Source organism: Phodopus roborovskii, unplaced genomic scaffold (genome assembly GCF_943737965.1).
Source record: "Phodopus roborovskii unplaced genomic scaffold, PHOROB, whole genome shotgun sequence".
NCBI classification, from domain to species: domain Eukaryota; kingdom Metazoa; phylum Chordata; class Mammalia; order Rodentia; family Cricetidae; genus Phodopus; species Phodopus roborovskii.
In genome coordinates, this window is record NW_026126525.1 from 15430222 (window position 1) to 15502310 (window position 72089).

Consider the following 72089-nt stretch of genomic DNA (forward strand, 5'->3'; position numbering starts at 1 on the left):
ATGTTCTTTTTATTTGTAATTGTTTGCAATGACAATCAAGAGGATGTCTTATCAATTCATCTATCCTCATGATTCTATGTTACAAGCTCACTCTGTTATTGTATTTCCCCCAATAAATACTTTGCCTCATGGTACAAGATTAGTTTTCTGAAATGATTACTTTTATTTGAGTAACACAGTATATTGTTTGGTAATTGCTCTGATGACAATAATAAATGCTTTGTAATGCTGTTTAGTACTTTATTTTCGTTTTGTATCATGCTTGGGAAGGGGTTGTTCCTTAACACATTATGGAGTATTTATCCTCAAATTTCCAAGTGCTTTGGAATACCTCGTCCTGGCTGCCAAAGGGAATTTAATTTTTGCCACCAACTCAGTAAATCATCTGTGGATTTGAGGTAATAGTCATGTTTAGGGAGATATTGACACTAATGTATTGGGGGAGGAGGCAGAGTGTGAGGAGGATTGGTTGGAGGTTTGTGTTGTAGAGGTCTTCAAAGGTAAGGAGGTAGAAACACTATAACTGGAGGAGGCTGAATAATTACTCCTTCTTGACGTGAGGGATTAAAGGCAGTTGTATCAATTCCTACAGTATCAGTTCCAACTAGTTCTGAATCAAAGGGATGGGAAGGAGGGTACAGTAGTCCTTTAGAATCATGTTGTTCTTTGGGGCCTCTGTTACACTCACCACACTGTGAGAGAAAGGAAGTCAACAATTATAAACTAGATATTTCAGACGATTATCAGCATATACACTTTCTGTGCCAGGTAGAATTTTAAGATGGCCCTTAAAAGTCCCACTCATCAAATATATTTGCTGGCCTGAGTATATCAGTTGTGTTCTTCTAAAATACATTCTATAATTATGGAGACAGAAGAAGCTCAAGATTTCATGCTGCAGCAAATGATCTATTGACTTAAAAATGTTCTCTCCTGGAGAGAAACATATGGCAATATGGCCATGTGAGATCAGAGTAGCTTCTGGCTCATGGCCAGCAAGAAAGCAGAGCATCAATCACCTCATGACTATTTTTCCAGTTTCTCAGCCTTTAGTAATATTTAGCCTGATCTCAATACACACATTTAAGAGTTAGGGGTTAAGATCTAAGAGAGAGAATACAAACAATTTGTTTTCTGAGCATGGGTTTCTGTGTTTTCAAAATTTTCTATTATCAGTTTTTTGAAATTTTCATATTTTATTTTCCTTTAAAGATGGAAAAAAGCTTTAAAGGAGAATGAAAGGAAATATAATAGAACCAAGAGGAAATAATACTGACAAAAAGGGTCCGGCGTGGAAAAGCTGATCAGGGATCTGAGTAGGGGGAAAAATATATGAAAATGCCACACGGGCACCAGTTAGTTTATGTTAATTAAAATAACAATGAAAAAAGTTGAGGCCAATCATTGCTGCAGTAAAGTGATAAAATTTTGTAAACTGTGGAAAGGATGACCTTGCAATGAAAATGGAGCAGACCTTCAGGATTCCTTTTCTGCCCTGTGAACCACTTGAGAGGAGAACACAGCTAAGTGCCAAATGTACTCTATGCTATGATGAACAGGGTTTTCTTTTTTTTTTTTTTTTTAAGTCCTAAAAGTAAAAAGTTCTGAAAGTCAATCAAGAAAATATTTGACTCTTTGTTCTGAACATACAGGTCCTTGATGAAAGCTAAGATAGTGTTAAAGTGAAAGAAAATGCCATGAACAGAATTCTTAGAATTGGCTATTAGACCTGGACAGTGGCATCAATCCCAAATGGAAGCAGTTTCCCTACTGGGTTGGGAAATGTCTATTTCATTCAGGAGCTTAGGGTTGTTCTGGATTTTATTTCCAATAAACTGCAAATCATGTCATAGAGTTTGTACTTCTTTGACATTTGTTAGCATAGCAGTGGCGGAAGGTACCGACATATTTAATGTGACTCCATAGAATGGGAAGCTACAATACAAGATGGTCAAAACAGACCAAAGTGAGAGTCTATGTAGTGTAAAGGCTGTAGTTGAAGTCCTGCCTCTTTTATATACAGACTATGTGACTCTATAGAATGGTTGAAACAACTATATATCCACCTTTGGAAAAGGATGTTTATACATGTTTCCACATCCTGGAATATGTCATATTAGTTATGAGATGTTAGTCATGCCTATGACCCTTTTCATAAAGTCATTTTCTGTGAACAATTTACTATTACCCAGAATGTCTAGGCAGTGCTTGCCTTTGTACAGCACGTGTTGTGTACTAAGTACTATTATTTGCTATGTTAAAGGCTACCTTAAATGCCTTTCCCTGGTAATGAGATTGATGACTAACTTATCTGTCATCATAGAGCCTTCACCTAGTAGCTCATGGAAACAGAAGCAGACACCCACAGCTAAACACTGAGCCTAACTCCTGGAATCCAGATGCAGAGAGAGGAGTGATAAGAAAATGAGGACAATACTACGCTGCGGACATCTTCAGAGACAGCTGACCTGAGCAAAGGAGAGCTAATGGAGACCCAGACTGATAGCAGAGAAACCAGCATTGTATTGACCCAGACCCCTTGAACATGGGTCTCAGTTAGAAGGCTTGAGCAGTCTGAGGGACCTCTGACAGTGCAACCAGTATGTATCCCTGGTGCAGGGAAGGACTCTGAGAGCACATTCCCCATGGAGGTACTCCCTTAACCTAGAGGCAGTGGGGAGGGCCTAGTCCCTACTCCAAATGACTTGACAGATTTTGTTGATCCCTCCTGGAAAGCATCATCCTCCCTGTGGAGTGGGTGGTGGTGGTCAATGGGGGGTTGAGGGGAATGGAGGGGAGTGAGAGAGAACTGGATCGATATGTTAACAAAAAAGCCAGTTCAGTGACTTTTCTAAGGAAGTGGATATGTTGAAAGTCAGCTTTATGTTCAGGTCAAGAAGAGCTACCAGTGCAGTCGATGGAGTATGGCAGCACACTGGATATATCTATTTAAAATACATGTTACAGGTCTGAGAATTGAATATAGCAATCCTCAGTCTTAGGTGACTATTAAAATAAACCAGAATTTAAAACTGGAATTTAAAATAGTAGAGTGGTATTTCCTCAGTAATTTACAGCTCCCATATATCAGAAAGGCAGATAGATAATGTTAAAAAGTTAACATGAGAATATAGTGGTAGTGATTAATAATACTCACCAAGAAAGATCCACCAAGAAACCAAAGGCCCAAGACCAAATACAGTGGTTTCATCTTTTCTAGCTCCTGAATGTAGCCACAATGGGTGGTTAGAATTCATTTTATAAACAGAAAGACATTATTTGTGACTTGGCTCAATACATAGTGCATATGTAGTGAAGTGTATCTTAAAATATTTTTTTCTGTGCTTATTTTGGATCCAGTGGGGTAGTATGGTCAATAACAACATTTGACTGTGTAGGGAGGTAGTTCTTTGGCACTGACCACGCCCATTGGGGGTGGAGCCATGGGCGGAGTGACCTGGGGAAGGAGGTTGGAGGGGGCCAGGAAAGGTGCTCTCTTTCTGGCGTGACTCGGTCAGGAGAGGATCGGGTTGAATTTCCTGGTGTTCATCTGTCTAGGTTGTAAGTTATTTCTCCCTGAATAAACATCTATTCGGCCTATTTGTTTATCCTGATCCTTATTTACCGCGATATGACTGTATAATAATGGAGCTGGTATTCACATTTGACTTGTGAGCTGATGCTGGCAAGAATGACAAATATTATTCTTTGAAGACTCGGAGAAACAGAAGTTTTCCAAAGTACAGCTTTTGGCTTTGCAGCAATTATTTCAAAATGAATACATGTTCCTATAATAGGATTTTGTAGATTTGTGTTTGATATATACTGCTTTAACTTGATCATAACTAGGATAGATGAAAAACAATCATTCTTTGGCTCTATTTTCTTTTCAGTGTCTTAAAGTTCATGATCCTTTTCTGGAGCCAGATTTCCTGAGTTCTTCCTTCATACCACTGCACACAGTGACCTCTCAGCTCTCACAGTCAGCTTTGTTAATAGTGTACATATGGCAGCTGAACAGTGCAGACCTTGAAAGAATTTTATGAATTACTTTTCACTAGATATTATGAGCATATGTGATGTATTCTGTGTTCCTAAATTACATTTAATATGAAGCTTAAAAAATAAGAAAAATTCATTGTAAATATAAATGTTAGAATAATTCTCTTTCAGAGTCCATCTGAGAGAATCCCATCATGAATGTTAAAGAATCATAAGGAGGAGAAAGGGAATTCTAGACTTTGGTGAATGGAATCACTGTCACAAGTGATCAATGTGAATACTTTTCTGTGAATTGTGGTTTCTTGTAGACACTTATTCTCTCAATGATGAAAAAAGAATATCCCATAAACAGCCGACTAAAATGCTATCTGTGAACGATGCCCAAATTCCCAAATATTGTCTATAAATGTTTGTTTTCATTTAAATGGACTTGGTTATATATATATATATATATATATATATATATATATATATATATATATTATCTCTGAAAGCTGTGCACAATTTTAATGTCAAGTTAAAGAGTTTCATATCTCCAGGTGCCTACCTTGGAGAAACTTCATCTCAGCTGATTAGTCTGCTGGCCAGGAGGACACTGCTTAGTTGTTCCTGAGTGGTGGAAGATGAAGGACAAAGGACCAGAACTCTCATCTCTTATATATACTGTAGTATAATTTGATTGGCAATAAAAGAAACGCAAGGAGGAAGATAAAGCAACTTTGCTTGATGCTTTACAGACAGGAATGATCTTTGTCAATTAGACGGTGTGTTTCTGTGTTCTTTTCATTTCCAAATCTACTCAGCTTCTCAGTGTCTGAGGCCTTGTCAGGAAGATGTACAGTGAGTCAAAATGTGCTTTCATTTCCGAACAATACGTGGGAACTGTGGTGCTCACTGTCCATTTATTTTGGCCTTGATATTTTTTAATTAACTTGTTTATATTGTATAATCCACAAGTTTTATATAGCTTTAGTTTAAAAATAAAATTAACTTAAATAAGTGAAACAAAACACTATGTTGATGCCCAGGCCAAATGCAAGTGCTCTCCAGTTGTGTGTACACAGTGAATTAATAAGCAACAAATAACAATGGGAGCTGTGAAGGTTCATAAAACATGTTTACATAATTGAAGGATCCTTCCTGGGTCTAGTAAATTGTCTTTATGAAGAAAGAAAAAGGGAAAAAGAGAGTAGAAAGGAAAAAGAATAAAACCAAACCAAAACCAAAACCAGACAAACTCCCAGAGTATCTGATTATTTTTATATTTCATATAATATCATGTGATAGTCTAATATTTCCCACTTTGGCTTAAAGATAAATGTTATGAGGGAAGCCCAAATATTTAAAAATTGAATTCTCATGTTATCTTGTGGCTGTTAATTAACAATCACTGTTGGATAGATTTTGCTAAATAATACACACACACACACACACACACACACACACACACACACACACACACACACACCCGGCACCACACTAATAACATCTATACTTTAATTTTTATGTTTTAAACTAAAATAATGAGGTTGTATAATAATTTTGAACTTGCAAGTTTTTTTGACATCCTCACTCATGAATTTTTTTCTTACCTTTATACAACATTGACTTGGTACAACAATTTTTGTTTAGTGCTATGTAATGATCCCAGGTCCCAGGGCATTTTATTTGGCCCTGTACTTACAAATTTTTTGTTTTGTTTTCTTCTTTTTCTCCTCTTCCACCTCCTCTGCCTCCTCCTCCTTTCCTCCTCCTCTGTTCTTGCTGAATATCCTCAATAGTCATGGTGGGCCTTTAACTAACAATGTTCTCTGAGTAGGTATGCTTTTAGGTTTGTGCCACAACAGAAAAATGGGCAACAATTTGAAAGGATATACAAGAAAACAAACAATGAAAAAATATATAATACAAATAATGAGCTTCCATTAAGACTGTGACTTGCACTAGAATTTTTTAGAGTAAAACCTAGAGACTTTTCTACCTAAAAAGATAAAACCAGTAAACAGTATTCAAATTGGCAATTTATCTACAGGAGAACTATTACAGAGTTTTTTTTTAATTCAAAATTTATAATCTGTAGAGACACCTAAGGAACAAAGATACAGGGAAGACCTATTTCATACTAAGTTCTGATAGTAATGCATGTTATCCTAATCATGTTGATATTTCAGAAAGTTCAAAATGTTCCAAATCATACCATATTGGAAAGAATAGTAAGGATTAATTTTTCATCAGTCATAAACTTCCAAGCATGGACTTCAGGAATATACAGGGATGATGGGGAGCCCACCCAATCAATCTCTAGGATTCTGTAAGGATTTCCCTTGCCCACACCAAACTCACAGGCCCCTCCTGTGTTGCATGTCACCCTCTTCCAACCCAGACTTGAACTGGAACACACATCTGTATTTCTGGCCTATTCCCCTTTGCACTTGATCTCAGCCTAAGCCTAATTCACCTTGTACAACATGTCTTCCTTTTTTTTTTTTATATTTTATTTTATTTTATATAACCAAGTCCATTTAAATGAAAACAAACATTTATAGACAATATTTGGGAATTTGGGCGTCGTTCTTTCCAAACTACTTCCTGCTGGTAAGGGGCACTGTAATGGGGGATTCTAAGAAGATACAGAAATCCTGGCTGTAGTCTGTAGGGCTGCTTTGTCCAGCTGTCAGCTGTTTTGAATGTAGGATCACCTTGTACTCTGTTTCAGGCGGTCTGGCGTGATCAAACCATATTAGTCTGGAAGGAATCCACATCTTTTCATTTTCTGGTACAACATGTCTTCTACTCCAACATGATCTTTCAGTGTGAGATTTAGAATTCACAAAAATTTCACATGCCCAGAACTCATGGCAAAATTGTAAACATGAAAAATATAGCTGGTATCTCTTCTGAACAACCTACCAGTCTTATAGAAATGTTTGCCAGTGATAATTAGGTAGGTCCTTTTTCTTTAAGGATACAGACTTTTGTAGCTTAACCATGTTCTAGTGGATGAGTCACACTATGTAGTGGTTTAGTTAAAAAAAAAAAGAGTACGTGAAGTTGGGCAGGTAGAAAAGAGAATGTGGATTTAGGAGATTTTATGGAGAGTAGTAGGTATAGACCAGGGGTATCATAACATTCATCTTCCAAAGCTTAAGTTATGGTCATCAACATGGCTTCAGGTAGCAACACAGACAATGGACAACTGTTTGGACTTTCATCGTAATGTGGTCCAAGATATCAACACATCTTCTGGCTGGAGCAGGACTCTGGGCTCAGACATGTCTCTTGTTAGCAGTAAGGGCCAGAGACATAAACATGGCCTCAGGCCTCAGGTGGCAATAGGCAATGCACACTGATACAGACTCTGGTGGTAGTTCAGGCCTTGGACAACTACACAGGCAAATGTATGAAATAGGAAAAAAAAAAAAAAAAAAAGTTCTGAATGAGGTAAGCTAGGCCCATGAGGACTAACATGGCATTTACTCACTCAATCACAAGTGATTATTAAGAGTTAATAGAGGGAACCTGGCAGGGGGATAACATGGTGCTTCCTCGGGTTGCCCCAGAGTTGGCGAGCCTCTAGGCCTGCTGCGGTTAGTGCTGAGGCCCCAGCCAGGTGGCTTCACACTACACTCACCCTGAACTTTCTGGCTGGACAGATCAATCCCTGGTGCCATAGGAGCTGAGTGTGCCCCGAATCTGAAGAAACTCTACACTGTGCAAAAAGTGCAGATATTCTGGAGTGTGTACAATAACATCCCTCCTGTGACTAGCCTGTCTCTGAGATGTAGTCATCACTTAAAGAAAGGAGAGAGGCGACCACTTTGGGAGGAGGAGAGTAATGCAAAGGGTGGTATGCGGATGATTAAAGTTACCAAGGACCGCACGTCAGAGTTTGGAGTTATTGTTAGCGACCCTTGGGGAGTAGTTCACAGACTCTGTGGCAGCAGATAATGAAGTGATAGGGGTAGTGTCTGTGTTCAGGACTGAGGGGATATCATCCAGGTCTGGAATGCCAAGGCCTCATTGGTGGGTGAAGCTACTGTGCTAGAGAAGGTCCATGAACTCCTGCCCCTGTATTTTTTTTTTTTTTTAATGTTCTGCGTTTCTTTTTTGTTGATAATTTTTTTTACATTTAAATCTGAAACAAGCTTGTTTTACATGCTAATTCCAGTTCCCACACCCTCCTGTCCTTTCCTGTTCCCCCCACCAACTCCCATCCCACCCACTTTCTGCTCCCCATGGAGGGTGAGGCCTTCCAGCCACAGGTATCTTTTAAAGCAATGTTTTATAAAGCCCATGAAGAGCATCATGCTTTTGAAGGTGGACTGGGAAAACACTAATTGCACTCTGTAAAGTGTGGGAAGCCACAGCCCCAAGATGGCACCTGGCTGGATGTCAGGTAGTCTGAGCTTAGCCTTAAACAAGCCTTATTTGGAAGTGCTTGATGGATCTGGTGCACTTCCTCCTTCTGTGGCCTATTGGGGATTGCCAGGTGACATGAACTGATTGGGCAGTGAGCACACATTTAAGGGCTTGCTGGGGCTGGGGGAGGCAGAAGCTGATGTACAAGGTTCCTGAATAAACTGCTTGAAGAACAGTCGTGGTCGTGTTTCCTTGCTGGCTGAGGTAGACATGATGAGTGGTGGCCCGTATGGGGAGCCTCTCTCCATGGTGGGTGAACGGCTCAGAACTTCCTACAGTCAGGGTAGTCGACTGGTTAAGTCCCAGGTAAGGTGGGACCAAGTTAAGAACCTTGGTAAAGAGGCAATAAGGTCTCCGGTAGGAGCGATAGAAACTCTGTCTCAAAAAATGAAAAAAAAAAAAAAAATAGAAGAAGAAAGAGAGTAATAATAAAGCCATGTAAAAATGAAAAACTCAGAGAGAATCTGTATACTGTATGACATTATATTGTCTTTATATCGTTTGACTGCTGAGGAAACAACTGTTAAAAGAAATACTGCTGGACCAATTCGATTAATATATTTTAAAAATGGTTTGACTCCAAAATTTAAGTCTAAGGACAAGTTATTGGGGAAAAGGATTTCTATTTTTGTTTCCACAGAAAATAAAAAGCTGTGGATTCCTTCCAGAATAATGTGGTTTGAGCAAGCCAGACCTCCTGAAATAACTGCTGCTTTTGCAATAGCGCTGGTGGAAGCTCTTAATCGCCACATGGTGAAACCATTTTGAAGAGTAATGCCACCTGGATTAGAGGTTGATGGCCTAGAGCCTGGGAGAGGGTTAACTCGACTATTCCCCCCCCCAACCCAAGTGGGCTCCTTGTTGTAATCAAAACCCAGCTCAAAGTGGAGCCTCTAATCCTTTTGTGTTTGTGATTAGCAATAGCACCTTTGCAAGCTCTAATGAGAGAATGCTAAATTGTACACCTCAAGTATGCTTCTATTCTTTATGTTGGGGTGAAGGAAATTTTCCTTTGGCCCTTGTGACCAGAATGCCCAGGTACGTTCCCGTTCTGGTAGAGAGCCTGAGCACCATGACCCTCTTTAGACAGAGGAGAGATTTTGGAATCATTGCTGCTATCAATCATTGCTGCTATGGTGGTTGCCATTACAGCTGGAGCTGTGGGAGCCACCACGGCTGCCATTGCCATGCATTCCACTGTCCAGACTGCAGCTGCCTTAAATAACCTGTCAGCAAATGTAGCCACTGCTTTGGACATACAATCTTCCCTTAATGCTCAGTTAAAAGGTGGTATTATGGTCCTGAATCAACGAATTGATCTAGTTCAGGAGCAGATTGACACTTCGTGGCAGTTGGCACAAATAAGATGTGAATGGAAGATAACGGAGCTATGTGTGACCTCTGTGCCATATCAAAAGTATTCGGTGGCTGCCAATATGTCTAACCAGCTTTCTCAGTATTTTTTAGGCAGTTGGTCCGGCGAATTCAATAAGTTAATGCAGGACCTGAGACTTTCCATCGTGCATGTGAATTCCACATGGAGTCGACGTCTCGGTTGCAGAGGGACTATCTACATGGATCACTCATGCCATGAACCACCTGAAAGAATGGGCGGGAATGGGTGCCCTGGGAGGGGTGCTTATCCTAGTCAGTCTCATTGTCTTATGGTGTATCTGCAGGATGAGGGTGACACAGCGGAGAAGTAATGCCATGATTGCACAAGCCTTCACAGCCCTGGAGGCAGGGCAATTACCTCAGGCTTGGTTAACTGTGTTAAAAAGCTAAGCAGTCATCATGCTCAGGATTCGAGATGAAGTACTGCACTTGAGGTCACCTTCTAGCGGCTTCATGGAGGGCAAGTCTGATTGCATATGGGTTGGTATCATAATCCCATCTCTGAGAAAAGATACCGGATGGGTGTGGCACTAGCTTGGCTGATAACTGGGCTTGGCGACATTACAATGTCCATTGTTCATCAGAGATCAGACCTCTACCCTTGCCTGTTGCATTTAAAACAAAAAAAGGGGAACTGTGGGAAGCCACAGCCCCAAGATGGTGCCTGGCTGGATGCCAGGTAGTCTGAGCTTAGCTGTAAACAAGCCTTATTTGGAAGTGCTTGATGGATCTGGTGCACTTCCTCCTTCTGTGGCCTATCGGAGATCGCCAGGTGGCATGAGCTGATTGGGCAGTGAGCACACATTTAAGGGCTTGCTGGGACTGGGGGAAGCAGAAGCTGATGTACAAGGTTCCTGAATAAACTGCTTGAGGAACAGTCTTGGTCGTGTTTCTTTGTTGGCCAAGGTAGATGCAACGGTAAAGAATTCTTTATCCTTTGCTGATTGGTTTTGGAAATAGTCTTAACAGGAGGGAGAGTGAAGAGAAAACTTGCCAAAGTCTGATGCTCATCCATTTACAGTGGGTTTCTGTTCTTACAGAACAGACAGGTTGGGATTCTAAGTGGCAGGTGGGGTTGGGGAGACATGTGGGTTTCTGCCATCATATCACTTGGGTTATTTTTTAATAACCCAATTTTTAATAATAATATATGTCTAAATTCTCTGCTCTTTGCACTCCCACCATAAGAGTCTTTATTTGGAGTAATTATTGTTTTCTGCACCCCATTTCATCAAGGCATAAGAACAGGGTTTCCCCTTCAGTGGCTCCACTGTACCTTGTTAAGGGACACCTGCCACAGGACTGCCTATGAAGCCACAGGGCACCAGGAGGAAGCCTAGCCTAGCCAAACCCCCTTTCTGATAAATTGTTGTGGCACTTTCCTGCATACTGTGATTCTGTGAGCCTGGCATTGTTTCTTTTGTTTGTGTGCTCCATAGAAACCATACCCATTGACAACACACACACACACACACACACACACACACAATATATATATACATATGTATATATATATATATATATATATTATGAGCACACACATCTTAAAACCTTTTTAAATAGCAGTATAAGGAAAAGAAATTGTTTTGCCTAGCATGAAAACTTTAATCACAATTGAGTGTGAGGGCCCCCTGTGCAAGTATTTCAAACCAGACTCCCTATCTGGACTTTTGACAAAAGCCCATGTTTTGTCCAAAGAGGAAAGCTGCTATTTCTGATTTAGAGAGGGGGCCATGTGTATTACTTGTGAGGAATGGAACTTCTTCCTAAGTTCTTTCAGGTTTACCCATTGCGCACAGCAATTCTCCCCCCTTATGTTAAGTGATCCATCCTTTTCTCCAGCTCCTGTCAAATGTCCTTTCTGAAAATTATTGCCTTCCAGTGGAGATTGTCTTTTCCCTTCATGTGCACACTGTTGCAGGAAGTACCCAAGTACCCAGGCACTCACACAGTTGAGCTTGAGTACATCTCATTCCTATAACTGTGTTATTAGATACTGAATTATATCTACCAAAGACATACTGGTTTCAGTATAGTTTGGGTATAGAGCCAAGTAGAGCTTCTATATTTCTCAAAGTGGCAAATTTTTAATTCCCCTTGCACTATTGGCCAGTGGAGAGATGGGGCTGCTCCAATCCTCCCAGGTGTTATTGTAAATGAAATTCTCTGTTCAGAAACTTTAAGTGGCTTTCAGTAGCATCTGTTTATAAGAGTCAGAGCCTCCACTTGCACTGATACACACTCAGCCAAAATAATTATCTGTCAATGTTTAGGCAGTACTTCTCTGAACTTAAGTCCCTCAACAGTTTCACTCATCAAAGGATTGAATACTTCTAGAACAATCCCAGGATGTGTTCGTCTAGAGGACATGTTCTTCTCTAAACAGTTTCTAAACTTGTTTTAAAAATATAACTCAAGGGCCTGCCTGAACTCTGACCCCTATCACCAGCCATAGATCCTGCTAGAGGTGAATATGGGACCAGTTTGGGTTGAATCTCCCCCCCTTCCCTGGGAACTCCCTGCACTGGCCTTGAATCCCCCCCCCCCCCCCCCCCCGTCTCCTGTCCCCAACAAGAGCTAGAGCGCTCCTTGTGCTCTGATATACACCAACCCCAACCCCTACTAAGAGCCTGCCCTCCCTCCACCCTGTTCCATACTCTGCCCACTGTCCCACTGCTTTGGTTGAGCACTGGAACAGAAGGTGCATCCAACAATCCCACCACCATCAGGGAACTTCCTGGACCTGCTCTGACCACACTAGACCTGCATATCCAGGCAGAACCACCCTGAATCCCCACCTGCCTGATCTCTGACCCCCCACAGCTGGTCCTCTGCTGGAGTTCCAGGCTCTGGCCAAAGATCTGCCTATCCTCTTGGGATCATCCTGTGTCCCTGCCTGCCAGATATTTGACTCCCATCACTAGGCCTCTGCTGGGAGGAACAACCTGGAGCTTCTCTAAGCACAGTAGACCCACTTATTCATGCAGGACCACCCTAAATCCCTGCTTGCCTGATCTCTGAACCCCACTGCCGGTCACCTGATCTTTGACACCCATCACCCTTCCCCACCTCTAGGAGAGACCTCCTAGAGAGCTTGGACCATCCAGAGCTACAGACATTGAATTTCTGACCCACTTAAGCCCAGCGAAAGAGTAGCATAGAGAGAGACCCCACCTGCACCCACTGGAAGAGGCAATGGAAAGACGCAATACAAGAAAACACCTAACAATAGAAAGACAAGCATGATATCACCAGAATCTAGGGACTTTACACCAACTAGACCTGAACACCACAAAGCAAATGAAGCAGAAGATATTAAAAATTAAAAAAGATCTACATAAAAATGATAGGGGCCTTCAAAGATGATGTGAGAAAATCCCTTAAAGAAATGGAAGAAAAAACAAACAAAAAATTGGAAGAAATTAACAAATCTCTTAAGAAAAACAACAAACAAAACAACAACAACAACAACAACAACAACAACAAACAAAACAATCAGGCGAAGGAAACAGTTCAAGACTTGAAAACTGAAATAGAGACAATAAAGGAAACACAAACTGAAGGAATGCTGGAAATAGAAAAACTGGACAAACGATTGGGAACTACAGACACAAGCATAACCAACAGAATTCAAGAGATGGAAGAGAGAATCTCAGGCGCTGAAGATAAACTAGAGGAAATAGATTCATTGACCAAAAAAAAAAAAAAAAAAAAAAAAAAAAAAAAAAATTAAATCCAACAAATCCTTAACACAAAACATCCAGGAACTGTGGGACACCATGAAAAGGCCAAACCTAAGAATAATAGGCATAGAAGAAGGCAAAGAAACCCAGCTCAAAGGTGCAGAAAACATTCAACGAAATCATTGAAGAAAACTTTCCAAATCTGAAGAAGGACATGCCCATGAAAGTACAAGAAGCATACTGAACCCCAAATAGGCTGGACCAAAGAAAAAAGACCCCTCGACATATAATAATCAAAAGACCTAGCATACAGAATAAAGAAAGAATATTAAGAGCAGCAAAGGAAAAAGGACAGGCAACATATAAAGGCAGACCTATCAAAATAACACCTGACTTCACCATGGTAACTCTCAAGGCCAGAAGGTCCTGTATAGATGTTCTACAAACACTAAGAGTCCACAAATGCCAGCCCAGGCTACTATACCCAGCAAAACTCTCAATCACTATTAATGGAGAAAACAAGATATTTAATGACAAAACCAGATTTTCACAATATGTATCTACAAATCTAGCCCTACAGAAAGTTCTGGAGGGAAAACTCCAACCCAAGGAAATTAACTATGCTCACAAAGACATAGGCAATAGATAATACAACTTCACCAAACCCAGGGATAAAGCAGGGCAAATATATTTACAATACCACTGCCAACAACAAATCTAAAACAAACAAGCATTAACAATCAATGGTCCTTACTTTCCCTCAACATTAGTGGTCTTAACTCGCCTATAAAAGACACAGGCTAATAGAATGGTTATGAAGACAGAATCCACCCTTCTGTTACATACAAGCAATACATCTAAGCTTCAAAGATATTACCTCTGGGTAAAAGGTTGGATCTTCCAATCAAATGGACCCAAGAAACAAGCAGGTATGGCTATCCTAATATCTAACAAGTTAGACTTCAAACCAAAATCAATCACAAGAGCTGAAGACAGTCATTTTGTATTCATCATAGGAGAAATCAATCAGCACAATCAGCACAAAGTCTCAATTTTGAACATCTATGCCCCAAATACAAAGGCACCCACATTCGTAAAAGAAAGGCAATTAAAACCCAAAGCTACATAAAACCTCACACAATTATAGTTGGAGACTTCAACACACCACTCTCAAATGTAGAAAGGACCACCAGTCAAAAGAAACAAAGAAATAAAAGAACTAACAGAAGTTATGTCTCAGTTGGGTTTAACAGACATCTATAAAACATTCCATCCAAACACAAAAGAATATACCTTCTTCTCTGCTCCACATGGAACGTTCTCTAAAATTGACCCCATACTAGGCAACATAAGAAACCTCAATAGATAAAAAAATTGGAATAGTCCTCTGTATCTTATCAGACTGCCATGCTTTAAAGTTGGAATTCAACAACAACACAAATAGCAGAAACCCTACAAACACATGGAAACTGAACAATGCACAATTCCACCATACCGGTGTCAAACAAGAAATAGAAAGAAATTAAGGATTTCCTAAAATTTAATGAGAATGAAGACCCAACACACCCGAACTTATGGGACACCTTGAAAGCAGTGTTACGAGGGAAGTTCATTGCACTAAGTGCCCATATGAAGAAAACAGAGGATAGTCATACTAGAGAATTAACAGCACAACTGAAAGCCTTAGAACAAAAGAAGAAAACTCACCCCAGAGGAGTAGACACCAGGAAATAATCAATTTGAAGGCTGAAATCAATAAAGTAGAAACCAGGAAAACATTACAAAAAAAAAAATCAATGCAACAAACAGTTGGTTTTTTGAGAAAATCAACAAGATAGAGAAACCTTTATCCAAACTAACCAAAAAAGCAGTCAGAGAACATGCAAATTAACAAAATCAGAAATGAAAAGGGGGACATAGCAACAGATACTGAGGAAATCCAGACAATTTTAGGTCATACGTTGAAAACCTGTACACAACAAAATTTGAAAATTCAAAGGAAATGTATGAAATTTCTGGATGAGTATCACTTAACAAAATTAAATCAAGAACAGACAAACAACTTAAATAGATCTATAACCTCAAATTAAATATAAACAGTCATCAAAATCCTTCAAACCAAAAAAAGCCCAGGGACAGATGGCTTCAGTACAGAATTCTATGAGACAGTCAAGGAAGAAATAATAACAATACTCCTCAAATTGTTGCACACAATAGAAACAGAAGGTTCATTACCAAACTCTTTTTACAAGATCACAATCACCTTGGTACCCAAGCCTCATAAAGACACAACAAAGAAAGAAAACTACAGACCAATATCCCTGATGAACATTGATGTAAAAATACTTAATAAAATGCTGGCAAACGGAATCCAAGAAATCAGAGAAATCATCCACCATGACCAAGTAGGCTTCATCCCTGAGTTGCAGGGATGGTTTAATATATGAAAATCTATGAACGTGATCCACCATATAAACAAACTGAAAAAGAAAAACCATATGATCATCTCCCTAGATGCTGAAAAAGCCTTCGACAAAATTCAACACCCTTTCATGATAAAGGTCTTGGAGAGATCAGGGATGACAGGAACACATCTAAACACAATAAGAGCAATATACAGTAAACCAACTACCAACGTCAAACTGAATGGAGAGAAGCTTAAGGCCATTATAGGTTTAAAGAGAAATGTGATCCTAGTGAAATGTCTAGAGACCTATAAGACTCACCCCAACTAACAATTTGAGCAACAGTGGAAAGGCTACCTCAAATGCCCTTCCCTGATAAAGAGATTGATGACTAAGTTATCTGCCATCATAGAGCCCTCATCTAATAGCTGATGGAAACAGAAGCAAACACTCACAATAAACACTGAGCCCAACTGGAATCCAGATGCAGAGAGGAAGAACAAGGCCAGGCTACAATAACTCATAGAGACAGCTGACCTGAACAAGGAGGAGCTAATGGGCCCTCAGACTGATAGTTGGTAATCCAGCATGGGATTGACTCAGACCCCCTGGACATGGGTCTCAGCTAGAAGGCCTGGTCATTCTATGGGACTTGGACAGTGGAATCAGGATGTATTCTTTGTGCACAAAAGGACTTTGGGAGCACATCTCCCATGGAGACTTACTCCCTTAACCTAGAGACAGGAGAGAAGGCCTAGTCCCTAATCTAAATGACTTGACAGATTTAGATGACCCCTCCTGGAAGGCATCACCCTACATGGGGAGGGGGTTTTGGGAGGGTAGGGGTGTCAGATGGCAAGAGATGGTGGGAGAGAGGGAAAGAGGAAGGGAGGGAGAGGGGACAGGGATGGATATGTAAAATAAAAATAAAAGATAATAAATTATAACTCAAGGATTTACAATTTATTCTGGACATTTTTTGAAATTCCTTTTTATAATATAAGTATTTTTTCTGATAGATTAGCAAAAAGGATATAATTGATTTTATTATAATTGTATATATTTCCATAAGTCAATAAATATTGAGGAATTTTTATTTTTGAACTTTATTTATTTATTTATTTTTAATTTTTTTTTATAAAAAAGTCCATTTAAATGAAAACAAACATTTATAGACAATATTTGGGAATTTGGGCGTCGTTCTTTCCAAACTACTTCCTGCTGGTAAGGGGCACTGTCATGGGAGATTCTAAGAAGATGCAGAAATCCTGGCTGTAGTCTGTAGGGCTGCTTTTTCCAGCTGTTTTGAATGTAGGATCACTTGGTACTCTGTTTCAGGTGGTCTGGCTTAATCAAACTACATTAGTCTGGAAGAAATCCACATCTTTTCATTTTCTGTGGAAACAAAAATAGAAATCCTTTCCCCAGTAACTTGACATCGAACTTAATTTTGGACACAAAGCATTTTTTTTTTTAATTTATTATTTTACATGTCGATCCCAGTTCCCTCTCCCTCCTTTCCTCCCTCCTTCCCTGCCTCCCTCCCAACCTCACTCCTTCACTTTTACCTTCTCTGCCCTCTCACATGCACCCTAACCACCCTCCCTTCCCATCCCCATACCCCAATTCCATATGTAGGGGAATGCCATCCAGTTGGGGTCATGTAGATCTGACAGATCATGTGAAGTAGGGACTAGGGCTTCTCTCCTGTGTCTAGGTTAAGGCAGTTATCCCTCCATGGGGGATGTGTTAGCAAGGTCCTTTTGTGCACCAGGGATACATCCTGGCTCCACTGTCTGAGGTTCCTTAGACTGCTCAGTCCTTCTGGCTGAGACCCATATTCAGGGGGGCCTGAGTCAGTCCCATGCTGGCTTCCCAGCTATCAGTCTGGGGGCCCGTTAGCTTCTCCTTGTTCAGGTAAGCTGTCTCTATGTGTTTCTACAGCCTGGTCTTGTCCTCTCCATCTGCATCTGGGTTGTACTTCGACTCAGTGTTTATGTATGGGTGTTTGCACCTGTTTCCAACAGGCATTAGATGAGGGCTCCATGGATAAGTTAGTTGCTGATCTCACTCTCCGGAAAGGGCATTTATGGCAGCCTTTCCACGGATGCTTAAATTGTTACTTGGTGGCAGTCTTGTAGTTCTCTTGAACTTTCTTTGGGTTCAATTTTATCTTCAAACCAATATTGGCTCACTCTTTTATGTTCTCTCTCTCTCTCTCTCTCTCTCTCTCTCTCTATCTCTCTCTCTCTCTCTCTCTCTCTCTCTCTCTCTCTCTCTCTCTCTCTCTCTCTCCTGTCTTCTAATCCTAACCGGGCTCAATCTTCCTGGTCTCATGTGTTTTCCTTTCCTCCCCCTCGTTTTCTCCTACGTCTTTCTCCATTCCCTGCCCCCCACCCCGACTTCTGCTGTGCTCTGGGTGACTTGTCCCTTTCTGGTTCTGTGAGGGACTTTATATGAATCTTTTAGAATACACCTGGTATCCTAGTTCCTCTGGTGGTGTGAATTATAGGCTGGTGATCCTTTGCTCTAGGTCTAAAATCCATATATGAGTGAGTTCATACTATGTTCCTCTTTTTGTGACTGGGTTACCTCATTCAGGATGGTTTCTTCAAGTGCCATCCACTTGCCTGCTTCTAAGTTTGAAGAGGTCCCATTTATAAACTGTTGCTCTCAGTGTCTGTGCCCCCTGGACTTATGTTCAAGAAGCAGTCTCCTATACCAATTTGTTCAAGGGTATCTCCTACTTTCTCTTCTAAGAGGTACAGTCTGGCTGGATTGATGTTGAGGTCTTTGATCCTTTTGGACTTGAGTTTTGTGCATGGGGACAGACATGGTTCTATCTGCAGTCTTCTACACTCCCTCATCCAATTGTGCCAGCACCATTTGTTGATGCTGCTGTCCTTGCCCCATTGTGCAATTTTACTTGTTTTGTCGAAGATCAGGTATTCATAGGTGTGTGGGTTAATATCAGGATTTTCAATTCGATTCCATTGGTCTACCTGTCTATTTTTGTGCCAATACCAGGCCGTTTTCATAACTATAGCTCTGTAGTAGAGTTTAATGTCAGGAATGATGATGCCTCCTGAAGTGCTTTTATTGTATAGTGTTGTTTTGGCTATCCTGGGTCTTTTGTTTTTCCATATAAAGTTGATTATTATGCTTTCAAGGTCCTTGAAGAATTGTGGTGGTATTTTAATGGGGAATGCATTGAATCTGTAGATTGCTTTTGGCAAGATTGCCATTTTTACTTTGTTTAACCTACCTATCCAAGAGCATGGGAGATCTTTCCATTTTCTGTTATCTTCTTTACTTTCTTTCTTTAGAGCCACAAAGTTCTTATTATATAGGTCTTTTACTTTTTTGGTAAGCATTACACCAATATACTTTATGTTGCTTGTGGCTATTGTAAAGGGTGATGTTTTTCAGATTTCTTTCTCTGTCTCTTTGTCGTCTGAAAAAAGTAGGGCTACTGATTTTTTTTGAGTTTATCTTGTATCCGGCTAGTTTGCTGAAGGTGTTTATCAGCTGTAGGAGTTCCCTGGTAGAGTTTATTGGGTCGCTTATGTAAACTATCATATCATCTGCAAATAGAGACAGTTTGACTTCTTCCTTTCCAATTTGGATCCACTTGATCTCCTTTTGTTGTCTTATAGCATTAGCTAGAACTTCTAGTACGATATTGAAGAGATATGGAGAGAGAGGGCAGCCTTGTCTTGTTCCTGATTTTAGAGGAATTGGCTTAAGTTTCTCTCCATTCAGTTTGATGTTGGCAGTTGGTTTGCTGTATATTGCTCTTATTATGTTTAGGTATGTTCCTGTTTCCCTGACCTCTCCAAGACCTTTATCATGAAAGGGTGTTGAATTTTGTCGAAGGCTTTTCAGCATCTAGAGTGATAATAATGTGGTTTTTCTTTTTCTGTTTGTTTATATGGTGGATCATGTTGATAGATTTTCATATGTTAAAGCAGCTCTGCACTCCAGGATGAAGCCTACTTGGTCATGGTGGATGATTTCTCTGATGTATTCTTGAATTCAGTTTGCCAATATTTTATTGAGTATTTTTGTATCAATATTCATCAGGGATATTGTTCTATAGTTTTCTTTCTTAGTTGTGTCTTTTTGAGGCTTGGGTACCAAGGTGATTGTGGCCTCATAAAAAGATGTTGGCAATGAACTTTCTGTTTCTGTTTTGTGGAACAGTTTGAGGTGTATTGGTATTAGTTCTTCCTTGAATGTTTGGTAGAATTCTGTACTGAATCCATCTTGCCCTGGACTTTTTTTGTTGGAAGGCTTTAGATGACTACTTCTATTTCATTGGGGGTTATAGGTCTATTTAAGTTGTTTGTCTGTTATTGATTTAATTTTGGTAAGTGATAGTTATCCAGAAATTTGTTCATTTCCTTTGAATTTTCAATTTTTGTGGAATACAGGTTTTTCAAGTATTAACTTAAAATTGTCTGGATTTCTTCTGTGTCCATTGTTATGTTCCCTTTTTCATTTCTGATTTTGTTAATTTGCATGTTCTTTCTCTGCTTTTTCGTTATTTTGGATAAAGGTTTGTGTATCTTGTTGATTTTGTTAAAAAACCAAGTTCATTGCATTGATTTTTTTTTTTTTTGTATTGTTTTCCTGGTTTCTATTTTGTTGATTTCAGCCCTCAAGTTGATTATTTCCTGGTGTCTACTCCTATAGGGTGTGTTCGCTTCCTCTGTTCTAAGGTTTTCAGTTGGGCTGTTAATTCTCATATGTGACTATCCTCTGTTTTCTTCATATGGGCACTTAGTGCAATGAACTTCCCTCGTAGCACTGCTTTCAAGGTGTCCCATAAGTTCGGGTATGTTGTGTCCTCATTCTTCCTCTATGCCTGTTATTCTTAGGTTTGGCCTTTTCACGGTGTCCCACATTTCTTGGTTGTTTTGTGTTAAGGATTTGTTGGACTTATGGTTTTCTTTGGTCGATGAATCTATTTCTTCTAGTTTATCTTCTGCGTCTGAGATTCTCTCTTCCATCTCTTGATGGTAGATTTGTTGACTCCCCAAATTTGGCCTCACCCCTTCAGCATAGAATGGAGGGTGGGAAGCTGGAAAGGTGGAGTGCACTGGGGAAGGAGAGGTAGAGGGAACAGGGTTGATATATAAAAATGAAAAACATTCTTTCTTTTTTATTTATTTTTGAAAATAATGATCTAATATTTTATATACCAACAGCAGTTCCCATTACCTTCCAAATTCCTGCTCCCCTCACTTCCCTCCGCACAATAATCTCTTCAAAGAAGTGAGGCTTTCAAAAGTATTTTTTAAAATAAATATTAACAATGTTGAGGCCATTCAGTGTTTCAGTTAAGGATGGAATGTGTGAACTCTGGAAATGGTGACCTTGACGTGAAGAATGGAGAAAATCTTCAGGATTGCTCCTCTGTCATATTAGGCACTTGAGAAGTAATCAAGCTAAGTCAAGTATAGAGTATGCTGTGGTAAACATGTTTTTAAACTACTAATATGTGGTTCTTTATTATACAGCAATAGAGAACTCTTACATGTTTCTAAACCAAAAATCCCTGAATGTCAATAAAAGAAAATGTTTCCCTCTTAGGTTTGATCATACAGGTCCTTGATGAAAGCTTAGACGGTATTGAGGGAAAGAAAATATCATAAACAAAAATCTTAAGCTTTGGTGTTAGTAGACCTGGTCACTGAAATCAATACAAAATGGAAGTAATTGCCCTAGAGGACTGGAAAAATTCTGTGTCATTCATGAGTGTAGTATTATTCTAAGTTGTAATTAAAATAAATTTCAAACATGTCGCAGGGTGTGTACTTTTCAAATTTGCTAGTGAAGCAGTGGTGGGAGGTAGAGATATGTTTAATGTGATTCTATAGAATGGGAAGCTACAAGACAAGGTGGTCAAAAAAGACCAACGGGAGGAAGACTAGTAGTCTCAGTAGTGTAAGACAGTGTTTATTGCCATTCTCTGTCATGTATAGTCCGTGTGACTGTATAGTGTGTTTGAAACGACTGTGTTTACACCTTTGTTTAATGGCATTCATGCATGTTTCCACATTTTCAAGTCGGTCAGATGAGTTGTGAGATATTGCTAGTCATGTCTAAGGACCTTTTCATACAGTCATTTAATTATTAAGTATGAGAAGCACTAGTAATTTATAGAATAAAAGCAGATATTTTTACCTAAAAGCATAAAACTAGTAAATAGTATTAAAATGGGAATTTATCCACTAGAGAACTATTAAAGAGGTTCTTTTGATTCAAATTTTATAAGCTGTAGAGGCACATAAGGAACACAAATATAGGGAAGATTATTCATGCTGTTAGTTCTGATAATAACTCATATTATCCTGATCATGTGATATTTCACAAAATTCAAAATGTTCTAAATATACTGTATTGGAAAGATTAGTAAGGATTAATTTTCATGAGTCGTATACTTCCAAGAGTAGACTTCAGGAATATACACAGATGTGGGGGAGGCCACCTACCTGTGTGGCAATTAATCTCTAGGCTTCTGCAAGAGTCTGTCTTGCCTACACCAAACTCAAAGGCCCCTCCTATGCCACATGCAACCTCTCTTCCAAGCCAGATTTGAACATAGACTCAAATCCTATATTTCCACCTCTCCTTTGTCTGTGCACTGCTGGCAGCCAAGCCATTCCAACATCTAGGCTGATGAGATCACTTGTTCATCTAAGCCTCTACTCAAACATGCTCTTACATTCCCTTTCAGTATGAGATTTAGAATTCACAGAAATTCCACATGCCCAGAACTCAGGTCAAAAATGAAAAATCAAACATATCCCCTTTGTACAACCTTCCAGTCGAATAGAAATGTTTGCCAATCATAATTAGCTAGATGAATTATAGGAAACAAAATTTAAACAGAGATTCATCAGCATTTTCAAAAGACTCAAGATGTTTAAAAGACCCATAGGAACAGATCCGTGATATAAATAACAAATAACTTAAGGAGAAGAAAGCTCAGGTTCTCAGGTCTTCAAGAATACACAGTAGATGACAACAAATATTCATTGGGATGATCCACCAGATAAGTCTTTGTTCAGTGGAAGATAAACTCATAACAAGGATTGACATGATTGATTCTGCCTGTAATTTTCTTGTGTGTACCATGATCTCTCCATTAAAATATCCATGGGATTCTTCCAAATAATGTAGGTAATCAATTCTTCATTTACTGGCATCTGTTGTTTCTGTAAATTGACAGAAAGATGACATCCTCCTTTACTGTGTACTTCTGGTGAATCATGTATGCCTTTATAGTTTTGTCAATTTGCAGATAATAGCGAGACTCTTAGAAGCCTGTTTTCTATCATTAGCTATCTGGAAAATTAGGCAATTAAGGAAAATTAGCTAGAATGAGTATTTCTGTGCCTAGATTGAGGCTAGACTATAGACAAGGACAGAATTGCAGATGTCTGGTTTAATTAGTCAAGCTCTTTTAATCAGAGAGGGACATGGAATACTTACTGGTTTCTCTAGTCAGGCCTGATTGATAATAGATATCAACAGTCACTCCATATTAAATTCTTTAGCAATTAATACTCTGAAAAAATTTCTAACCTCAGTTAATGTTACTAAAATCAAGGCTCAGCTATGTTTATGTTTAAGTCCTATATTTACATGAATTACTAAAGTAACAGTTAACCAATTAACCAAGTCAAGAAAAAAAAAGCTTTATTATGTGAGAATAGTTTCACAAATAGCCAGGGCCACAGAAGATGGTCTGGCCTCAGAAACTTGACTAATAAATTTACAAACTTCCCTCCTTGCACTCTTGGGTACGTACAAGATAAGAAAAAGAGTATTTAGGTTTGGGATAGTTTTCAGTGTCAGCACTTGACAAAGAATGCTGAAACACCCAGTACTCTTTGCCCATGCTCCTTATGGTTTACTCAAGAAATGCATTGTGACCCTGAGAAATAGCTTGTAACATTTTACTACCTAAAGTTTGATGTTGAGCGTGTACATAAATTCATAAACTAAATGAAGAGAATTGGAAGGAGAGATTTGGAATTAAAAAAGGAGAGAAAGGAATTAAAAGAGCATGACCCTGAGATCATGTTTTTTCCCCTTTATACATATAAGTAATTTTCCCTAAATCCTAGCTGCTCTTGGAATCCTTTTCACTATACTGGGAGCAGACTTGGGAGCTGGACTCATAGGAAGCAACACACACAGAAGCCCAAGGAAACACAAACACAAGGCTGATGAGAAATATAAAGCCAATTCTTTATTTGAGAGCAGCATTCAATAAAAGATAGGAAAATTGAAGAGAACTCAAGCTGAAATGAAGATGGAATTGACTGGAAAAATTCAAGCATCACAAGTAGTATGCATGAAGAAGAAAAGAGAATATCTTGACTCAATTATATTGTAGAGAACCTTAACCCAATAATAAAGCATATTTTTTTATATTACAGGAAAGGAATGCACAGTAATTGTGGGACAACATGAAAAGATTGAACCTCATAATTATAGGCATAGAAGAGGGAGAAGAATTCCCCAAAACTGCTATAAACAGTATCTTCAACCAGATCATATAGAAAACTTTCCCAAACTAAGGAATGCCACACCATACAGATGCAAGAATCCCACAGAGCATAAATTATGTAGGTCCAGATAAAACTGTAACTTTACTGAAGAATCTAGTGAATTCGGACATTTCTTGGGACTTCCTGAAGCTTTTAAGTAGTTCTTTTCCTGAGATAAACAGGTTTCTTGCAGTATGTTATGGTTCTCCTCTGCACAGAGAGAGCTGATGTTTTACCCTCTTCCTCTCTAACGTCTTCAGTCTTAAGAAACTCCCTTCCAAAGTGGAAGATTTTAATCTTGAATGAAACTACTACATAAGAGTTATTCTCATATCAGGTACTACCAAACTGTCAGCATAGTTCAACAAGTTGTCATTGCCATTTCCTCAGGGGTGCTATTAAAATTCGCAGGTCTTTCAGCGAAAGGAAAACAAAAGACATGAACTATGGAATTATTGATTTTAATTGTTCTGCCAATAACTTCACATTTCATGTTATATTTCAACAATGAAACTGTCAAGACAGTCACATCTCCAAGGCTGACAAAGATATGAGGAAAGATACTCTCCAGAGAAGGAGAGAGGTTATGGATGCTATAAAGCAGTGTGTGGCAGAGAACATCTAAAATGTGTTCTTTATAAGGGAAGTACAAGTGGATAATTAGACTCTCTATTGCCAGTTGGCCATGACAATCTAAGAAGACCTTCTTCCTCATCCCCTTTGGATAAGGGTTGAATAGGAGTCAGGTCCACAGCTTTCACTTGATAGGAGCCTATTTCTTGTGAAGAAGCTATTATGTTTGAAGCATTCTCTGGGATGAAGTTTTACTTATTATTACCTTTACAATATGTAATCATTGCCCCAACTCCTAACTGCAGAACAGTTGTTAGGTATTAGTTGTTGGAAGGTCTGTTTTCTTTAAGGATGCGTCCCTTTGTAGACAGACCATGCTCTAATGGATGAGTCACACCATGGAGTACAGGGACAGTACAAATGAAATGCCATTTGTTATTTAAAAAAGATATAGAGGACATGAAGTTGGGCAGGTAGAAAGGAGAGGGTGGATTTAGAAGAATTTATGGTGAATAGTGGGTAATGAACATGTTCTCTAGCTGCATTATACACAAGGTATATCAACACAACCCTCTTTCAAATCACAGGCTATGGGCATCAACATGGCTCTATATAGCAACACATTCAATGAACAACTGCTAGAACTGACATGGTGATATGGTCCAACACAGCCTCTGGCTGACACAGGATTCTGGACCCAGACATGGATCTTGGTAGCAGTAAGGGCCAGAGACATAAACATGGTTTCAGGTGGAAGTAGGCAATGCACATTGATATGAGCTCCGTAAGTTCAGGCCTTGGAAAACTCCACAGCTCTGCATCTCTCCATGACACAAACAAAACACACACACACACACACACTCATCCAAGTATTTATGCATACATTGATATACTTTAAAAAAAACATTTAGGAAATGTTTTACCTTGGGTTGCCATGTACTGTACTTGGTATATTTCTCATCAGTTGTGAAGCCTAGTTAGCTTAAGTGTTTTCAACCACAGAAGGACTGATAACACTTGTAATATTTAGAGTGCTATTACCCTCAGCCCTTGGGGAGGCAGTATGCATAGTAGTTGGAGTTTTGTTACTTGTAGGAGTTGGGCTGGTGTTATTTAAGATGTGGTGCAGTCACCTGCCTATGTTTGTGTAGTATCTCTCTTGTTAGTTGAGATTATCTCAGTTTCCACACCATTTCTGGAAGTCTTTGCCTGGAAGTTGCTATGAGGTGTGATCTACAAATTATAAGTAGGAAATCAAGTACAAGTTTAAGTGAGGTTAAAGGGGGTGTGTATTAGTGGAGTCATGAGGACAACCAAGAAAGGTAGAAAACTCATCCAGTGAAGAGGGTTCTAACGTCTAATATTTGACAGGAAAGTTGTTGAAAGGCAATTTGCAAAATCTGGAGCAGCCACACAATGTGGCTGGTTCAAGCCATGTTGAAGGTGATTGAACTCTGATCCTGAAATTAGGGGGTAAATATGGGAGCTGACATGGAGGATGTGATTGGAGCAGATGCAGGAAGAGGACAAGGGGAAGTTGCTGAGAACAAATGACAAAAAGCCAGATTGTAGATGTGGATCATGAGAACAAGAAACATATCTCAGTTATCCAGTGAACTGGATACCAAATAATGAAAAATGAAACTTTTATTTTAATTGACACATAGTTATTACATATTCCTTCCTCATTGCCTCTACTTTTGTCACTATTAGTGACATCCATGTCAGTGAAAATGATCTATACAATGCCATTACTTCTTAGTAGCTTTGCTTTTCTTACTTTTACCATATGGACTTAAAATTTAACATTGTTTTCTGAACACAAACAATCCCTCATCATTTCCTTATTTATTTTTATTCCCAACAATTACATTGCCTGAAGGTATCTTGACTCTTGAAACATGAAAGTCTGCTTATTCTATTCTGTGTGTATATTCAATCCCTAGAATTTGAAAATATCAGGAACTTGTAAATACTTATGGCTTCAGTCAGAGATATGTTTGAAGTCTTGATCAGATGTGTGGGAGAGACAAATGTGGTTCAAAATGATGATGCCATAGAGTCTCAGAGAAGAAGGACTCAACACTATCCTTATCTTTAATTCAGCCTTAGGAAATCAATGAGAACCAGTACAAGCTATGGCGAGACATCTGACATACATAATTATGAGATATAGCAAATCTTGCAAGGGGCTAAGTTTGTGATGATGTATTAGGATACCATCCATTAACAACACAGAAATTAAAGTGGAATTTCAGCATTAACACATCCAAACCAAGCAAAATGAGGAGATATCCAGCAAAATTTGTATGAAAGTGAGAAAGGCTTGTCTAGTTAGGAAGATATTGTCCTTAATGTGGTTGAGGTGGAGTGGGATGAAAACTCGTTAGAGTTCTGAGTTATGGGGATACTGGTATGGGAAAAGTAATTACAACAGAAGGAGGCACAAGAGTTAAATTTTGGCAGTGTTTTAGACTATCTCTTCCTGACTGCTGAAGGCAGTCTTTGTCTCCTCTTGGGAAATCATCAGTGGAATTTGAGGCAGTAGCAGTGGTTAGGGAGATATTGGCAGTAGGTGTTTTATTTGCTTGTACTGGGGGAGGAGGTGGAGTGAGAGGAGGATTGCTTGGCTGAATGACTGTTTCCACTGCAGCATCTTGAGTAAGGGGATCTCTTTCAGTTCCTAAACCAAGGTAAGTAATTCATGATCCAGCAAACCCTAGAAGAAAAGGAGGTAGATGTGTTCCAGTTAGGAAGATGTTGACCCTACTGCTGTATATGGGTTGAAGTGGAGTAAGAAGACTGATTAGAGATCTGAGTTGTGGAGGTGTTGGTATCGAAAGTAAAATTGTAATGGGAGCAAGATTAATGAGTATACCTATTACAGTATGTTGATTAAGGGGATCTGTGTTAATTCTTATGGAAGTAACAAATGATCCAGCAATTCCTTGACAAAGAGGAGGAAGGCTTGGTGCAATAAATCTTGAAAGACAAGGAGGAAGGCATCTTCCAGCAACTCTTGGTCCAAAGGGACAGGGACAAGAAGGCTGTGGTCCTTGAGGATCATGTTGCCCTCTGGAGCCTCTGCGACACTCACCAGACTGTGGGAGAAAGAAATGAAACAATTTTAAACTAAATATTTTAGACAATTATCAGCCTGTTCTCTTTGGAGGTGGGTAGAATTTTAAGATGGCCTCTAAAAGTCCCACTCTCCAAAGACATTTCCTGGCCTGATATTTATCAGATATGTTCTTCTAAAACAAGATCTGTAATGCTGTAGGCAGAAGAAGCTTGAGATTTCATGCTGCAACAAATGATCTATTGACTTATAGTAAAGTTCCCTACTGGAGAAAAACGTATGGCAATAAGGTGATAATTGATTGGCGTGGCCTCTGGCTCCCAGCAAGAAAGCAGAGAATCACCTCATGGGAGTTTTCTAGGTTCCTGGCCTTTACCATACTTATCGTGATCTCAATACACACATTTAAGAGTTAGAGGCTAGAATCTAAGAAAGAATGCATGGTATTTGTTTTCCTGGATATGGGTTACTTTGTTTTCTACATTTTATAGTCCCCCCCTTTTTTTTTTACATTTTCATTTTCATGATTTATTGTCCATTAATGATGGAAAATAAGCTTTTAGGGAAATCACTGGGGATATAACAGAACAAGAAGGAATTATTTTGATAAAAAGGATCCAGTGTGGGAAAGGGGGAACAGGGATCAGGGTACGGGGAAAATCCACCCAAATAGAATATGAATATCCCACATGGAAAACTGTTTACTTTATATTAATTTAAACTATTAATAAACATATGATTCTTCCTCCCTCTCCAGTTGAACTCCAGGAGCTCAGCCCATTGTTTGGCTGTGGGGTCACTGCACCTGCTTCTATCAAATAGTGGATGTAGGATCTATGATGACAATTAGAGTAGTCAATAATTGATTATAGGGGAAGGCCCATTCAGCCATCATCTCTACCTTTGTAGAAGTCTTACCTGAATGTTGATGAAAATTTTATGGCTTGATCTTTTGTGGGTTATCCTGCGAGTGGGACAGAGACTTATCCCAGTTTTATGAACTGACCTTTAGGAGATCATTTCCTATGGTGGGATACCTTGCTGAGCCTTGATATAGGGGAGAGGGTCTTGGTCCTACTTCCACTTGACATGACAGATTTTATTGATTTTACAAAGTAAGCCTTAACCCCTTAGCATAAGATGGGCATATGAAGAATTCAAGTGTGTGTGTGTGGGACTGAAGAAGAAAAAAAGGGGAGATGGGGTTGATATGTTAAAATGAAAAAAAAATTTCTCTCATTTATTTATTTTTGAAAAAAATCTTTTCTCATGTTACATACCAAACACAGTTCTCACTCATGCCATTCCTCCCACTCTCCACTCTCCACTCTCCGCACCTTCCTCCCAACCCACTGCCCCGTTCACGCCTCAGAGACACAAGGCTTTCTCAAACATATTTTAAACAAAAGATTAACAAAGTTGAAGCCATTCAATGCTGCACTAATGGGATGAAATCTGTGAACTATGAAAATTATGACCTTGAGATGAAGAAAGGAGCAAACCTTCAGGATTCCTCTTTGTCACTTGAAATGCTTGAGAAGAACACAGCTAAGTCAAGTGTAGAATATGCTTTGATAAACAGGTTTTTAAACTCCTGACTTGTGGTTAATTATTATGCAGCCATAGAGAACTATTACATGTTTCTAAGTAAAAAATACTGATGTCAATCTAAGAAAACGTTTCCCTCTCATGTCCTTGACAGGTCCTTGAAGAAAGCTGAGATGGTATTGAAGGGAAAGCAAATGCCACAAGCAAAAATCTTGAGATTGGCTGTTACTAGATCTGGTCAGTGATATCAATCATAAATGGAAGTAATTGCTCTATGGGACTAGGAAATGTCTGTCTCATTCAGGTACTTAGGGTGACTCTAAATTTTAATTCCAAAGAATTTCAAAACATGTTACAGAGTTTGTACTTTTCAACATATGTTAGCATAGCAATAGTGGAAGGTACAGCTATGTTTAATATGACTCTATTGAATGGGAAGCTACAATACAAGGTGGTCAAAAAAGGCCAAAGGGAGGAAGGCCTAGTAGTCTCTGTAGTGTAAGACTGTGTTTTAGAGTTCTTCTCTGTCATGTATAGTCTGTGTGACTCTATAGCATGTTTATAACAACTCTGTCTACACCTTTGGTTAATGACTTTCATGTATGCTTCTACTTTCTGGAGTCTGGCATCTGAGTTGTGAAATATTGTTAGTCATGCCTAAGACCATTTTCATACACTCATTTACTGTGAACAATTTACTATTTCCTAGCATGTCTAGACAGTGCTTGCCCTGGTACAGCAATGTTGTGTACTAAGTACCATTATTTGTGGTGTTAACATGAGTTTAGTTACTTTTCTAGGACATGAATATGTTGAAATCTTCCTTTAGGTCAGATCAAGAAGAGAGACAAATGCACTGTATTTATAATAAAATCTACATAAGTTCTGAGAATTGAACATGACAATCATCATCCTTCTGTGACTATTAAGTTAAATCAGAATTTCAAAGTGGAATTTAAAGTGCTAGAGTAGAATTTCACCAGTCATTTATAACTTCTGTGTATTAGGAAAGGGAGATAAATAATGTTAACACTGAAGTAAAAGATAACAAGGGAATATGAAGATGTATGGTAGGAATTAGTGATACTTACCAGGAAACATCCACCAAGAACCCAAAGGCCCAAGAGCAAATAGAGTGGTCTCATCTTTTGGTAGCTCCTGAAAGTAAGCACAATGGCTATTTATTGATCCTTTAAATAACAGAATGGCCTTATTTTGACTTTTCTCTACACATGGTGTATATGTTGTATAGTGTATTTTAAAATAATCTTCCTACCCTAATTTTGGACTCAGTATTAGTGGGGTAATATGGTCAGCTCATAACCTTTGACTGTATAACGATGGAACTGTTTTTCACATTTGACTTGCGAACTGATGCTGGAGAGAACACCAGATACTTGTTCTTGAAGACTTTGAGCAAAAGAAGCACTCCAAAGTAAAGCTTTGGCTTAGCATTAATTGCTTCAAAACAGACATTATTCATTTGTTCAACTTGTTGTAGAGTAACAGGCTTCTGTAGAGTTTTGTTTGATATAATAACAGTGTAATATGGCAATATGTGATATATTTGGTCTTCATGACAGCTAGACCATAAGCAAGAAATCTTCCTATGAGATACAATCAAAGGGCAAAGCATCACTTAGTACATGTTAGTACATGACACTATTCATAAATCTGCTTTTTAATGTCTGTCAATAACTAGAACAGAAGAAAATGTCATTCTTTAGCTCTATTTTCTTTTCAGTGTCTTAAAGTTTGTGATCCTTTTTCAGCACCAGCTTTTCTGCATTCTCCCTTCATATCACTCTGCACAGTGATCTCTCAGCTCCCAGAGTCATCTCTGTTAATAGTGTAAATATGGCAAAATCTGAGGAATTGTTTCTCAATAGATATTATGAACAAATATGACTTGTTTTTCTAAGATATCTTATGTAAAGCTTAAAAAATAAGAATTAATTATACATATGTATAGTAGAATAATTCTCTCTCAGAGTTCATCTGAGAGTATGCCATCATTATGAAGTAAAGAATCATAAGGTACAAGGAGGAGAAAGAAAATTGTGGAATTTGTTGGAGTTACTATTCCAAGTGATTAATTAAATATTGTTGTGTTATTTGTGAACATTTTCAAAATGGAATACATTTTATATTGTCTCTTTTCTTGTAGGCACAATTTGCTCAAAAAATGAAAAAAGAATATCATATAAACAGCCTATAAAATGCTATCTCTGAAAGCTACATACAATTTATCGTCAAGTTAAAGCGCTTCATATCTCCAGGTGCCTACCTTGGAGAAGTTTTTTGTCAGATGCTTAGTCTGCTAGCCAGTAGGACTCTGCTAATTTGTTCCTGAGTGGTGGAAGATAAGGACAAAGGCCCAGAACTCTCAGCTCTTATATATGGTGTAGCATAATTTCATTGTCAATAAAAGAAGTACAAGTAGGAAGATAAACTAACTTTATTGATGCTTTACAGACAGGAATCATCCTTACCAATTACACTGTGTGTTTCTTCATTCTTTTCATTTCCAAATTCACTCCATTTCTCAGTGTGTGAGGCTTCTATAGGAAGATGTATAGTGAGTCAAAAAGGTGCTTACATTTCAGAACAAAAAAGTGGGACCTGTGGTGCTCACTGTTCATTTATTTTGGAGAAAAAAAAAAGGAATTGTTTTTCTGATTTTTTTAATTTATAAATTTATTCTGTTTACATAGGAACTAAAATTATATTAAAATATGAAACAAAGACACTAGGAAAAATTCCAGACCCTTCTATCCTGTCAAATGGAAGAACCTTCAGTTGTGTTTGCCAACTGAAAAAATAATATTTAGAGTCTAGGAGTTTTATAAAACAAGTTTATATAACTGAAGAAACCTACCAGACTCTAGCAAATAAATTAAAAAAGAGAACAAAAAAGTGTTAAAAAATATAATGAAATAAAATGAAAAACAAAACCAAACAACCAAAGAGGACAGAATCCCATTCTGATTATTTTAAACGTCACCTTATGTTTCAGTCTCATATTTCCTACTTCACTTTAAACATAAATGTTATGTGGGAAGTACAAGTATTTAAATTGTGAATTGTCATGTTATCTTGTGAAAAAGTAGTAATAAAAATGATAATGAGAATCAAAAATCACTGTTGAATAGATTTTGCCAAATAATACGCGCGCGAGTGCGCGCGCACACACACACACACACACACACACACACACTCACACACACACATACAAGGTACACTATAACATCTTTATTTTCTGGATAAAAGGCTAATCTATTTATTTAATTTGTATTTAATTTTTACCTTTTAAACTGTAATAATGAAGTTGTATAATAATTTTGAATTGCAATATTCTCCACATCTGCCCTCATGCATTTTTTCCTCACCCTTATACAACATTGACTTAGTACAACAATATTGTTGTTCTTTTGATTCAAATTTTATAACCTGTAGAGACACATAAGGAACAAAGACCCAGGCAAGACTCCTTTTATGCTTAGTTCTGATAGTGGCTCATATTAACTGATCAAGTTGATATTTCACCACCCTGGAAAGAATAGTAAGAATAAACTTTTCATTAGTCATAAGCTTCCAGTGGTGGACTTCTGTATATAAAGGGGTGGTGGGGTGCTCACCCGTCTGTGCTGCAACCAATCTCTAGGCTTCTGCAAGGATCTCCTTTGCCCTCACTAAAGGCATTGGCTCCTCCTGTGTTGCATTCAACCTCTCTTCCAAGCAATATTTGTGCTGGGACTCACATCCTGTGTTTCCAGCCCACTCCCCTGTCCAACTGCTGGCAGCATAAACCATTCCTACCACCTAGGCCTAACTCATTTGTGCATCATCACTTCAACATCAACATACTCTTTTGGTATGAGATTTAGAATTCACAAAAATTCCATATGCCAAGAACTCTGGGAAAAAATACAAACATGAAAATATCAAGCTGGTATCTCCTCTGTACAACCTACTAGTCTTATAGAAATGTTTGCCAATGATAATGAGCTAGATGAACTCCAGAAAACAAAATTTAAACAGAGAATCATCAGCATTATCGAAAGATGCAAGATGTTTAAAAAGACTCAGAGGAACATCTCAGTGATATCTAGAATAAAGAACTTAAGGAGAATAAAAGCTCAGGTGCTGGGGTCCACAAGGATACACAGTAGAAGAATACAGATATTCATTTGGATGATCCATCAGACTGACTAGCCTTTGTCTGATGGAAGATAAACTCATAACAAGGTTTATTGGTCCACTGCCTTTGGACATGATTGATTCTGCCTGTAATTTTCTTGCTTGTACCATGATCTCTGCCCTAATGTAGCCATGGGATTCTCCCAAATATTGTTGGCAATGAGTTCTACATTTACTGGGAACTATAGTTCCCGTAAATTAACAGAAGGGTGACATCCTCCTTTATTGTGTACTTCTGGATAATTAAATATGCCTTCAGAGTTTAGCTTTTTTAAGATAATGGTGAGACTTTTTATAAGACTGTTTTCCATCATTAGCTAGCTAACAAGACAATTAAGAACAAAACAGTTAGACTGGATTACAAGCTAGACTTTTCACTGATTATAGGCAAGAACAGAATTGCAGATGTCTGGTTTGATAAGTCAAGGTCTTTTAGACATAGAGGGACCTGCATCACTTTCTGGTGTCTCTAGTCAGGCCTGGCTGATAGCAGAAACCAGTGGTTACTCCCTATTAAATTCTTTAACAACTAACAGTCTGCACAAACTTCTAACTTCAGTTTATGGCAGGGAAATCAAGGCTCAGACATGTTTATGTTTAAATCCTAACATTTATATGGATAACAAGAGTAATAATTAACCAATTAACCAAGTCCAGTAAGAAACAGCTTTACATGGAAAAGTTTCACAGATAACAAGGGTCTCAGAAGATGATCTGGCTTCACTGCCATCACTAATAAAGTTGCAAGCTTCCCCCTCCTTATATTCTCAGGTTACATACAGGATAAGAAAATGTATCCTTAGGTTTGGGACACTTTTCAGTTTCAGCACTTGACAAAGAGTGCTAAAACGCCCAGTGCTCTTTGCCCATGCCTAAGTGTTGTCACAGTAAATGACTCTGCTCCTTATGATTTACTCAAAGAATGCATTGTGACCTGGAGTTATAGCTTGTAACATTTTTACTTCCTAAAGTTTGAAGTTAAACATTTATATAACTGTATGAACAGAATGGAGAGAAGAGTTGGAAGGAGAAATTGGAACTAAAAATGAGAGCAAGAAATTAAAAGAGCATCACTCTGGATCATGTTTGTCTTTTTCCTTTAGACGGATAGGAAATTTTCCCTAAGTCCTAGCTGCTCCAAGGCATCCTTTTCACTACCCTGTTATTTGACATGGGAGATGGACTTATAGGCTGCCACACACAGGGAAAAACCACGGCAATGATTACTATGGCATTGTAACTCTAAGGGTGCAATAGTGCTATACAGACTTTAGTGACCACAATCTGTCTAGTTGGATTAAGGCCCACTCAACAAGAAGGCACTTGTGCCTAGGACAGGAAACCTGGCCAATTACCCATGGCTAAAGAAGTCAGGATCTTGGTGGAGAACTTACAACCACCACTTTATTAAACCATAGTCATCCACAACTACATGCTTGATATTTATTCTTCTACCCAGAGAAAGTCATTTCTCATCCCTCATCAATGAAAATTCCATTTTTAACTGATGGAGAACATTACACAAAATAAGGATAACAAGATATTGTGTGTTGCCACATATTGTAAGAGCCTGAGTAACAGGAAGTTTCCTAAGAATTCTTATCTCTGAAATAACAGAGATGCTACACCATGAAGTATCATCAACATGGCTGTCTAAACAAGACCTGGAAGAGGATGATATCAATATTTATGCTAATTTCAAAGGGGGAATCACATGAAGCCTCAGTCTTAGACAAAGAAGCACAGATAACAAAGGAGTGCAGAGAGTGGAGAAAACAGTATCTCTCAGGTAAGAGTCTCTGGGTTTGAAAACTAATAACTAATGGTCATCCATGAGATCGAATTCATTCAGGTAACTTTTACAGTTAGGAATGCATGTACCTGCAGAGAATGTGAAATAGGTCACTAATTTCAAAGAAGTGGCCACTTCCTGGTCCCCCAATAGTGGATTATTCATAAACAGATTTCTCTCAGCTTTTCAACTGCTCAGAGTTTGTTCCCTGCCAGCACTACCAGAAGGAGACTGAGTAGGCACCTGGATCTCCACGTGCTGTTACTCCAGCACCAACCAAAATAGAGGAGGTCAGCAACCTGAAGACCCTTCCCAAGGGCCTGTCTGCTAACTTCCCAGACCTGAACACTGAGAGCTGGATTGAAGTGAAGAAAGGCCTCGGCCCTCCCCAGCATGCCCCAATAAGTCAGAGAAGCCAAGATTCTCCCACCCAACTACTCTGCCTCAGCAGCTTCCCTCCCAGAAGCTGATGTCTAAGGATCAGGATGATCAAGAAATGGTCTTCCTGCTTGAGGAGGAGATGGAGCAGATGGATTGCTGGAATAATACCTTCACTGCCTGGTCTGATGAGAACTGTGATTATGAGATTGATGACCTGAATGTCAACAAGGTCCTCATTGTCACTCAAACACCCACCTTACAGGTGTCATCGTGGAGGGGACCGCACAGGCAACCATACTTCTCATGCCAAGACGAGTGCTGAGCTGACCAAGATCATTAACAATGTGCTCTTCTATTATGATCAAGACCTACGGACTGAGAAGTTTGAGCCTGAGCATTCACAGATCAAGCAAGAAGTCGATAACCTCAAGAAAGTGAATATGATTAGTCCGGAGCAATTTGACACTCTGACCCATGAGGCCCTGTGGATCCCAACCAGGAGGTTCCTCCTGGACCACCTCGATTCCAACAAGCCCTGGCCAACAAGCTGTTTGGTGCTCCTGAGCCCTCTACCATTGCCCAATCTCTACTAACCACTGTCCCAGAGTTGCCAAACTACCAAAACGCCAGGACCCACCCCGAACACACACACACCCGGACACCTCAGCTCAAAGACATCTCTGTTTTATTCAGTGGAGAAGGAAGGAAGTACCCTAGATGCAAAGATGCCTCAAAAAAGGAAGACAAGGTACAGCTTGAACCTCCCCTCTCCCCCAGAGTCATGTGGATTGGGTGATGGATTCCAGGAAGCACAGGCCCAGGACTGCTTCTATTAACTCCAGTCCTTCAGAAGAACACCTGCAGTTGGCAGCTATCAATGAACTCCTCAGTCGCTGCCCAAGTTCCAGCATCCTTCTTCCCATGAGCTGCTCAAAGAGTGTCAAAGAGAATAGCTCCACACAACATGTCTGCTGCAAACATCAGAGGCACAGCCTTAATGAGCGGAAGCGCTTGTGCACTGGGCAGGCTCACGAGATGAATACCCTTTTCTGCTTTTGGTTCTTCTTCCTCCGGGATCACTTCAATAAAAAGATGTATGAAGAGTTCAAGTAGCTGGCACTGGAGGATGCCAAAGAAGGCATATGGTTTGGAGTGCCTTTTTCTATATTACAATTATGGTCTGGAGAAGTTCCGACTGGACATATTCAAGGATTTCCAGGAGGAGACTGTGAAGGACTATGAGGCTGGCCAGCGGTATGGATTAGAGAAGTTCTGGGCCTTCTTGAAATATTCCAAAACCAAAAATTTGGACATTGACCCCAAACTACAAGAATACCTCGGCAAATCCCGACATCTAGAAGACTTCCAAGTGGACCACCCCATGGGCAAGGAAGGAAGGCAATCATAAGCAACACCCAGTGGTAGCAGAAGGCAGTGGTGAGGGCAGGAACCTGTGCCCTTCCAACAGGCCTGCCACTAGGATCTGCCAACCCTCTACTGGCCAGGCCACTTGGGAAAATGCCAAATGGAACGCTCAGAAGCCATCTGGGGTTTGGGATAGAAGGGATGGGGTGGGCGAGGATCTATGGGGGTGCCTTGTCCCAGGAGAGTGGACAGAGACGGGACAGGCCTAGAGTTTCTAGGATGGGCCTTTGGGCTAAGTAGCAGTGTATACCATTTGGGCTATTAGTGGTGTCCCCTGGGCCCTGGGCAGGAGCCCCCAAGTTCCCTCCTGTCTCCCCTTCCCTAAGGGAGGGGAGGGGAAGGAGTATATATATATATGTGTGTGTGTGTGTGTGTGTGTGTGTGTGTGTGTGTGTGTGTAGTTTTAAATTATTGATAGTTTATCTGAAGAATTACCAAAATCTCTCCTCTTCAGCCATTCTTGTGGCTATTGGGTCAACCTGTCTCCCAACTTCTTCCATCTCCCCTCAAGCCAACTTTGCAGCCCACCAGAAGGCTCTGGCGGTGCCCATGGGCCCCAGAACTACAAGCCCCTCTATCAACTCGCGTTTGCCATCATCGTGTTCCCTTCTGTTTCACATAACCTTCTGCCATCTCTGGGGGAAGGAAACCAAAGTATCTCAGAGTGGGGGTTGGGGAGTTTTAGCCTCTCCTGCTCACCTACTTCTCTCCAGCTGGGAGACGTTGCTCGTACCACCAAAGACTAGTGAAACATGATTCATCTTATTATTTTTTTCCTCTGGCCATGACCTCTTAATACCTGCGAAAACAGAAAAAGCAAAAACAATAACAAAACAACCCAAAAAACAAAAAACCCTTGAAAAGGAAAAAAGGACAAAAAAAAAAAAAAAAAAAAAAAAAAAAAAAAGAGATAAAAAAATCAGAACACACCTAATCCATACAAAGAGATATCTTCCCCCCTCCTTGGAATTTTTCTTCTGTTCTGTTTTTGGAAATAATATGCTTTTAAAAAGAAAAAACATTTGGAATGTATAGGAAAACATATATTTGTTATAGTCACATAGATTGACAAGTTAAAAAAGATATCTGAGTATCTATTGAGTTGGGTATTGCTGGGAGGTCCTGGAATGAACTTTCCATGGACTCCAAAATAAATTATTTATATAGCTATACTTTACATACATTATAATTGTATATAAATATAAATGATTAATATGTTTAGGTAAGTCTTAATTGTGCATCATATACAGTTATGTGGATATGATTGTATCATCAGTATTTGGTATCAAGGTGAGGTAAAAACTTGCTAGCTTCTTGTAGATACATCATGTGTGTAGAACCATCTTCGTGTTAACAGAGCCTATTAAAGTGCTGATCATAGTGTTGTTCTTTAGAGGAACAAAGAAGCTTAAATACCTTTGATCAAACTGAGTTAATTTTAGTACATGCATAAATTGAATTATTTTCAATACAAGACTAAAGAAATGACAAGACTCCATCCACTTTCTCATATTTTGCTTAATCATAATTCATAAGTCATGATTTTAATATGTCAATATTCAGTTTTAAAGATTGGTAAACTCAAAAGAGTAAGATGAAATTGTAATTTAAAAATAGACAATATCTTCTCTAATTGTCTTAAAAATAGTCCAATGCAGATTAGTGCATTTAAGTTTGAGAATTTGAGAACTGTCTATTGTTTATGATTTTATGTTCTTTAAAAAGTCAAATAAATCAGTTTCAGTTTTCTCACTGTTAAAATGGGTTCAATGTTATCTGTTTCTCAAGGTTGTTCTGAATAGTAAATTAGATTTAGGAGCTTCCTATTCAGTTGCATGTCTATGTTCTATGTCTAGTCCTTTTTTTTCCTTTTCATTAATTGTGCCAAGGAGGCTCCTGTCACACAAGCTCACAAGTAGACACACAAACAAAACACACACACATACACACACACACACACACACACACACACACACACACATCCATGCATTTATGCATACATTCATATACTTTAAAAATCTATAGGATATATTTTACCTTGGTTTGCCATGTATTATACTTGGTATATTTGCCATATCACACAGTTGTGAAGCCTAATTAGCTGCAGTGTTGCCAACCACAGCAGGGCTGCTAACATTTGTAATACTTAGAGTGCTGTTACCCTTAGCCCTTGGGGAGGTAGGATGCATAGCAGTTGGAGTTTACTTGTAGCAGCTGGTGTTATTTAAGAAGATATGGTGCTGTCACCTACCTCAGATGGGGTAGTATCACTCTTGGTAGTTGAGATTATCTCAGATTCCACACCATTTGTGGAAATCTTTGCCTGGAAAGTGCTAAGAAATCTACAAATTATACCGAGGGAATCAAGTATAGGTTTAAGTGAGGTTAAAGGGAGTGTTTATTAGTGGGATCAGAGGACAACTTAGAAAGTTAGAAAACTCATCCAGAGAGGAGGGTTCTACCATCCCAGATTTCACACGAAAGATGTTGAAAGTCAGGTTGCAATACTGGAGGAGCCATACAATGTGGCTGTTTCCAGTCATGCTGAAGGTGATAGATTCTGAATCCTGAGATTAGGGGGTAAAACATGGGAGCTGACATGGAGGGTATGATTAGAGCAGATGCAGGAAGTGGACAGGGGAAGTTGCTGAGTACAAATAACAACAAAAGCAGGCTCTAAATGTGGCTTATGAGAACAAGAAACATGTCTAAGTCATTCAGTGTGGTGGATACTAAATAAGGAAAAAAGTATCTTTTGCTATTATTTTAATTGACACATAGTTATTATATACACCCTCCCCATTGCCTCTATCTTTGTCACTTTTAGTGACTTCCACATCAGTGAAAATGATCTATACCATGCCATTGCTTCTTAGTAGCTTTGTTTTCCTACTTTCACCATATGGACCTAAAATCCAGCATGGTTTTCTGATCACAAACACTCCCATAGCATTTCTTTATATATTTTTGATACCAACAATTGCATCGTCTGAAGGTATTAACTTGAAACATGAAAGACTGCTTAATTCTAGTCTATGCTTTTATTAAATCACTAGAATTTGAAAATATCAGGAACTTGTAAATATTTACGGCTACAATCACACGTGTGTCTGAAGTCTTGATCAGATGTGTGAGAGAGACAATTGAGGTTCAAAATGTTGATGTCATACAGTCTCAAAGAACCACTCAACAGTACCCTTAAATCAAAGAGAACAAATGCAAGCTATGGGCGAGACATCTGACATACATAACTATGAGATACAGCAAGTCTTTCAGGAGGCTAAGTTTGTGATGATGTATTATGATACCATACATTAATAACAGAAAATAATGGGGATTTTAACCTTAACATATCCAAGTGGAGGAATTAGACAATTCTGAATCTTTGTGTCCTGAGGATTATTGGGTCTTTGCCTGTTTCCTAAATGAAATGATTGCTTCCAAGGTTGCTTAAGGAAATGTTTCAGTTATGACTCTAGTTTATCAATTTCATATCCCAGATTTAACTCTTGGTCTGATTATTTTGGGGGGAGGAGGGGTTATGCCCTAGATCTGACTACTTTTCCCTGTGTCTATTGATGTTGGCCTAAGCCGAGATTTGATAGAGTTTCCATTTTCCCTTTTTGAGACAGCATCTTCCTTTTATTTTCAGCCACCCACAAACTTGTATTCCTTCTGTCTTATTCATGTTTGATAGGCATGTGGTACCATGCCTGCCTACACTCTAAACTTGCTCTCCTCATAGTTAATTAACATGAAAAAATTAAACCCCTTATATATTTTCTATCCCTGTTTCAACAAGAGCTTTCCTAGTATTCGTCTAGATTTTTGTAGTGTTTTAGACTATCTCATCCCTACTGACAAAGGGAATTTAATTTATGCTACCTCTTGGGAAATCATCAGTGAAATTTGAGGCAGTAGCAGTGGTTAGGGAGATAGTGGCAGTAGGTGTTTTATTTGCTTGTACTGGGGGAGGAGGTAGAGAGAGAGGAGGGTTGATTGGCTGAATGATTGTTTCCACTGCAGCATTTTGACTAAGGGGACCTCTTTCAAGTCCTCAACCAAGGTAAGCAATGCATGATCCGGCAAACCCTGTATGAAAGGGAGGCAAGTTGTGACCCATTTAGAAATATGTTGATCCTACTTCTGTATTGGGGTTGAGGGGGACTGGGAAGAGGACTGGTTAGAGGTCTGAGTTGTGTAGGTCTTGGTATGGAAGTTAAAATATCAGTGAGAGCAGGATTAATTATTATATCTAGTATTACATCTTGATTAAGGGGACCTGTGCCAACTCCTGTGGAAGTAAGGGGTGGTCTAGCAATTCCTTGAGGAAGAGGAGGAAGGCTTGGTGCAATAAATCTTGAAAGAAAAGGAGGAAGGCTTCTTCTAGTAAATCTGGGGCAAAAGGGACAGGGAGGAGGAGGTGGTGGTTACTGAGTATCATGTAACCCCTGGGGGCTCTGGGACACTCACCTGTCTGTGAGAGAAATAAATGAATCAATTATAAACAAAATATTTTATACAATTATCAGCCTATTCACTATCTGGAATAGTTACAATTTTGTAAATCCTACTCTCAAAAAACTTCTGCTGGCCTGATTTTATCAGATATGTTCTTCTAAAACAAGTCTATAGTGCTGTAGGCAGAAGAAGCTCGAGATATTCTACTGGAGCAAAAGATCCATTGGCTTACAGAAAAGTTCTCTATTGCAGAGAAATGTATGGCAAAAAGGCCACATGAGATCAGAGTGGCCTCTGGCTCATGGCCAGCAAGAAAACAGAGAATCACCTCATGGCCATTTTCTGAACTCCTGTTCTTTAGCCAAATTAACTCTTGTTCTTTTCCTAAAATTATTGCCTAAGAAACACAAACATGAGACTCAGTACCCCTGAGGAGTTTATTGAGAGAGGGGAGAGAAAGGGGGGTAGCTGGTGGCCAACCGAAAGCGGAGGGAGAGGGAGAGAGAGACAGAGAGAGAGAGAGAGAGAGAGAGAGAGAGAGAGAGAGAAAGGTGTGGGGTGCTTGCTTTAAAAGGGGGACTTGCACATGTGTAACTGAGTCCCCTGCACAGCCATGACATGGCCATGAGCATCCCGCCCATCATCGGGGGCAGGGTCATCAGACTGCTAGTTCCCAACATTAACCCTGACATCAATACACACATTTAAGAGTTAGAGGCTAGCATCGAAGAAAGAATGTATGGTATTTGTTTTTCTATGTATGGATTACTGTGTTTTCTATATTTTTTAGTTCCTTTTATGTTTTTGAAGTTTTCATAACTTATTTTCCATTAAAGATGGAAAATAAGCTTTAATGAAAATGCTGATAATATATAGGAAACAAGGAGGACCCTAAGACAGGCATACATGGTCTCCCAGAGAGGGGAAAGGGACAAGATCTCCCAGGAAAATTGGGAGCATTGGGGCAGGGAGGAATACAGAATTAGGAGAAAGAGAAGTGGAGAAGAGAGGGCATGTGGGAGCAGGAAGATTGAGTTAGGGGAAGAACAGAGGAGAGCAAGAAAAGAAATACCGTAAGAGAGGGAGCCATGATAGGTTTAAAGAGAAATCTGACATGAGGGAAATGTCCAGAGATTTATAAGAATGATCCCAAGTAAGCAATATTGGAGAGGCTACCTTAAATGCCTTTCCCTAATAATGAGATTGATGACTACCTTTTATGCCATCCTAGAGCCTTCATCCAGTAGCTGATGTAAGCAGAAGCAGACACCCAACAGCTAAACCCTGAGCCAAACTCCTGGAGAGGGAGTTGTAGAGAGGAAGAAGTGATGAGCAAAGGTGTCAAGAACAGGCTGGAGAAACCCAACTGCTGACCTGAGCAAGGGGGAGCTCATTGACCCCTGTCTGACAGCTCAGAAACCAACATAGGACTGACCCAGACCCCTTCTACGTGGTTATTGTGTAGGAGGACGGGGCAGTCTATGGGGCCTCTAGTAATGGATCAGTATTTATCCCTAGTATATGAATGGACTTTGGGAGCCCATTGTACATAGAGGGATACTCTCTCAGCTTAGACACATGGGGGGGGGAGGGGGATAGGCCATGTTCCAAATGATATGACTGACTTTAAAGATCCCCCAAAGAAAGCCTCACCCTCTCTGGGGAGCAGAAAAGGGATGAGGTTTAGGGAGGCAGGGAGGATGGGAGGAAGAGAGGACTGGGATTGACATGTAAAACAAGCTTGTTTTTAAATTTAAATAAAAATATTATTTAAAAAAGAAGGAATAATACTGATAAAAAAAAGGATCTAGTGTGGAAAATGAAAAATTTTCTTGTTTCTTACTTATTTACTTTTGAAAACAGTGTTTTCACATTTTCACGAAAATCCTGGTTCCCACATCCTCCCCTATTCCTGCGCCCATCACTCCCCTCCACAATAATCTTCTCAGAGAGGTGAGGCTTTCAAAATATTCTTTTAAATAAAAATTAACAGAGTTGAGGCCAGTCAATGCTGCTTTAAAGGATGAAATCTGTGAACTGTGGGAAGGGTGACCTTGAGATGGAGAATGGAGCAAACCTTCAGGGTTCCACTTCTGCCTTGTGAGCACTTGAGAAGAGAATACAGCTAAGTCAAGTATAGACTATCCTGTGATAAACATGTTGTTTAAAGTCCTAATCTATTGTTATTTATTATACAGCAATGGAGAACTCTTACGTGTTTCTAAATAAAAAATCCTGAAAGTCAATAAAAGAAAATGCTCCCCTTTTAGGTTTGACCATACAGGTCCTTGATGAAATGTTAGATAGTATTGAGGGAAAGAAAATGTCATGAACAAAAATCTTAAGCTTGGCTGTTAGTAGACATAATCACTGAAAACAATCCAACATGGAAGTAGTTGCCCTACAGGACTGGGAAATTTCTCTCTCATTCAAGAGTGTACAATTGTTCTATGTTTTAATTCAAATAAATTTCAAAACATGTTGCAGGGTGTGCACTTTTCTACATTTGCTAGTGTAGTAATGGTGGGAGGTACAGATTTTTTTTTTTTTTTTTTTTTTGGTCTGGGTCTTTTTCTTTTTCTTGTGTTTTTTTTTGTTTGTTTGTTTGTTTTGTGTTTTCAAGACAGGTTTCTCTGTGGCCTTGGAGCCTGTCCTGGAACTTGCAGATCAGGCTGGTCTCGAACTGACAGAGATCTGCCTGCATCTGCCTCTAGAGTGCTGGGATTAAAGGCATGCACCACCCACACCCAGCCTGAACTACAGCTATGTATAATGCGACTCTAGAATGGGAAGCTACAAGACAAGGTGGTCAAAAAAGACCAAAGGGAGGAAGGACTAGTAGTCTCTGTAGTGTAAGACTGTGTTTAGAGTCCTTCTCTGTCATATATAGTCTGTGTGACTCTATAGTGTATTGGAAACAACTCAGTCTACACCTTTGGTTAATGACATTCATGTATGTTTCCACTTTGTGGAGTCTGTCAGATGAGTTGTGAGATATTGTTAGTCATGCCTAAGGACCTTTTCACACAGTCATTTACTGTGAGCAATTCATTATTGCGTAGAATGTCTAGACTGTACTTGCCAAGGTACAACATTGTTGAGTACTAAGTACCATTATTTACTGTGTTAATGATTATTTATCCCAAATTTTCGCAGTGTTTTAGACTATCTCATCCTGATTGCCAAAGGGAATTTAATCTGTGCCACCTCTTGGGAAATCATCAGTAGGATTTGAGGCAGTAGCAGTGGTTAGGGAGATATTGTCACTAGGTGTGTTATTTTCTTGTACTGCAGGAAGAGGTGGAGTGGGAGGACGATTGGTTGGCTGAATGGTGTTTCCACTGCAGCATCTTGACTAAGGGGATCTCTTTCAGTTCCTAAATCAAGGGAGATTAAGAGAGATCCAGGAAAAATGGATGAAAGGGAGAAAAGCCTGGTCCAGTTAGGAAGCTATTGCCTTTAATGTTATACTGTAGTTGAGGTAGAGTAAGACTGATTAGAGGTTTGAATTGTGGAGGTCTTGGTTTGGGAATTGTAATTACAAAGGGAGGAGGCATAATAGTAAATTCTATCGGAACAACGTTAGTAAGGGCACCTACTTCAATTCCTAAACCAACAGAAGTAACAAATCATCCAACAGTTTCTTGATTAAGAAGAGGAGGGCTTGGTACAATAAACCTTGAAAGGAAAGGAGGAAGGCATCTTCCAGCAACTCTTGAACCAAAGGGGCAAAGAGGATGCTGTGATCCTTGAGGATCATGGTGCCCTCTGGGGCCTCTGTGACATTCACCAGACTGTGGGAGAAAGAAATGAAACAATTTTAAACTAAATATTTTAGACAATTATCAGCCTATTCACTCCATAGGATGGGTAGAATTTTAAGTTGGCCCATAAAAATCCCACTCTCCAAAGACATTTTGCCCTGATTTTACCAGATATGTTCTTCTAAAACAAGTTCTGTAATGCTATAGGTAGAAGAAGCTTGAGATTTCATGCTGCAACAAATGGTCTATTGACTTATAATAAAGTTCCCTACTGGAGAAAAACATGGCAATAAAGTGATAATAGATCATAGTGGCTTCTGGCTCATGGCCAGCAAGAAAGCATAGAATCACCTCATGGCCATTTTATAGACTCTTAGTCCTAACCCATATTTACCCTGACTTCAATACACACTTTTAAGAGTTTGAGGCTGACATCTAAGAAAGATTTCATGGTATTTGTTTTTCTTTCCTATGTTTCCTAAATTTTAGTTCCTTATATTTTTTGAAATATTCATACTTTATATTCCATTAAATATTAAAAAGTTAGTTGTTAGGGAAAGAGTTGGGGATATGATAGAACAAGAAAGAATAATTCTGATAAAAAAGGGTCAAGTATGGGAAAGGGGAAACAGGGATCAGGGTAGGGGGAAAATCCACCCAAATGGAATATGAAAATCCCACATGGAAACTTGTTTGCTTTATATTAATTACAACTATTAATAAACATATGATCCTTCTTCTCTCTCTCCAGTTGAACTCTAGGAGCTCAGCCCATTGTTTGGCTGTGGGATCCCTACATCTGCTTCCATCAGTTAGTGGATATAGGTTCTATATGAAAATGAGAATAAAAAATCACTGTTGTGTAGATTTTACCAAATAACACACCAAAACTATCTCTCACACACAAAGACACTCACCCCCCCTCAACACACACACACACACACACACACACACACACACACACACACACACACAGGATAACACACACTCATAGCATCTATACTTTCTGGATAAAAGGCTAGTCTATTTACATAATTTGTATTTCATTTTTACCTTTCAAACTATAATAATGAGGTTGTAAAATAATTTTGAATTACAAAATTCTCCACATCTGCACTCACACATTTTTTTCTCACCCTTATTCAGCTTTGGCTTGGTAAAACAATTTTTGTTTAGTACTATGGAAGGATCCCAAGGCATTGCATTTGTCTCTGGACTTCATACGTTTTGTTTGTTGTCTTTTTGTTCAGTTTTCTCTGAACATACTCTGTAGCCATGGTGGGCCTTTAACTAACAAGCTGTCTGAGTAGGTATGATTGTAAGTTAGTGCTATCAAAGAAAGCTGAGCAACAATTTGAAAGGATATACAATAAAAGCAACAAGGAAAAAATTATAATACAAATAATAAACTTTATTGAATGTGAGAAGCACTAGTTTTATGTAGAGTAAAACCTAGAGCCTTTTACTGAAAAGGATTAAACTAGTAAACAGTAATAAAATTGGAAATTTATCAATAAGAGAACTATTACAGAGGTTCTTTTGATTCAAGTATTATAATCTATAGAGACACTTAAGAAACAAAGACAGAGGCATGACTCCTTCCATGCCAAATTCTGATAGTAACACATATTGTCCTGACCATGTCAATATTTCAAAAAGTTCAAAATGTTCTAAATCATACCATATAGGAAAGTATAGTAAGGATCAATTTTTTCATCAGTAATAGATATGAATCTTGAAGAGAACTCAAGCTGAAATGAAAATGGTTCTGAGAAACCCAGCAATCCAATGGAAGAACTCAAGATTTATAAGTAGAAAAGAGAGCATCAGGACTCCAATATTATGTAGAGGATCTCAACCAAATAAACAAAGAATATAATTGTTTACAAATTACAGAAAGGGAATATACAGGTTTTGGGGGATATCATGAAAGGAATAAAACTTAAAATTGTACACATAGATGAGGAAAAGAATCCCATGAAACTGCTATAGACCATATCCTCAACCAGATCATAGGAGAAAACTTCCCCAAACCAAGGAATGTCACACCATACAGATGCAAGAATCCCACAGTGTATGAATTAAGTAAATCCAGATAAGAAACCTCACTTGGTATGCCATCATTAAAACAGTAACAAACCTGCAGGATCAAGTGAATTTGGACATTTATCGGGGCTTCCTGAAGGTTTTGAGATGTTTTTTTCCTGAACTAAACAGGTTTCTTGCAGGGTGTAATGATTCTCCTCGGCATAGGGAAAGTCAGTATTTCACTCACTGTCTAACATCTGCAGTCTTAAGAAACTCTCTTCCAAGATGGAATATTTTAATCTTGAAGGAAACTACTACTTAAACAGTCATTCTCATATCATGTGCTACCAACCATCAGCGTGTTTCAGCGGCTTGGCAGTGTCATTTCTTCAGTGGGAGTATTGGCACTTGCAGCTCTTAAAGAATAAAGGAATACAAAAGACACAAATTGTGGGATTCCAGGTTTCAATTTGTCTATGATTGACTTCACATTACATGTTTTAGTTTTCCAGTCAAATGATCACAACTGTGGCATCTCTCAGGCTGATAATGATGTGAGGAAAGATACTTTCCAGAGAGGTAGAGAGGTTACGGAGGTTATAATGTAATCCGTGGAAGAGAACATCTATGCTTATAAGGGAGGTAGGTGCAAGTGCATAGTTAGCCTCTTTATTGCCGTTTGCCATGAGAAGCTAAGTAGATCATCATCCTCATTCCCTTTGAATAACACTTGAGTAGAGTCATGTCCACAGTTTCCTTTTGAGAGGAGCCTACTTCTGATGAAGAAACCATTATGTTTGTAACATCCTCAGGAATGAGGTTTTATTTATTTTTACCTTTACAAAATATAATCATTTACCCAACCTCTCATTGAGGAACTAAGTAGAGTTGTTAGGTATTAGTTGATGGAAGGCCCATTTTCTGTAAGGATGTCGCCTTACCATAGATTGACCATGCTCTAGTGTTTGAGCCAGCTGTAGAGTATAGGAACAGTACAAATGAGATGGACTGATTTTTTAATAATTATATAGAGAACATGAAGTTGGACAGTAGAATTGAGTGTTTGGATTTAGGAGACTTTATGGAGAGTAAAATGTAATTGATATTTGTTTTTCCTTTTCTTTTTGCTGGCAATAACAGACCAGGGATATTCACACAGCCCTATTCCAAAAGCACATGCCATGGACATGAGCATGGATTCAGGAAGCAACACAGACAATGGATAACTGCTGTGATTTCCATGGCAATGTGGTCCTAACCATCAACACAGTTTCTACTGCCACAGGACCCTGGGCCCAGACATGGCACTTGTTAGCAGCAACGGCCAGTGACATAAACATTGCCTTGGTCGGCGTTGCAATTTAATTAAATTCAGGCCTTGGACAACTACCCAGCTCAGTTTGTCTCACCAACATACTCGCAGCTTTGTTCCTCTATCCTACCCATTCCTAATCAGATATTGTTTTGTCACAGTGGCTTTGGAACTACAATGTGTCACTCTCATTTATTTTTGTTCATATAGTTCTACATGCATATACTTGTTGTCACATGTTATTGGTCTGGATCAAGGCCTCTTGTCTCTGAAACACCATAAATAGCAGACTTCTTCTATCTCAACCATTTTTAGGTTTTCATTTCCCTTGGTAATGACATGCTCATAGATTTGGTTCTGTAGCACTGGCTTCTTTTCCTGTCCCAGGAACTTGTAAATGGATGTGTTGGTTCTGGCCTACTGTAGAGTAGAAAAGGCCAAGGAAAAAATAACGGCCCATGACTTGACTGGAGACCTGGGTCCTGACTTGACCCAGGACCAGGGTATGAAATCCTGCCAATCCTTGAACATGAAATGCCACAAATCTCTTGAGCTTCCTCCAGAATCAAAGCTGAAATCCTCACCAATCCCAAACCACCCTGGAAAGCTTCTCCATCCTACTCCCACTATACAAACTCTCTATTCTGTCAGCTTCTTTATGCAATGTAACAACTTTCACCCGGAGGCAGAGCAGAGCAGAAGTGTAACACTTTGACTAGGTAAACTTTTTCTTATGAGAGCAGTAATGTAACAACTTCACCAACCAAGCCTTCCCCTTCAGGAGCAGAATTGTTACACTTGCATTTGGGAAAGGGTCCTCCAGAGCAGAGCTCTCAGCTGCTAAACTCACAGTGACATTTGTTATTCCTTTCCCCCCAACAATCAGGATATGTTTCCATCCAGACTGCAAGGCTTATTTCTCCTGCAAGCAGTGGCTTTGGGCTGGCCAGGCCTCACTGAGGCATGCGCTTCTAGGCAAGTGATTGCTATTGTTTCATTCTCCTTTCTTTAATGGTTTAAATATCCTTTAATGGTTTAAATATCCTTAATCTATATTCCCCATAGACTTTTAGGAGATGTTTCTTCTGCTCTCAACCTTGACAATTGTCTTCTTTGGGTTATGTGAGTTTCCCTCGTGAGTGAACTTCTGTCTGTCATTCTCTATTTCCTGGGCTGGAGAGATGGCTCAGCCGTTAAAGGCTAGGCTCACAACCAAAAACATATGAAACTGTTTTACCCAGGACACTTGCTCAGCTATGTTCATAGTGACATTATTCATAATAGCCAGAACCTGTAAACAACCTAGATGTCCCTGAACTGAAGAGTGGATAAGGAAAATGTGGTACATTTACAAATGGAGTTTTGCTTAGGTAAAATAAACTATGATATCATAAAATTTGCAGGAAAATGGATGAAACCAGAAAAAAATGGTTCTAAGTGAGGTAAGCCAGGGTCATAAGACTAACATGGCATGCAGTCACTAACAAGTAATTATTATAAGTATGAATAAAATTATCAGCTTAAACTCCAAAGCCCAAGAGAGGCTAAATATCAAGAAGGGTCCAAAGAGGGATGCGCAGATTTCCTTGGGAAGGAAAGTTAGAAGAGATTTCCTGGGAAAACAGGGGCAGTGTTGAGTGTATGGGAACTTGAGGGATCAGGATAGGCAAACTTCATGAGTGCTGAATGTTGTGTCAGGACATAGGGGCAGAATTATGAAAGAGACACTTTGATTGGGGGACCATTTTGAGGTTAGGGAGAAAGTTGGTGCCAGGCAGACACGCATGAGTCCACAGTCATTGTCCCAGCAAAGATTCCTAGAAATATTCATGAGTGTGTCTGAACTGGTAATCTACTGTACTCTGATTTGTGACTGTCCTAATTGTTATCAGAGAGACTTGATCCAGGAACTGGTGGAATGAGTTGCGGAGACCCACAATCAAGAACTGGGCAGAGCTCCAGAAGTCCTGCTGAAGATAAGGAAGAGATTGTATAAGCATGGATGCTCACGCTCATGATTGGTGAACCCAAAGAGACAGGTAACCTGAGTTGTGGGAGCTCATGACTCAGGATCCACAGTTATGGAACATGCAAGGGACTGATCTAATCCTTCCTCATGTGTGTGGCAGTTGTGTAGGTGTGTCTGTTTGTATGGCTCCTAGGAGTGAAATCAGGACCTGTCTCTAGTGCTTAGCTGGCATTTTGGATCTTTTTCCCCATCCTGGATTTTGTTCTCTAGCCAAGATGAAGTGGGGGGAGCTTGGTCCTGCCTCAGCTTGGTGTGCTAGGCTTTGTTCAAGACCACAAGAGGTCTGCCCTTTTCTAAATGATGATGGATGGAGGCAGTATTTGTGTGTGTGTGTGTGTATGTGTGTGTGTGTGTATGTGTGTGTGTGGTGTGTCTGTGTGTGTATATTGTTTTTGGTCTGTAAAATAATTGAAATAATGTTACCTTAATAAAATAAAAATAATTATTAACTAGGTATACTTGAGAGCGTATGTTGAAAAGAGAATTATTCTGTTGAGTGATTGTAAAGATAAAAACTACATGCTTATATTTCTAATGAATAAAAATGTCTCAGGATTAAAAAAAATCTCTTTAAAAACTCCAGGATAAGAGAAAGGGGGTTGCGTTCAGCAAAAGTGGCTGTTCCCTGAAAGAAGAACAAAGACTGAGATGGACTAGGGTGAGCTGAGGCATGCTAGAGTGTGAGTGTGATCCTCCTGGAGCCTCCACCAGGAAGCATGGAATGGGAAGGGCAGGTTTTGTTTCTCAATTTGACCATCACTCAGTTTTGGTTGTTGAAAGTTTTTATCTGTCAAGCAACAATGTTGTCATTCCTAAAGAGATTAACAGGCAGATCTGGGAAAGGAAGAAAATTCAGTGTACACCAAATGACGTTCCCCACCAGAATTGATTATTCCCCTGCTCTAAGCAGACAAATGTGGAGGAGTAGACTTCCTGGGACTAAGATGCACCCACAAGTGTAAAGAATGAAGGAGGGAATGGGGATGTGGCAACACAACAAAATTCTTTGGAACAGTGCAACATATTTCAAGGACATGACACCACCTAGAAGGAAAACTAAGAAAAGTGTCATGAAGAAGAGAGAACCATTGAATTTTGAAATCCCAAATGTTAGCATGTGTTTTTCCATTGAACTGCTAGCTATACAGGAAATGCCTTTTATCCATCAACCTTCAGTATTCAAAATTCTAACACCTACATATTCATAATATGAAATAACTTTTACTCATTGATTTAAAAATATTTTGATTATGTTCCTCCTAGAGTTAACCACAATAGTTTCTTCATAAGTGTTTGTTCTCCTAATGAACAATCTTCATATTTTCTCAATATTTCTTTGAATTTTATATGCATTTACCCAGTTTCCCTATTTTTTAATTTTACTTTATTATTTTTTTATTTTACATGTCGATCCAAGTTCCACCTCCCTCCCTCTCTTCCTCCCTCTCTCTTTTCCTCCCTTTCTCCCTCTATTTTCCTCTCTCCCTCATTCCCTCTTATCCTCTATCCCCCCTCACATGTATCCTGACCACCCTCCCATCCCATACCCCCAACTCCATTCCACATGTAGGGCTATGCCATCCAGGTGGGGTCATGTAAATCTGTCAAGTCATTTGAAGTTGGGACTAGGACTTCTCTCCTGTCTCTAGGTTAAGGGACACATCCTTGGGGGATGTGTCCACAAGGTCCTTTTGTGCACTAGAAATACATCCTGGTTCCACTGTATGAGGTCCCTTAGACTGCTCAACCTTCTAGCTGAGACCCATAATCAGGGGGTCTGAGTCAGTCCCATGCTGGATTCTCAGGTATCAGTCTGGTGGCCCATTAGCTCCTCCTTGTTCAGGTCAGCTGTCTCTGTGTGTTTCTGCAACCTGGACTTGTCATCTCTCTGTGCATCTGGAATGTAGTTCAACTCAGTGTTTAGTTGCTGGTGTTTGCTTCTGTTTCCAACAGGTACTAGATGAGGGCTCCATGATGGTGGATAAGTTAGTTGTTGCTCTCACTATCTGGGAAGGTCATTTATGGTAGCCTTTCCATGGTTGCTCAAATTGTTAGTTGGAGTCAGTCTTGCAGGTCACTAGACATTTCTTTAGTTTCAATTTTCTCTTCAAACAAATAATGACTCTCTCTCTCTCTCTCTCTCTCTCTCTCTCTCTCTCTCTCTCTCCTGTCTTCTATTCCTACCCTGACTCAATCTTCCTAGTCGCACGTGCTTTTCTCTCCTCCCCTTCTCTTTCTCCTAGTTCTCTCTCCATTCACTGCCCCCCCCATTTCTCATGTGCTCTGGGTGACTTGTCCCTTCCCCTCTTTTGTGAGGGACCTTATATGCACTCTGAGAATACATCTTGTATCCTAGTTCCTCTGGTGGTGTGAATTATAGGTTGGTGATCTTTTGCTCTAGGTCTAAAATCCTTATATGAGTGAGTACATACCGTGTTCCTCTTTTTGTGACTGGGTTACCTCATTCAGGATGGTTTCTTCAAGTGCCATCCACTTGCCTGCGAATTTCAAGATTCCATTATTTTTTTTTCTGCAGAGTAGTATACTATTGTGTAGATGTGCCACATATTATTTATCTGTTCTTTAATTGAGGGGCATCTAGGTTGCTTCCAGGTTCTTGCTATGAACACAGTTGAGCACATGTCTTTGTTGCATGGATGTGGTTCATTTGGGTATATGCCTAAAAGGGGGATTGCTGGGTCCTGTGGTAAACTAATTCCCATTTTCCTGAGGAACTGCCATACTGATCTCCAAAATAGCTGTAGGAGTTTGCATTTCCACCAGCAGTGGAGGAGTGTTCCCCTTTATCCACATCCTCTCCAGCATGAGTTGTCATTGGTGTTTCTAATTTTAGCCGTTCTGGCAGGAGTAAGATGGTATCTCAAAGTTGTTTTGATTTGCATTTCCCTGATAGCTAAGGATATGGAGCATTTTCTTAAGTGTCTTTCAGCCTTTTTGATTTTTTCTATTGAGAATTCTTTATTCAATTCTGTACCTCATTTTTAATAGGGTTATTTGGTGTTGTGTTGGCTAGTTTCTTGAGTACTTTGTATATTTTGGAGATCAGACCTTTGTCAGATGTAGGAATAGTAAAAATTTTTCCAAGTCTGTGGACTGCTGTTTGGTCTTGTTGACTGTGTCCTTTGACTTACAAAAGCTTCTAAGTTTGAGGAAGTCCCTTTTATTAATTGTTGATCTCAGTATCTGTGCAACTGGAGTTATCTTCAGGAAGTAGTCTCCTATAACTATTTGTTCAAGGGTACCTCCTACTTTCTCTTCTAAGAGGTTCATTGTAGCTGGATTTATGTTGAGGTCTTTGATCCATTTCGACTTAAGTTTTGTGTGTGGCAATGGACAAGGGTATATCTGTAGTCTTTACACACCATCATCCAATTGTGCCAGCACCATTTATTGAAGATGCTTTCCTTGTCCCATTGTATTCTTTTAGATATTTTGTCGAAAATCAGGTGTTCATAGGTTTGTGAGTTAATATCAGGATTTTTGATTCGATTCCATTGGTCTACCTGTGTATTTTTGTGCCAATACTAGGCCGTTTTCAGAACTATAGCTCTAGAGTAGAGATTAATGTCAAGATGGTGATGCCTCCTACATTTCCTTTATTGTACAGGATTGTTTTGGATATCCTGTGTCTTTCATTTTTTCATATAAAGTTGATTATTATCCTTTCAAGGTCAGTGAAGAATTGTGATGATATTTTAATGGGGATTGCATTGAATCTGTAAATTGCTTTTGGCAAGATTGCCATTTTTACTATATTTATCCTACCTATCCAAGAGCATGGGAGATCTTTCCATTTTCTGGTATCTTCATTAATATCTTTCTTTAATGTCTTAAAGTCCTTATTATATAGGTCTTTCACTGGTTTGGTAAGTTTTACCACAAGATACTTTATATTGTTTGTGGCTATTATAAAGGGTGAAGTTTCTCTGATTTCTTTTTTCAGCCTCTTTGTCATCTGAAAAAAGTAGGGCTACTGATTTTTTTGAGTTTATCTTGTATCCTGTTAGTTTGCTGAAGGTGTTTATCAGCTGTAGGAGTTCCCTCATAGAGTTTCTTGGGTCACTTATGTAAATTATCATATCATCTGAAAATAGAGACAGTTTGACTTCTTCCTTTTCAATTTGGTTCTCCTTGGTCGCCTTTTGTTGTCTTATAGCTTTAGCTAGAACTTCAAGTGTAATATTGAAGAGATATGGTGAGAGAGGGCAGCCTTACCTTGTTCCTGATTTCAGAGAAATTTCCTTAAACTTCTCTCCATTCAGTTTGATGTTGGCTGTTGGTTTACTGTATATTGCTCTTATTATGTTTACGTATGTTCCTGTTATGCCCGATCTCTCCGAGACCTTTATCATGAAAGGGTGTTGAATTTTATCGAAGGCTTTTTCAGTATCTAGGGAGATGATCATATGGATTTTCTTTTTCAGTGTGTTTATATGGTGGATCACATTCATAGATTTTCGTATGTTAAAGCATCCCTGCAACCCATGGATAAAGCCTACTTGGTCATGGTGGATGATTTCTCTGACCTATTCTTGAATTCGGTTTGCCAGTATTTTATTGAGTATTTTTGAATTGATGTTCATGAGGGATATTTATCTGTAGATTTCTTTCTTAGTTGTGTCTTTGTGAGGCTTGGGTACTAAGGTGATTGTGGACTCATGTAAAGTGTTTCATAAAGAACCTTCTGTTTCTATTGTGTGGAACAATTTGAGCAGTATTGCTATTAGCTCTTCCTTGAATTTCTGGTAGAATTCTGCACTGAAGCCATCTGGCCCTAGGCTTTTTTTGATTGGGAGGATTTCGAAGACTGCTTCTATTTCATTGGGGGTTATAGGTCTATTTAAGTTGTTTGTTTGTTTTTGATTTAAATTTGGTAAGTGATAGTTATCCAGAAATTTGTCCATTTCCTTTGAACTTTCAAATTTTGATGAGTATAGGTTTTCAAAGTATGACCTGAAATTTGTCTGGATTTCTGCTGTGTCTGTTGTTATGTCCCCCTTTTTGTTTCTGATTTTGTTAATTTGCATGTTCTCTCTCTGAACTTTTGTTAGTTTGAATAAAAGTTCGTCTATCTTGTTGATTTTCTTGGAAAACCAATTCTTTGTTGCATTAATTTTTTGTGTTGTTTTCCTGGTTTCTATTTTATTGATTTCAGCCCTGAAACTGATTATTTCCTGGAATCTACTCCTCCAGGGTGAGTTTGCTTCTCTCTGTTCTAAGGCTTTCAGTTGTGCTGTTCTCTAATGTGACCATCCTCAGTTTTCTTCATATGGGCATTTGGTGCAATGAACTTCCCTTGTAACACTGCTTTCAAGGTGTCCCATAAGTTTGGGTAAGTTGTGTCCTCATTCTCATTGAATTTTAGAAAGTCCTTCATTTCTTTTTTTATTTCTTCTTTGACCCAGGTGGGGTGCAATTGCACATTGTTCAGTTTCCATGAGTTTGTAGGGTTTCTGTTATTTGTGTTGTTGTTGAATTCTAATTTTAAAGCATGGTAGTCTGATAATATACAGGGGACTATTCCAATTTGCTTGTATCTATTGAGATTTGTCATGCCATCTAGTATGTGGTCGATTTTAGAGAAGGTTCCATGTGGAGCAGAGAAGAAGGTATATTCTTTTGTGTTTGGATGGAATGTTCTGGAGAGGTCTGTTAAAACCAGTTGAGACATGACTTCTGTTATTTCTTTTGTTTCTTTGTTGAGTTTCTGATTAGTGGTCCTGTCTAGTGGTGAGAGTTGTGGATTGAAATCTCCCACTATAAGTGTGCGAGGTCTTATGTGAGGTTTGAGTTTTAGTAGTGTTTCTTTTATGAGTGTGGGTGCCTTTGTATTTGGGGCATAGATGTTCAGAATTGAGATTTTGTGTTGATGGATTTCTCCTGCAATGAATATGAAATGACCCTCTTCATTCTTTTGATTAATTTTGGTTTTAAGTCTAATATGTTAGATATTAGGATAGCCGCACCTGCTTGCTTCTTGGGTCCATTTGATTGGAAGATCTTTTCCCAGCCCTTTACCCTCTGTCCCAGTGCTCAACCAGAGTGGTGGGACAGTGGGCAGGGTAGGGCAGAGGGTAGGGTAAGGGCAGGCTCTTGGTGGGGGTGGGTGGGTGTATATCAGAGCTCCAAGAGAGCTCTCGATTGGGACAGGACACAGGGGCTGCGAGATCTTGGGCCAACCCAGAGAGTTCCTAGGGAAGCATGTGGGGAAGATTCCACCTGAATTGGTCCCAGACTCACCTCTAGCCAAGGCCTGGCGATGCGGTTCTAAGATGGTGGGGGACAAAGGCTGGGCTTATACTCAGGATGTTTATTATCTGATAGGGGATCTAGCTGGGACCTGGCACTCTCCATCTGAGAACTCTTTTGCTGAGGCCCTGCAATGGGGGGGTCAAGGCCACAATTTCCTTTTTAATGTTAGTTGAAGTCTTTTTTTATTCATTGTTCTTCTTCATTGTTATTTGAACTGGTTATGAATAATGAATGAGTGATACTCATATTGGTATTTTATTTCTATTCCTCAGTTCCTAGCTGTTAGAACTGAAGGAACTTTTTAAATCATGTGAGTACATTGTTTCAGAAGTACAGGGGATTGGAACCTCTTGCCTTGCCCATGCTTGGAGAGTGTTTTACCATTGTGTATATGTACAGCCTTATTAACTACACATTGATCTAAAATACCTTCAATAAAAATATCCACGGAGGAAGCAGTACCAAGTTTCATTTAAGAAACCCTAGTGAATATCACTAGTTAAAAGATAGAGTGTTTGAGATAGACATTAAGGGAATGTCTGTAAGAAGTTAATATTATTCTTCCTATGATTTTTAGGAAAAATATCTTTTTAGATTATGATATATTTGAGGTTAGGACTGCATTAGTACCTCTACATTACAGCTATTACCATGATGATATTTTCATATACAATCAATTCTCCACATCTGCAGATTATGTCTCTATAGGGTCTAAAGTTGTGGATTGTATGGGTTTAGACAAAGACTCTCTTCTTGTCATTATCCTCTGTATAAGAGCATGGCAATATTCACAATACTCACCACATGTTAGGTTTTAAAAATAATGTGACCTGAGAGTGGCCTCTTTGGGACAAGCTTTCATAGTACTACAGAGTATCATGCAAGCTTCCAAGTGAGGCCAGGAACCAACAGTGTCACCTAGCTATGATGCTGTGAACCACAGGCTGATTGGAATGTCATTTTAACTCTAAGTGTAAGAGAATGCTACACATAACTTGGTAACTGTTATCTGCCTAGTTGGACTTAAGGCACACTCAACAAGAGGGCATTTGTGCCTGGGACAGGAAACCTAGCCAACTACCCATGAACTTTCTCTTTTTAACCGATGCAGAACATTACAGAAAATGAAATGAATCAAAATAAAGAGAACAAGATATTGTGTGTTGCCTTATTTGGAACATATACAGGATAACGCCTATATCCCAGAGAGTGGGATCACTGCTGAAAAGTGGGAAGAAATATTGTAAGACCCTGAGGAATAGGAAATTTTCTGTGAATTTGGGTTTCTGAAATATCAGAGTAGCTACACTCATGAAATATCATCATCATGGCTATCTAAACAAGACCTGGAAAAGGTGTCATTGATATTAATGCTGATTTCAAAGGGGGAAATCGCATAAAGCCTCAATCCTAGGTGAAGAACCATAGAAAACAAAGGAGTGTTAATAGTGGGAAAAATAGTCTCTCTCAGGTAAAAGTCTACCACGTGGATAACTTATGGTGATCCCTGAAATCATATTTATTCATGTAATTTATATCGTTAGAAATACATGTAATAACAGTGAATGAGAAAAGAGACCCTGATTTCAAAAAGACCATGGAAGGACATATGCAAAATGTTGGGTGAATAAAGTGAAGGGTGAAAATGAGGTAATTATATTTGCACAAGATAAAATATTAAAAAGGTGATCTATTAAAAATTTGAAATGTATAGGAAAATGTGTATGCTGTGGTCACATATCATGATAACTTTAAGAGTTTTGAGTATGTATTGCATTTGGCATTGTTGGGATGTCCTGGAAGGAACTTTCCATAAACTCCTGAACAAATTATTTATATGGCTATATTTTATTTTTGGTTGTTAGCCTAGCCTTTGACAGCTGAGCCATCTCTTCAGCCCATATCTATATTTTATATACATTATAATTGTTATATAAACATAAAAGCTTAACATGTTTATATTAGCCTCAATTATGTGTCCTGTATAGTTATATGAATATGACTGTGTTGTCAGTATTTGTTATCATAAGGTGATTTAAAATTTTCCAAGTTTACTGTAGATACATCAGTGCATATAGAACCATCAGCACATTAACAGTGCATGTAAAGTCCTGCTAATAGTGTTGTTCTCTAGAGGACCAAAGAAGTCTAAATACATGTGAACAAATTAAGTTCTTTTTAGTGAATGCATATTGGAGTTATTTATAATACAAGCCAAAAGAAATGACAAGACTCTATTCACATTCCCATATTTTGTTTAATCGTAATTCATAAGTAGTGATTGCAATATGTGCATATTGAGTTTTCACTATTTCAAAGCAAAAAAGTAACATGAATTTTAATTTAAAAATATGTAAGCTCATGTCTTAAACCCACCTGCATTCACTGGGAGCATGAGTGTGGGACCTTCTCTGGTACACTTTCCCCTGACCCACTTGGAGTCTCCTGACCCAGGTTCAGCACATAGCAATCTGGTCAAGGAAGAGTCTGCCACCATTGCATTCTTAGACCTGCCTGCACCTACCATACCCACTAGGAGATGGAGAGAGCCCACCTACACCCTGAAAGAGGGGAAGGGAAGAAGACTGTATCAGAACACATTCAACAATAGAAACACCAGTACGATGCCACTAGAGTCTGGTAACTCTACACCAGCAAGACCTGACCATCCCAATGCAGATGAAGAAGAGAATGACCATCAAAACAAATTTATGAAGATTATGGAAACCCTCAAAGAGCAAATGAGAGTATCCCTTGAAGAAATGGAAGAAAAAAACAAACAAAAAATAAAAGAAATGGTGAAAAAGACAAATCAAAGGAAAAAAAATGGAGGAAATAAACAAATCTTTTAAATAAAGCAAGGAAATTCAAGAAAAAACAACCAAACAGGTGAAGGAAACAATTCAAAGAGTTCAAGACCTGAAAGCTAAAATAGAGATAATAAACAAAACACACACAGTCTGAGGGAATGCTGGAAATAGAAAGCAGAGTAATGATCAGGAACTACAGATGCAAGAGTAACCACAGAGTAATAGAGATGGAAGAGAGAATCTCAACTGCTGAAGATAAACTAGAGGAAATAGATTCATGAACCAAAGAAAATCTTAAATCCAACAAATCCTTAACACACGACATCCAGGAATATGTGACACTGTGAAAATACCAAACCTAAGAATAATAGGTATAAAACAAGATGAAGAAACATAACTCAAAGAGGCAGAAAACATATTCAACAAAATCACAGAAGAAAACTTTTCTAACCTAAAAAAATCCATGCCTATGTAAGTACAAGAACCTTACAGAACACCAAACAGACTGGACCACAAAAAAATATTCCCACATAATAAACAAAACACCTATCATACAGAATAAAGAAAGGATATTAAGAGCAGCAAAGGAAAATGCCAAATAACATATAATGGCAGACCTATCAGAATTACAACAGATTTTTCAACAAAAACTGTGAAAACCAGAAGGCTGTAGATAGATGTTCTCCAAACACTAAGAGACCACAGATGTCAGCCCAGACTACTATAGCCAGCAAAGGTCTCAATCACTATAGATGAAGAAAACAATATATCACTGAACAAAACCAGATTTAAACCACACAAAACCAGTCCTACAGAAAGTACTGGAAGTAAAACTACAACACAAGGAAGTTATCTCCACTCACAAAACATACACAATAGATAATTCCACTTTACCAAAAGGCAAAAGAGAAAAAGAAAGGGGTGCACACACAATACCACTCCCATGAAAAAATATAAAACAAACAACAATGAACAATACATGGTCAATAATATCCCTTAATATCAATGGTCTTTACTTGCCTACAAAAAGACACAGGCTAAAAGTATGCATAGGAAGACAGAATCCATCCTTCTGCTGCCTACAAGAAACAAACCTGAGCTTCAAAGACAGATGTTACATCAGAGTAAAGGGTTGGGAAAGTATTTCCAACCAATTGGTCCTAAGAAACAAGCTGGTGTAGTTATCCTAATATCTAACAAATTAGACTTCAAACTATAATTAAATCAAAAGAGCTGAAGAAGGTCATTTCATGTTTGTCTCAGGAAAAATCCATTAAGATAAAGTCTCAATTCTGAACATCTATGCCCCAAATAAAAAGATACCCACATTCACATAAGAAACATCACTAAAACTCAAATCACATATAAAACCCCAGCCACTTACAGTGGGAAATTTCAATACCCTACTCTCAGCACTAGACAAGACTATCAGACAGAAACTCCAAAAAGAAACAAAGGAATTAACAGAAGTTATGATCCAATTGGGTTTAACAGGCTTCTATAGAGTATTCCATCCAAACATAAAAGAATATACCTTCTTTTCAGTACCACATGGAACTTTCTCTAAAATCATCCACACACTTGGAAACAAAGCAAACCTCAACAGATTAAAAAAAAATTGAAATAACATTCTGTGTTATCAGATTGTCATGGCTTAAAGTTAGAATTCAACAACAACACACATTGCAGAAACCCTAAAAACTCCTGGAAATTGAGCAATGCTCAATCACATCACTCTGGGGTCAAGGAAGAAATGCAATTAAAGACTTCCTAGAATTCAATGAAAATGAAGACACAACATACACCAACTAATGGGACAGTTTGACAGCAGTTTTAAGAGGAATGTTAATATCACTAAGTGCCCACAGGAAGAAACTGGAGAATTGTCACACTAGAGAATTGACAGCATACCTGAAAGTTCTATATAAAAAGAAGCATACTCTCCTCAGAGGAGCAGGTGTCTGGAAATAATCAAATTGAGGGCAGAAATCAATAAAGTAGGAACAAAGAAAATAATACAAAAAATCAATGTAACAAAGTTGGTTCATCTAGTAAATCAACAAGATAGACAAACCTTTATCCAAACTAACCAAAAGGGAGAGAGAGAAAACACGCAAAGCAACAAAATCTGAAGTGAAAACAGAGACATAACAAGGGACACTGAAGAATTCCAGAGAATCTTCAGGTCATATTTTGAAAATCTGTATTCCACATAAAAATGTAAATTTAAAGGAAGTGGACATATTTCTGGATAGATGTCACCTACCAAAATTAAATCAAGACCAGGGAAGTAATTTTAAAAGACCTATAACACCTAATGAAATAGAAGCATTCATCAAGTTTCCCAACCAAAAAAAGACCAGCGATTTCAGTGTAGAATTCTACCAGAAATTCAAAGAAGAGCTAATACCAATACTCCCCAAAGTGTTCCACACAGCAGATGCAGAAGTGTCATTGCCAAACTCTTTTTATGAAGCTACAATTACCTTGGTGCCCAAAGCACACAAAGACACAACTAAGATAGAGAACTACAGTTCAATCATCCTCATGAACATTGATGAAAAAGTACTCAATATAATACTGAGAAAGCAAAAGAACACATCAGAAATATCATCCATCATAATCAAGTAAGCTTCATCCCAGAGATGCAAGGATGGGTCAACATATGAAAACCCATCAACATAATCCACCATATAAAGAAACACACATAAAAAAAAAAAACACCCCACATGGTCATCTCACTAGATATAGAAAAAGGCTTCAACAAAACCCAACACCCTGGTGGTGTGAATTATAGGCTTGTGATCCTTTGATCTAGGTCTAAAATCCATGTATGAGTGAGTACATACTGTGTTCCTCTTTTTGTGACTGGGTTACCTCATTCAGGATGGTTTCTTCAAGTGCCATCCACTTGCCTACGAATTTCAAGATACCATTATTTTTTTCTGCAGAGTAGTATTCCATTGTGTAGATGTGCCACATCTTCATTAACCATTCTTCAATTGAGGGGCATCTAGGTTGCTTCCAGGTTCTTGCTATTACAAATAGTGCTTCTATGAACATAGGTGAACAGATGTCTTTGTTGCATGGATGTAAATCCTTTCAGTATATGCCTAAGAGGGGGATTGCCAGTTCCTGTGGTAAACTAATTCCCATTTTCCTGAGGAACCGCCATACTGATCTCCAAAATGGCTGTATGAGTTTGCACTCCCACCAGCAGTGGAGGAGTGTTCCACTTTCTCCACATCCTCTCCAACATGAGTCATCATTGGTGTTTCTAATTTTAGCCATTCTGGCAGGAGTAAGATGGTATCTCAAAGTAGTTTTGATTTGCATTTCCCTGATAGCTAGGGATGTGGAGCATTTTCTTAAACATCTTTCAGCCTTTTTTATTCCCTCTATTGAGAATTCTTTCTGCAGTTCTGTACCACATTTTTAATAGGGTTACTTTGTGTTGTGTTGACTAGTTTCTTGAGTTCTTTGTATATTTTGGAGATCAGCCCTTTGTCAGATATAGGACTGGTGAAAATCTTTTCCCAGTCTGTAGGCTGACATTTGGTCTTGTCCACTGTGTCCTTTGCCTTACAGAAGCTTCTAAGTTTGAAGAGGTCCCATTTATTAATTGTTTCTTTCAGTGTCTGTGCCCCTGGAGTTATGTTCAGGAAGCTGTCTCCTATACCAATTTGTTCAAGGGTACCTCCTACTTTCTCTTCTAAGAGGTTCCATGTGGCCGGATTGATGTTGAGGTCTTTGATCCATTTGGACTTGAGTTTTGTGCATGGCAACAGACATGGGTCTATCTGCAGTCTTCTACACACCCTCATCCAATTGTGCCAGCTCCATTTGTTGAAGATGCTGTCCTTGCTCCATTGTATAATTTTAGCTATTTTGTCGAAAATCAGGTGTTCAAAGGTATGTGGGTTAATATCAAGATTTTCAATTCAATTCCATTGGTCTACCTGTCTATTTTTATGCGAATACCAGGCTGTTTTCAGAACTATAGCTCTGTAGTAGAGCTTAAAGTCAGGAATGGTGATGCCTCCTGAATTTCTTTTATTGTATAGGGTTGTCTTGGCTATCCTGGTTCTTTTGTTTTTCCACATAAAGTTGATTATTATCCTTTCAAGGTCGGTGTGGTGGGATTTTAATGGGATTTGCATTGAATCTGTAGATTGCTTTTGGCAAGAGTGCCATTTTTACTATGTTTAACCTACCTATCCAATTTCAAGATACCATTCATTTTTTTCTGCAGAGTAGTATTCCATTGTGTAGATTTGCCACATCTTCATTATCCATTCTTCAGTTGAGGGACATCTAGGTTGCTTCTAGGTTCTTGCTATTGCAAAGAGTGCTGCTATGAACATAGTTGAACAGATGTCTTTGTTGCATGGATGTGGATCATTTGGGTATATGCCTAAAAGGGGGATTGCTGGGTTAGTTCTTGTTATATAGGTCTTTTACTTGTTTGGTATGTGTTATACTAAGATACTGTATGTTGTTTGTGGCTATTGTAAAGAGTGATGTTTCTCTGATTTCTTTCTCTGTCTTTTTGTCATCTGAAAAAATAGGGCTACTGATTTTTTTGAGTTTATCTTGTATCCTGCTAGTTTGCTGAAGGTATTTATCAGCTGTAGGAGTTCCCTGGTAGAGTTTATTGGGTCGCTTATGTAAACTATCATATCATCTGCAAATAGAGGCAGTTTGACTTCTTCCTTTCCAATTTGGATCCCCTTGATCTCCTTTTCTTGTCTTATAGCATTAGCTAGTACTTCTAGTACGATATTGAAGAGATATGGAGAGAGTGGGCAGCCTCGTCTTCTTCTGGATTTTAGAGGAATTGGTATAAGTTTCTCTCCATTCAGTTTGATGTTGGTAGTTTGTTTGCTGTATTTTGCTCTTATTATGTTTAGGTATGTTCCTGTTATTCCTGAACTCACCAAGACATTTATTCTGACAGGGTGTTGAATTTTGTCGAAGGCTTTTTCAGCATCTAGGGAGATAATCATATGGTTTTTCTTTTTCAATTTGTTTATATGGTGGATCACGTTCATAGATTTTCACATGCTAAAGCATCCCTGCATTCCCAGTATGAAGCCTACTTGGTCACCGTAGATTATTTTTCTTATGTATTCTTGAATTTGCTTTGCCAGTATTTTATTGAGTATTTTTGCATCAATGTTCATCAGGGATATTGGTCTGTAGTTTTCTTTCTTAGTTGTGTCTTTGTGAGGCTTGGGTACCAAGGTGATTGTGGCCTCATAAAAAGAGTTTGGCAATGAACCTTCTGTTTCTATCTTGTGGAACAGTTTTAGAAGTAGTGGTATTAGTTCTTCCTTGAATGTCTGGTAGAATTCTGCACTGAATCCATCTGCCCCTGGACTTTTTTTGGTTGGAAGGCTTTTGATGACTGCTTATATTTCATTGCTGGTTATAGGTCTATTTAAGTTGTTTGTCTGTTGTTTATTTAATTTTGGTAAGTGACAGTTATCCAGAAATTTGTCCATTTCCTTTGAATTTTCAATTTTTTTGGAATACAGATTTTCAAAGTATGACCTGAAAATTTTCTAGATTTTCTTTGTGTCCATTGTTATGTTCCCCTTTTCATTTCTGATTTTGTTAATTTGCATGTTCTGCCTCTGCTTTTTCATTAATTTGGATAAAGGTTTGTCTATCTTTTTGATTTTCTCAAAAAACCAACTCTTTTTTGCATTGATTTTTTGTATTGATTTTCTGGTTTCTATTTTGTTGACTTCAGCCCTCAAGTTGATTATTTCCTGGCGTCTACTCCTACGGGGTGAGTTTCCTTCTCTCTGTTCTAAGGTTTTCATTTGTACTGTTAATTTTCTTATGTGACTATCCTCTGTTTTCTTCATATGGGCACTTAGTGTAATGAACTTCCCTCGTAGCACTGCTTTCAAGGTGTCCCATAAGTTCAGGTATGTTGTGTCCTCATTCTCATTGAATATTAGAAAGTCCTTAATTTCTGTCTTTATTTCTTCTTTGACCCAGGAGTGGTGCAATTGCACATTGTTCAGTTTCCATGAGTTTGCAGGTTTTCTGCTATTTGTGTTGTTGTTGAATTCTAATTTTTTTTTTTGCATATAGAGTATTTTTTATTTAATTTTATATAACAAAGTCCAATTAAATGAAAACAAACATTTATACACAATATTTGGGAATTTGGGCGTCGTTCTTTCCAAACTACTTCCTGCTGGTAAGGGGCGCTGTCTTGGGTGATTCGAAGAAGATTCAGATATCCTAGCTGTAGTCTGTAGGGCTGTTTTGTCCAGCTGTTTGGAATGTAGGATCAGCTTGTACTCTGTTTCAGGCGGTCTGGTGTGATCAAACCACATTAGTCTGGAAGGAATCCACATCTTTTCATTCATAGAAATACTTTTCCCCAGTAACTTGTTCTTCAACTTAAATTTTGGAGTCAAAGCGTTTTTTTTTTTTTTTATTATTTTACATGTCGATCCCAGTTCCCTCTCCCTCCATCCCTCCCTCCCCCCAAGCCCTCCCTCCCTCCTTCTCTCCCTTTTGCCCTCTCTACCCTCTCCCATGCACTCTAAACACCCTCCCCTCCCAACCCCCCACCACAATACAATATGTAGGGGAATGCCATCCAGTTGGGGTCATGTAGATCTGACAGGTCCTGTGAAGTAGGGACTAGGGCTTCTCTCCTATCTCTAGAATAAGGCAGTTATCCCTCCATGGGGGATATGTTTGCAAAGTCCTTTTGTGCACCAGGGATACATCCTGGCTCCACTGTCTGAGGTCTCTTAGGCTGCTCAGACCTTCAGGCTGAGACCCATATTCAGGGGGGTCCGAGTCAGACCCCTGTTGGCTTCCCAGCTATCAGTCTAGTGGCCCTTAGCTCCTCCTTGTTCAGGTAAGCTGTCTCTATGTACTTCTACCGCATGGTCTTGTCCTCTCCATCTGCTTCTGGGTTCTAGTTTGACTCAGTGTTTATGTATGGGTGTTTGCTCCTGTTTTCAACAGGCATTAGTTGAGGACTCCATGGAGAAGTTAGTTGTTGATCTCACTCTCCGGGAAGGGCATTTATGATATCCTTTCCACGGAAGCTGAGATTGTTAGTTGGGAGCAGTCTTGTAGTTCCCTCGACCTTTCTTTGTGTTCAACTTTATCTTCAAACCAATATTGGCTCCCTCTTTTATGTTCTCTCTCTCTCTCTGTCTCTGTCTCTCTCTCTCTTTCCTATTTTCCATTCCTAACCAGGCTCAATCCTCCTGGTCGCACATGCCTTCCTCTCCTCCCTCTCATTTTCTCCTACTTCTCTCTCCATTAGCTGTCCTCCCCCACTATACCTGAGGTCTGGGGGACTTGTCCCTTCCCAGTTCTGTGAGGGACTTTATATGAATCTCTTAGAATACAACTTGTATCCTAGTTCCTCTGGTGATGTGAATTATAGGCTGGTGATCATTTGATCTAGGTCTAAAATCCATATATGAGTGAGTACATACTGTGTTCCTCTTTTTGTGACTGGGTTACCTCATTCAGGATGGTTTCTTCAAGTGCCATCCACTTGCCTGCGAATTTCAAGATACCATTATTTTTTTCTGCAGAGTAGTATTCCATTGTGTAGATGTGCCACATCTTCATTAACCATTCTTCAATTGAAGGGCATCTAGGTTGCTTCCAGGTTCTTGCTATTACAAATAGTGCTGCTATGAACATAGTTGAACAGATGTCTTTGTTGCATTGATGTGAATCCTTTGGGTATATGCCTTAGAGGGGGATTGCCGGGTCCTGTGGTAAACTAATTCCCATTTTCCTGAGGAACCGCCATACTGCTCTCCAAAGTGGCTGTATGAGTTTGCACTCCCACCAGCAGTGGAGGAGTGTTCCACTTTCTCCACATCCTCTCCAACATAAGTCATCACTGGTGTTTCTAATTTTAGCCATTCTGGCAGGGGTAAGATGGTATCTCAAAGTTGTTTTGATTTGCATTTCCCTGATAGCTAAGGATGTGGAGCATTTTCTTAAGTGTCTTTCAGCCTTTTTGATTTCCTCTATCGAGAATTCTTTCTTCAGTTCTGTACCACATTTTTTAATAGGGTTATTTGGTGTTTTGTTGACTAGTTTCTTGAGGTCTTTGTATATTTTGGAGATCAGCCCTTTGTCGGATATAGGATTAGTGAAAATCTTTTCCCAGTCAGTGGGCTGCCGTTTGGTCTTGTCAACTGTGTCCTTTGCCTTACAGAGGCTTCTAAGTTTGAAGAGGTCCCATTTATTAATTGTTTCTTTCAGTGTCTGTGCCCCTGGAGTTATGTTCAAGAAGCGGTCTCCTATACCAATTTGTTCAAGGGTACCTCCTACTTTCTCTTCTAAGAGGTTCAATGTGGCTGGATTGATGTTGAGGTCTTTGATCCATCTGGACTTGAGTTTTGTGCATGGCGACAGACATGGGTCTATCTGCAGTCTTCTACACACCATCATCCAATTGTGCCAGCACCATTTGTTGAAGATGCTGTCTTTGCCCCATTGTATAATTTTAGCTGTTTTGTCGAAAATCAGGTGTTCATAGGTGCGTGGATTAATATCAGGATTTTCAATTCGATTCCATTGGTCTACCTGTCTATTTTTATGCCAATACCAGGCTGTTTTCAGAACTATAGCTCTATAGTAGAGCTTAAAGTCAGGAATGGTGATGCCTCCTGATGTTCTTTTATTGTATAGGGTTGTTTTGGCTATCCTGGGTCTTTTGTTTTTTCATATAAAGTTGATTATTATCCTTTCAAGGTCGGTGAAGAATTGTGGTGGGATTTTAATGGGGATTGCATTGAATCTGTAGATTGCTTTTGGTAAGATTGCCATTTTTACTATGTTTATCCTACCTATCCAAGAGCATGGGAGGTCTTTCCATTTTCTGGTATCTTCTTTAATTTCTTTCTTTAGAGTCACAAAGTTCTTATTATATAGATCTTTTACTTGTTTGGTAATCGTTACACCAAGATACTTTATGTTGCTTGTGGCTATTGTAAAGGGTGATGTTTCTCTGATTTCTTTCTCTGCCTCTTTGTCGTCTGAAAAAAATAGGGCTACTGATTTTTTTGAGTTTATCTTGTATCCTGCTAGTTTGCTGAAGGTGTTTATCAGCTGTAGGAGTTCCCTGGTAGAGTTTATTGGGTCGCTTATGTAAACTATCATATCATCTGCAAATAGAGACAGTTTGACTTCTTCCTTTCCAATTTGGATGCCCTTGATCTCCTTTTGTTGTCTTATAGCATTAGCTAGAACTTCTAGTACGATATTGAAGAGATATGGAGAGAGAGGGCAGCCTTGTCTTGTTCCTGATTTTAGAGGAATTGGCTTAAGTTTCTCTCCATTCAGTTTGATGTTGGCAGTTGGTTTGCTGTATATTGCTCTTATTATGTTTAGGTATGTTCCTGTTATCCCTGACCTCTCTAATACCTTTATCATGAAAGGGTGTTGAATTTTATCGAAGGCTTTTTCTGCATCTAGGGAGATAATCATATGGTTTTTCTTTTTCCGTTTGTTTATATGGTGGATCACGTTGATAGATTTTCGTATGTTAAACCATCCCTGCAATCCAGGTATGAAGCCTACTTGATCATGGTGGATGATTTCTCTGATGTATTTTTGAATTCGGTTTGCCATTATTTTATTGAGTATTTTTGCATCGATGTTCATCAGGGATATTGGTCTGTAGTTTTCTTTCTTAGTTGTGTCTTTGTGAGGTTTGGGTACCAAAGTTATTGTGGCCTCATAAAAAGAGATTGGCAATAAACCTTCTGTTTCTATCTTGTGGAACAGTTTGAGGAGTAGTGGTATTAGTTCTTCCTTGAATGTCTGGTAGAATTCTGCACTGAATCCATCTGGCCCTCGACTTTTTTTCGTTGGAAGGCTTTCGATGACTGCTTCTATTTCATTTCGGGTTATAGGTCTATTTAAGTTGTTTGTCTGTTCTTGATTTAATTTTGGTAAGTGATAGTTATCCAGAAACTTGTCCATTTCCTTTGAATTTTCAATTTTTGTGGAATACAGATTTTCGAAGTATGACCTGAAAATTGTCTGGATTTCCTCTGTGTCTGTTGTTATGTTCTCCATTTCGTTTCTGATTTTGTTAATTTGCATGTTCTGTCTCTGCTTTTTCGTTAATTTGGATAAAGGTTTATCAATCTTGTTGATTTTCTCAAAAAACCAACTCTTTGTTGCATTGATTTTTTGTATTGTTTTCCTGGTCTCTATTTTGTTGATTTTAGCCCTCAAGTTGATTATTTCCTGGCGTCTGCTCCTGTGGGGTGAATTCGCTTCTCTCTGTTCTAAGGTTTTCAGTTGCGCTGTTAATTCATTTATGTGACTATCCTCTGTTTTCTTCATATGGGCACTTAGTGCAATGAACTTCCTCGTAGCACTGCTTTCAAGGTGTCCCATAAGTTCGGGTATGTTGTATCCTCATTCTCGTTGAATATTAGAAAGTCTTTAATTTCTTTCTTTATTTCTTCTTTGACCCAGGAGTGGTGCAATTGCACATTGTTCAGTTTCCATGAGTTTGCAGGTTTTCTGCTATTTGTATTGTTGTTGAATTCCAATTTTAAAGCATGGTGGTCCGATAAGATACAGGGGACTATTTCTATTCTCTTGTATCTGTTGAGGTTTGTTATGTCTCCTAGTATGTGGTCGATTTTAGAGAAGGTTCCATGTGGAGCAGAGAAGAAGGTATATTCTTTTGTCTTTGGATGGAATGTTCTGGAGAGGTTTGTTATCCCCAGTTGAGACATAACTTCTGTTAATTCTTTTGTTTCTTTGTTGAGTTTCTGATTTGTGGTCCTGTCTAGTGTTGAGAGTGGTGTATTGAAGTCTCCCACTATAAGTGTGTGAGGTTTTATATGAGCTTTGAGTTTTAGTAGTGTTTCTTTTACGAATGTGGTTGGCTTTGTATTAGGGGCATAGATGTTCAGAATTGAGACTTTGTGTTGATGGATTTCTCCTGAGATGAATATGAAATGACCGTCTTCATCTCTTTTGACTAGTTTTGGTTTGAAGTCTAGCTTGTTAGATATTAGGATAGCTACGCCTGCTTGCTTCTTATTTCCATTTGATTGGAAAATCTTTTCCCAACCCTTTACCCTGAGGTAATGTCTATCTTTGGAGCTAAGATGTGTTTCTTGTATGCAGCAGAAGGATGGATTCTGTCTTCGTATCCATTCTGTTAATCTGTGTCTTTTTATAGGTGAGTTAAGACCATTAATGTTGAGGGTGAGTAAGGACCATTGATTTTTGATGGTTGTTTGATTTAGGTTTGTTGTTGGCAGTGGTATTGTGAACATATTTGTTCTGCTTCACCCTAGGTTTCTGGTGTAGTTGGATTATCTGTTGCCTACATTTTTGTGGGCGTAGTTACCTTCCTTGGGTTGGAATTTTCCTTCCAATACTTTCTGTAGGGCTGGATTTGTAGATACATATTGGGAAAATCTGGTTTTGTCATTGAATATCTTGTTCTCTCCATATATATTGACTGAGAGTTTTGCTGGATATAGTAGCCTAGGCTGGCATCCGTGTTCTCTTAATACTTTTAGAACATCTATCCAGCACCTTCTGGCCTTGAGGGTTTCCATGGAGAAGTCAGGTGTAATTTTGATAGGTCTGCCTTTATATGTTACATGTCCTTTTTCCTTCGCTGCTCTTAATATTCTTTCTTTATTCTGTATGCTAGGTGTTTTGATTATTATATGTCGAGGGGTCTTTTTTCTTTGGTCCAGCCTATTTGGGGTTCGGTATGCTTCTTGTACTTTCATGGTCATGTCCTTCTTCAGATTTGGAAAGTTTTCCTCGATGATTTTGTTGAATATGTTTTCAGCACCTTTGAGCTGGGCTTCCTCACCTTCCTCTATGCCTATTATACTTAAGTTTGGCCTTTTCATGGTGTCCCACATTTCCTGGATATTGTGTGTTAAGGATTTG

General features: G+C 38.9%; 2 pseudogenes; both read left to right on the forward strand.

Moving 5' to 3' along the window:
* Window positions 1-7153: 7153 nt before the first annotated feature.
* Window positions 7154-8339, forward strand: LOC127232455 (eukaryotic translation initiation factor 4E type 3-like; annotated as a pseudogene).
* A 292-nt stretch (window positions 8340-8631) lies between these two features.
* Window positions 8632-37675, forward strand: LOC127232456 (la-related protein 1-like; annotated as a pseudogene).
* Window positions 37676-72089: the final 34414 nt, after the last annotated feature.